A 72,089-nucleotide genomic window follows, 5' to 3' on the forward strand; every position below is an offset into this window, starting at 1 on the left:
AACAGCAGAAGGAACAACTGAGGGAACGAGTCCCTACCAGTTCTCGAGGTGACTGTACAAAACTCCCCCAGCTATAAAGTTTCTACCTACATACGCTATAGTGTAGAAACAATACAACAATTAACTTTATGAGGAATGCACTTACCTAACATGCTTGCATCATCCAAGTGATGTCACAAATGAGATATTAATATCAAGCAAAGGTAAAACAGATCACTAGCACATTAAAGAACTCATCAACTCTCTCAAGTGTGTGTCCATCTTGCAAGTGATTCTCAAGGGCATCAATAACAAAGAACAACATAGCAACAAACCAGTTCCCCAAATTAAGTTATTATATGTCCTTAGTTGTGTTATATATGTGTTGAAGTTCTTACTTGTAATTCCTACTTAGCTTACTTAGAAGCATTGTAGGAAACTCTTTGTAAATCATAAACTCTTGTGTTTATGTCTTGGCTAGAGTTAGTCGAGTTGTGAAGTATTTGTAATAGAGTTAATACAAAGTGGGTTGTAATAGTGTTGTTACAAATTAATGAGTGATTAATTCTGTCACACCTCCTTTTTATTACACCCCCGCAGAAGGGTGGTATAAGGGAGTTTTTCCAATTAGAGGACAATTGAAACAGGACTATATTTATTAAAAGATTCAGAGTAACCACTTGGGATAATTTATGGTGTCCCAAGTCACCGGTTCAAATCCCGAATCGAGGAAAAGATTGACTCTATATTACAGTCCGCGATCATAGAAATCTGGGTAAGGAATTCTATTAACTCGGGAGAGGTGTTAGGCATTCCCGAATTCTGTGGTTCTAGCACGGTCGCTCAACTGTTATATTTGGCCTATTATCTGATTTTAATACATGTTTTAACCTATGGTTCAGTTTGAACTTTATAACTGCTTTTATTTATTTTGAAGGAAGATTGCAACATCATTTAAAATACGTCTTGAACCACGTCACATAAATGCACCCGCGGTTCTCGACATATTTTATCTAACATCGTTGAGATTTGGATTTGGGTCACATAAATGCGCACCCGAGTTTAGGAAGGTAAAATTTTAAAATAACGCGCCTAAAGCAACTACACATTTGCAACTTTGCAAGGGCCATGAAAATTCGCTAAATGGCACGCCTCGATTTCTAAGGATTAAAATATTAACTAAGCGAGGGCCATGCATTTTGAGATTTTGTTTGGCACGACACACCTCTATTTCCAATTTTTAAAGGGAAGTCAAACTAACTTTGGAGGGCCATAAGTTATTTATATTATCTAATACGGCTCACCTCCATTACTTAATGAACCTAGTTAATTAAAAAAAAAAACTATAAGGATCCTAATTAATTATTCAGACTTATGCAAAAAACTAGCTGGTATTGATTTAAGTAATTCAACGCTTAAAATTGTACCTATACCAAAGGCCAAATAAATGAAAGGATTGCATTTTATGCAACGAAACAAATCCAAAAGGGTAGAACAGTCCGTTGGCAAACATATTCAGATTTGGGCTCAAATGAGCCCAATTTCAATAGGAGCAAAGGCGTCCAAGGTATTGCACTTGCGCCTGAAGTGGGGCTTTTAACACTTGGGCCGACATTGAGCCTAATGTTCAGAACCAAACAATGATACCCGATCACTTAGAATGCAAACCCAATCAAGAAAATACGAAACATGCTACTGGATTGGCATTTTGCTTTTGCATCTTAAAATTGAATAAATCCTAAATAGACTAAACAAGCATTCTGAAATTCAATTCTAAGTTTAATTGTATTCATCATACCATCCAAAATAAATTAGTACATGCTTTTACCCTTTGAAATAACCTGAACCATCTCCTTTTCTACTAACAAGATTCTATGGACACTACACTTAGAAAAAAAATATTCAGCTAACCCATTACATGAATACAACATCATCCCAACACAATTAACACGCTACCAAATCTTAAATGAACTACATAGAATATATGACCCAATACCATTTATGTTACAGGATTCCTCATGATTGAATATATGGTCTGAACACTAGTTCAATCGACAAGTTGTTCCTCAAATCTTATAACAATCCCAAGTTTGATACAGTGACGAAAGCTTACTTATTCAAGCTAAAATTCAATCAGATGATGTAATTTGTTGAATTCAAAGAAGCAAATTAAAATAACACTACTGAATCAACAAGCTAAACTAGAGCTATGCTTTAAATGCTACTTTCATTTCATTCTTCAAGTTTAACTTCACAAGCAATAGAGTTCAGGAGCATGTACCTGAATGGAACAAAAAATAGAACCAAAGACTTAGTTTTGAGGTTAGGAAGAAGTAAACAACAACAGTAGATCAATAATGAAACAACATCAATAGGAATCAGCTCCCAACCAGCAACAGAACAGTAAACCAAACAACAAAAAACTCAAACCAAAGCTTTCAAAACCCAAATTCAGTCCATATTAAACCAGGTGCAGGATTTGACATTCTCAGAAGTCTTTCTAACCAAAATGGGATCAGAGGACATAAAATAAGCAGAATTTGAAATGTTTTCAAACAAGTAATGCAAGGAATTCAGAGATATTTTAAGGTGTTGCCGATTCAGTTTTACAGAATTTTTCTACTCTCAAAATCTAACTTGAGTGTTAAGTTAGGATGCCTTTATAGGCAAGCTATTAGGGCAGCTTAAAGAAAATCAAGTTTACACTTTGCACCTTCTGAAATTTTAATTTTAGCCTAGGTGCCCTTAGTTTAATTTTCAGAATTCAAAATAGCCCCCACCCTAGCTTCCTAGAAGCTTCCTAATTCAGTTTTTAAGATTCCCTCAATCAAACTTCCCAAGCTAACCTTTAAGACCCCACTACTTACTTCAGAATTCCAAAGGTGAGCCAAACTGACCCGACTCAAACTGGTATAGGTCTGAGACCCAAGTTGAATTCCCTCTTGGGATCCTGATTATTTTGAAACAAAGCCCAATTCAACCCAAGCGGAAATCCAAAATGAAGGACTAATCGAATTGGGAATTCAAGCTAATCGGGGAAAAAACCAAAAAACCTTTTAAGAGGAAACAGAAACAGAAGAGAAGACGGGGATGAACTAAATGACAGAACCAATGAATTAAACATGCTATTAAGCTAAATAAGCAACACAGACGGACGAACCAACTAACCTATGATGAAGAGAAGGAAAACAGATACAACAAAGAATAAAGATGAAATCAAAATGACAAAAAGAAATCATGCAAGACCAGCAAACGAACAAAAAATACCTAGCAAAGATGACCCACCTTGAAGTCGCTCTTCGACCTTTCGATTTTGACCGAAAAGGGTCTTAATCATGTGTTCTCAAAGGAAAACACATGAACAAGATCCCTCTTGGCCTCAATCTTTACTAACTGTGCCGATTTTGAGATATTGAAATTTTAGGTTTCATGTTTCGATTTAAGATTCAATGAGTTCGGGCAAGATTTGAGGGTAATGGAGTGTAGATTTGGAAAGAGGGGGTCATGGGGGTTTCAAGGTGTTAGTTTGGGGGCAGTTTGGGGTGGCGCCTCCACCGGAGAACATTATGGCGGCGCTAGGGTTTCTAAAATTTGAGGCTTTCTGGTGGGATTTGAGAGGAGTGGAGCGTGGATTCGGGATGAGGAGGTGGAGGAGAAGCAGTGGTGTAAAAATGGGGATGATTGGTGATTTTCGGCGGGCGGTGGTTTAAGGTGGCGTTTGGTTGGGGTCTCTGGAGATACGAGGGAGAGAGACGAGAAATGAGGGGGGGGGGGTCTGAGGGGGGTAGGGTTATTTCGAACAATTAAATAGCCTGGGGACTTTGGTTCCCAACTGTTGGATCAATGGAGATCAACGACTGGGATTCGAGGAGGGGAAACGACGTTGTTTGGTTGGGAGGACTTTATTGGGCTGGGGTAATTCAAATCAAACATGGTCCAAAACCTTTGATCCATTCAATTCTTTCTCTTTCTTTTCAATATTTTTTTATTTTCAAACTCTTTTTAATTTCTTTTCTTCTCTTTTTTTTTGAAAAAAATAAAAATAAAACCCAAACTAATTCCTAAATCAAATTAATCCTACCACATTGAATTAATTAACTAATAATTACCACAATTAATTAAGATCCAAATTGAAGGGAAAACTACCAAAATTTAAAGATTAAAATTAAAGAATGCAAATTAAACTATTTTTTATATTTTTTCCATTTTTATAAACAACTAATTTGCTAATTAATCTTAAAAATGCAAAGTCAAATCCTAAATCCAAATGCAACCTATATTTTGTATTTTTCATAAATACGCACCAGCAAATGTAAATAATTAACAAGAAAGTGCTACAAAAATCTACAAAATTGCTAACCAATGAAAAAGAATTATTTTATTTTGTATTTATGTGAGTAATTCATATAGTGCAAAAATCATGTGCTCACAGCTGCCCCTCTTTGCTCGAAAACATGAAGAGTTTTCGTGCAAAGATAAAGTGAGCATATACGAGCGATTTTTGCCCGTTTGAATACTCCATGTGAAGCATTTTTGAAGGATTTGACCGCACACTGCTTCTGAGGTTGCCAACACATCCTTGTCTATTAAGGAATCAGGTCAGTATAGTTCAGAAAATTTTGGTAGCTGGGACTACCATGAAGCTGTGATTTCACCGTTGTTGCTGCTGCTGCTACTGCTTACTGAACCCCTTATTACACCATGACAAAATAAAAGAAGCTAGACTAAACTATGATCTATGAGTTACAAGAAATCCTATCTATATCTTCGAACTTGATCTTGCAACTCTTGCTGCCATGTTGACTTGTATTCTCCCGGTGAAATTTCTTTGTTGTCGACTAGAATTATAATCTGAGATGTTTTCCCTTTCTTCAGGTGGACGCCTGATTGCCAAAAACTTGAACTGTATTCCCATGCTCTCCAGGTAGGCGCCTGATTACTGAACATGAATTGTATTCCCGTGCTCTCTAGGTGGGTGCCTGACTGCTGAACTTGAATTGTATTTCCGTGCTCTCCAGGTGGGCGCCTGACTTCCGAACTTGAATTGTATTCCCGTGATCTCTAAGTGGGCTCCTGACTGCTAAACTTGAATTGTATTCCCGTGCTATCCAGGTGGGCTCCTAACTGCTGAACTTTAAATATATTCCCGTGCTCTCTAGGTGGGCACCTGACTGCTGAACTTGAATTGTATTCCTGTGCTCTCCAGGTGGGTGCCTGATTGCTGAACTTCAATTGTATTCCCGTGCTCTCCAGGTGGGCGCCTGACTGCTGAACTTGAATTGTATTCCCGTGCTCTCCAGGTGGGCGCCTGAATGCTGAACTTGAACTGTATTCCCGTGCTCTCCAGGTGGGCGCCTGAATGCTGAACTTGAACTGTATTCCTGTGCTCTCCAGGTGGGAGCCTGATTGCTGAACTTGAAATGTATTCCCGTGCTCTCCAGGTGAGCGCCTGAATGAACTTGAATTGTATTCCCATGCTCTCCAGGTGGGCGCCTGATTGCTTAACTTGACCTGTCTTCCTTCGAACTTGAACCATTTTCCCTTGTTCTCCAGATGGGTGCCTGACTGCTGAACTTGAATTGTATTCTCGTGCTCTCTAGGTGGGCGCCTGATTGCTGAACTTGACCTGTCTTCCTTCAAAACTTGAACCATGTTCCCTTGTTCTCCAGGTGGGCGCCCAATTTCAACAAAAATAGACGAAACAAAGAAAATTTTCTGCCCCGATTTGGTAGCTGGGCACATATGTGAGTGTTAAACTGAATCATATTACCAAAATATTACTAAGAATTTGAAAGCTAGATCCCGTTATCCAGGAGGGTCTTGGCAGCTCCTAATTAAACGACAGTTTTAAATCTAAATTATATCTCCTAAAGGTATTACCTTCTCTACATCTTGTTATCTAAGCCGATCTTAAAACTACACCCCATTATCCATGAGGGTCCTAATGACTCTTAATTAAACGATAATTTTAAATCTAAGTTATATATTTTGAAGGTAAGAAAGTATTAAAGCTACATCCCATTATCCAGGAGGGTCCTGAAACTCCTAGCTGAATTATGTTTTCTAAAGGTATGACTTCCGCTAAATCTTATTATTTAAGAAGGTCTTAAAACTTCATCCCATTATCCAGGAGGGTCCTGCAAATCAAAAGTCAAGTTTTATCTTAAGAATGACTATTTACGGGTAAATTATATTACCCTACACCAGAACTTACGCTAAATTTTGTTATCCAATGGAAATTTTAAAGCTAGATCCCACTATTCAGGAGGGTCCTGACAATTTTTAATTAAATCCTATCTTAAAAATGCAAACTTTGAGACCAACTTATATTCCTTGGGGTACATTTATGCTAGATTTTGCTACTTATGATTGTTTTGAATTTTAAACTAGGTCCCATTTTCCAGGAGGGTCCTAAAAATCAAAATCAAACCTGTTTGGTGCTTGCTTTTCCCCTACGGAGGGTTTCCTCGAACAATCGAAAACTTTCTGCCCCTGTTTCAATCAAAGAAAAATCTTGTCAGTTTAAAATGTGGTGGTTAGTTTGTGGCATTCTTGCTGAAAGTCTCCCCGCTGCCGTGCTTTGTTTTGACTGGTTTCCCCAAACTGGCTCTGAACCTCTTGAATTTCTAACTATCTTTCAACCCACATGACCTCAGATGACCAGAGTGTTCTATACCCGAACCGTTGTTTTACACCTCTGACCCCTTTTACTGAACCTCTGCATCTCCCATGAAATTACTAAATCATTCCGTCGGTAGATCTTTTGCTGGCATTTTATCCCAATTTCCATCATGCTATCTTTGGTATGTTCTGGCCACACTGTGCTTTGCGATTTTTGAAGTTGGTAGTGAGCTTTGAAATTCCTTCTTATTTGCTTAAACAGAACTGACATTGGAACATCTTAGAGAAATAAACCCAAAAGAATAAAATGCAATGACTTTCAGAGTTAAGGATAAGAAAAATCCAAAACTGGAAGACTATCTGAAGGGGAAAAAGAAAAGAGACTTATCTGAGTGGAGAAGCTGGCACCAATGATCATGACATGCATTTCGGATTAATCGGCTCAATCTATCCAACCAATCAACTTTCAGTAGCTATACTTTGTTGCCCCGGAGTTTCCATAACCTGACTTCTTCGCCAAAACCATAACCTTGTTCGGCCTGCGGTGCCCTTAAGGATTTTCACCAACAAGCCTCTCTTATTTGTTCATCTCTCAACTCACTTTTTCCTTACAGTGCCCGTGAGGGTTTTCACCAATAAGACTCTCATTTTTTATTTCTCTCAGCTCCCGGTGCCTTATGGTGCCCGTGAAGGTTTTCACCAATAAGACTCTCTCATTTTCATTAGTTTTTCCTGCTTGGCCCAGAGTGTTACCCCTGATATGAATCACCTTCACTTGCTTGACTATGCATTTTCTCGAAAACTGATCGGAAGGTCTTTCTTTGGACCTTAATATGAGCTTTTGGATAGAATTAGAAAGAAAGGGTATCAAAGACTCTAAACAATTCAAATGGGTTCAAAATTACAACTTTTGGAATCAGATTTCTTGCAACAACCACAACTTCTGCCCCAGTTTCTTTGCTTGGGGAGTTTTGGGATTTTATTTTGATGGGACCGAACCGTGAGGCTGCCTACGTATCCTTTAAAGGAATCAGGTCGAACGTAGTTCATGACATAGACATTGCTTTGCTGATGTGATTTTCTCTTTCTTTTCTTTCTCTTTTTGCTTTATTTTTCTCTTCTTGTTGTTTTGTTATCTTCTTTTCTTCTTATTTTTCTTTTCTTTTGTTTCTTCTTTTTTTTTTCTCTTTTTTCTTTTCTTTTTTTTTTTCTCTTTTCATTCTTCTCTTTTCTATCTTTTCCTTTATTTATCTTTCACCCTTGCGTTTCTGATCTTTGCTACTGATTCCAAAGAGGGGTATGAAAGGAGGTAAATAAGTCTCAAGGGAATAACAAAGGACAAAGTGTTTAGATAGCAGAACAAAATGCCTTCGTCATTCCAATCTTCAAAACATGCCAAGTACAAACAAATATAATTTAAACAAAGAAATCATACATAATATCTCTTGACCACATCGGAATTGATGGCCATTTCCACACATTTGCCTTCTATGTCTGTTAAATACAAAGCATCATTGGACAACACTCTCGTCACGATGAACGACCCCTGCCAATTTGGGGCGAACTTGCCTTTTTCTTCATCCTGATGAGGAAGGATACGCTTCAATACTAATTGACCCTCTTCAAACTTTCGTGGATGCACCTTCTTATTATATGCTCTTGCCATTCTCTGTTGATACAACTGACCATGACAAACTGCTGCTAATCTCTTCTTATCAATTAAACTCAACTATTCCAAGCGAGTTTTGACCCACTTATCATCATCAATTTTGGCCTCAGCGACAATCCGAAGGGACATGATTTCAACTTCCACAGGTATCACCGCCTCAATGCCATATACCAACAAATAAGGAGTTTCCCCTACTGAAGTACGAACAGTAGTGCGATAACCCAGCAATGTAAAAGGCATCTTTTCATGCCACTATCTAGAACCCACCACCATTTTCTGAAGTATCTTCTTTATGTTCTTGTTAGCTGCCTCGACTGCTCCATTCGCCTTGGGACGGTATGGGGTGGAATTGCAATGTGTAATCTTAAACTGTTGACATACCTCTTTCATAAGATGACTATTGAGATTAGCACCATTATCTGTGATGATTACCTTCGGGATCCCGAACTAACAAATGATATTTGAGTGCACAAAATTGACCACCGCTTTCTTGGTCACAGACTTGAAAGTTTTAGCTTGGATCCACTTGATGAAATAATCAATAGCCACCAGAATAAACCTGTGCCCATTGGACGCTGCTGGCTCGATTGGTCCAATGACATCCATGCCCCATGCAACAAAAGGCCATGGTGCAGACATTGTATGCAATTCAGATAGTGGAGAATGAATCAAATCTCAGTGCACTTACCACTGATGACACTTGCGCACGAAACTGATACAATCTCGCTCCATGGTGATCCAATAATAACATGCTTGGAGAATCTTTTTTGCAAGCACATACCCACTCATATGAGGTCCACAAACTCCAGAATGTACTTCGGTCATGATATCTATGGCCTGTCTAGCATCTATGCATCTCAACAATCCAAGATCCGGAGTCCTTTTGTACAAAACCCCTCCGCTGAAGAAAAATCTGCTTGCCAACCGCCAAATATTTCTCTTTTGATGACCTGTGGCTTGTACTGGATACACCCCGATCCTGATATATTCCTTGATATCATGAAACCAAGGCTTACCATCAAGTTATTCTTCCACCACATTACAGTAAGCATGTTGATCATGGACCTGAATATGCAAAGGGTCCACATAAGCCTTATCTGGATGATGTAACATTGATGCTAAGGTAGCCAAAGCATTGGCAACCTCGTTATGGATCCTTGGAATATGTCTGAACTCTACCGATCGAAACCGATGACAAAGATCATGCAAACATTGCCAGTACGGTATGAGTTTTAAATCCCGTGTTTCCCATTCCCCTTGGATCTGGTGCACCAGAAGGTCCGAGTTTCCCAAGACCAAGACTTCCTGGACGCCCATGTCTACAGCTAACCTCAAGCCCAAAATGCATGCCTCGTACTCAGCTATGTTGTTAGTACAGTAGAAACAAAACTGAGCCGTAACAGGGTAGTGATGCCCTGTTTCAGAAATAAGTACAACCCCTATCCTGACGCCTTTCATGTTAGCAGCTCCATCAAAGAAAAGTTTCCAACTTGGCTCTCCAACTGGTTCCGGCTCATCAATATCCATTACCTCTTCATCAAGGAAGTACGTCTTCAAAGGCTCATATTCTTCATCCACTGGGTTCTCAGCCAAATGATCGGCCAATGCCTGGGCTTTCATCGCGGTCCTAGTCACATAGACGATGTCAAATTCTGTGAACAAGATCTGCCACTTTGCGAGCCTCCCTGTATGCATACGCTTCTGAAAAATATACTTTAACGGATCCAAACGAGAGATAAGGTAAGTAGTGTAAGATGACAAATAATGCTTCAACTGTTTTCGCCACCCAAGTTAGGGCGCAACATGTCCTTTCCCGGTGAGTGTACTTAACCTTGTAAGATGTGAACTTCTTGCTGAGATAATAGATGGCCTACTCCTTCCTACCGGTGATGTCATGTTGACCCAACACACAACCAAACAATTATCCAAAACCGTCAAATACAGAATCAAAGGTCTCCCCGGTTCTGGTGGCACCAACACATGTGGATTTGACAAATACCCCTTTATCTTATCAAATGCTTCTTGACACTCATCTGTCCACTTGACCGCAACATCTTTCTTCAACAGTTTGAAGATAGGCTCACAAGTTGTCGTAAGCTGAGCAATAAACCTGCTGATGTAATTCAACCTCCCTAATAGACTCATCACTTCAGTCTTGTTCCTTGGAGGTGGAAATTCTTGGATAGCTTTAATCTTTGACAGGTCCAATTTAATACCTTGGCGGTTGACTATGAATCCCAACAATTTTTTAGATGGCATACCAAATGCGCATTTTGTAGGATTGAGTTTAAGATTGTACATGCGAAGCCTTTGGAAGAATTTTCTCAAATCTCTAACATGATCTGACTGCTTTCTAGACTTTATGATTACATCATCCACATAAACCTCAATCTCCTTGTGTATCATGTCGTGAAATATGGTTGTCATTTCCCTCATGTAAGTTGCCCCAGCATTTTTTAAACCGAAAGGCATGACCCTATAGTAGTATGTTCCCCATAGCTCCATTCATCTGCGGTCTATAAGCCGTAGAGTTATTGTGTCTGATCTTGAAAGTTTCATACATTATTTTCATCAGGTCGCTGTTAAGATTGGAACCGTTGTCGGTGATGATTGACTCTGGAGTTCCGAACCGACAAATAATACGGTCGCGGACGAAATCTGCTACCACCTTCTTGGTAACTACTTTGTATGATTCTGCTTCAACCCATTTAGTAAAATAATCAATTGCTACCAAGATGAACCTATGCCCGTTTGACGCGGTAGGCTCGATTGGACCGATAACATCCATTCCCCAAGCGGCGAACGGCCATGGTGATCTTATTGCATTAAGCTCGTTTGGAGGCACTTTTATCATATCTGCATGTATTTGACAGCGATGGCTCTTTCAGACATACTGGATGCAGTCTGTTTCCATAGTTATCAAGAAATATCCTACTCGGAGTATCTTCTTTGCTAAAACAAAACCATTCATGTGTGGTCCGTAGGTCCCTGAATGTACTTCCTCCAATAACTTGGTTGCTTCCCTTGCATCGACATACCTTAGTAAACCCAAATCAGGAGTCCTCTTGTATAGGATTCCTCTGCTGTGAAAGAAATTATTGGATAGTCTCCAAAGCATGCGTTTCTGGGTTACGTAAACAATGTCGAATTCACTTAGCAGGATATGCCACTTGGCGAGCTTCCCAGTGGGCATGGGCTTCTGGAAGATATACTTCAGAGGGTCCATTCTGGATATGAGATAAGTAGTGTAAGCACATAAGTAATGCCTCAACTTCTGCGCGACCCAAGCCAGAGCACATCAAGCGTGTTCTAAAAGAGAATACTGGGCCTCGTACGGTATGAACTGCTTACTGAGATAGTAGATGGCTTGCTCTTTCTCCCTGTTTCATCATGTTGCCCCAAAACACAACCAAATGCTCCATCCAACACTGCGAGATAGAGTAAGAGGGGTCTCCCTGGTTCAGGCGGAACCAAGACTGGCGGCGTAGACAAGTATTCCTTTATTTTGTCAAAAGCCTTTTGAAATTCATCGATCCATTTGGTGGCGGCATCCTTCTTCAGCATTTTGAAGATGGGTTTGCAAATGACAGTAGACTGAGCTATGAATCGGCTGATATAGTTGAGTCTTCTCAGGAAACTCATCACGTCCTTCTTGTTCTTTGGTGGCGGCAATTCTTGGATAGCTTTGACCTTTGATGGATCCAATTATATTCCTTGACGACTCACGATGAAACACAATAATTTTCTAGTAGGAACCCCGAATCCACACTTGGCTGGATTCAGTTTCAAATTGTACCTTCTCAACCGGTTGAAGAACTTTCGCAAGTCTTCCATATGATCTGCAACTTTCCTGGATTTGATGATGATGTCATCCACATACACCTCGATCTCTTTGTATCATGTCATGAAATATGGTAGTCATGGCTCTCATGTAGGTAGCACCAGCATTTTTCAATCCAAACGGTATCATTCTATAATAGTACATTCCCCATGGCATGATAAATGCAGTTTTCTCTGCATTTTCTTCATCCATCCATATCTGATGGTACCCAGCAAAACAATCAACGAATGACTGCAGCTCATGCTTGGCGCAGTTATCGATCAAGATATGTATATTCGGAATAGGAAAGTTGTCTTTGGGACTGGCCCGGTTGAGATCCCGGTAGTCGACACAGACTCTAACCTTCCCATCCTTCTGAGAACCCTGGCTTTGACTTGCTTAGTAACCTCTTCTTTAATCTTCAAACTCATGTCTGGCTTGAACTTCCTGAGCTTTTGCTTTACCGGCGGACATGTAAGATCTGTTAGCAACTTGTGAGCCACAATGGATGTGCTGAGGCCAGTCATGTCGTCATAAGACCATGCAAAGATATCCTCATACTCTTTTAGGAACTCTGTGTACTCTTTCTTTTCTGATGGCGACAAATGTGCGCTGATACGTGTTTCCTTGACATTCTCAGTACCACCCAAATTAACGACTTCGGTCTCATCTAGATTAGACTTAGGCCTATTATCAAAGTTTTCGACCTCTCTGACAACATCTTCTAGTATATCATCCTCTTCTGAATCTATATCAGTTTGCTGCATTGCCTTGTTGCAAGTCACAGTTGTTGGTTCATCATCAAGATATGTAAGAGTAACGTTGTGTAAAACAAAGTAAATGTTAGAGAAAAGTAATAAGAGTGCAATATATAATGAATTTGAAATGCTTTGATTGAAATTCATAATCGTTCGAGACATCAGAGCTCTTTTGGAAAGTAAAGACAATGCATAAAGGAAAAACAACTAAGAAAATAAAGATGCGATGCATGATGCTCGTTCAGCCTTGCTACCCCGAAGATGTCCGAGCACTGGTGGTCCTGATTGGTGAGGCGTTCCCCTCGGTTCACGGCTTGAATGGAAGGGCCTTCCTCCCCTTCCTTCTCGAAGATAACACAACAATCCATATCATCTTCCAGAAACATGTTCTTTATTGCTGCTAGTGCCTCGTCTTCCTCTAATCCGTACAAAGTGTCGGATGGCTGAAAAGTCAGCTCCAACTGAGGTATAGGGTGCTCCAGCAGATAGTATGATCCGCGCCATGGAGGTGACCAGTGGTTGAACTCCTCCCAAGTGTACTCATACCCTAGGCCAAAAGTGATACCGTGCTTCTTCAGCTTGATAGGTTTGGTGATATCCTGCAGGTTCTTGCCCAGTCCTTTTCCGGGTTCATACCCGCTCCAATTCAGGATGCTTTCGATCTTGCTATCCCACCACTTGTCTTTGTCTACAGCATTGACCCGCTCGATGTGGTGGTACATTTATCCTCCTATCCTTCTTCTGCCTCCGATCATCGGAATGGTTTGGAAACTGTATATAGGGTTGCTACCGTTGCCATGAATGATTACTTCCTGATGATTCCATTCAAATTTTACAGCTTGATGCAAAGTTGATGCTACAGCCTCAGCGGCGTGGATCCAGGGTCATCCCAGCAATAAATTGTAGGATGCTGGTATGTCAATGACTTGGAACTCGACATCAAACCAGGTGGGTCCCATCTATAGGCATAGGCTAATTTCTCCAATGGCGGACCTCTGAGATCCATCAAAAGCTTTGACACTGATAGCCCCATCTTTGACCTCGTGCAATCCCTTACCCAATGTCCTGAGAGTTATCAATGGACAAATGTTAAGGCTGGATCCCCCGTCGACTAAAATCTTGGTGATAAAGTGATCCTCGCATTGCACAGTGATGTGCAATGCTTTGTTGTGACCAAACCCTTCTAGTGGTAATTCGTCCTTGTGGAAGGTGATATTGTGGCTTTCCAGTACCTGCCCCACCATGTTTTCCATTTCGCCTCCTGTTATGTTGCTGGGAACATAAACTTCACTCAATATTTTCATTAAGGCATTTTTATGTGCCTCAAAGCTTTGCAGAAGAGCCACAATAGAAATCGGTGCCGGTATTTTGTTCAGTTGTTCAACGACTGAGTACTCCTTGGCCTATATCTTTCTCCAAAGGTCATCGGGCCCAGTTTCGACAGGACGTCCAGAGGCTTGCTTGCTGGACTCGGCTAAATGTTCTGGGGTGTATACCCTGCCTGTTCTAGTCATGCCCTGTGCAGCGACCGCTTCTCCAGTATGTGTCTTCCCTTTCCTTCTAGCCTCAGCTGTGTAATCCCAAGGTATGGCTTTCAACTTGAATGGGGTCATGTCTGTCATGGAAACCGGAATGGGCACCCTTGGAGGTAACACAACAACTTCAAACGGTGGGGTGCCTTTGGAATCCCAAACTCAACCTCAATTGGTTTTGGCACCTTTGCAGGCGGTGCTTCAAACTCGAGTAGCACAGACACATTTATCACATCCTCCTTAGAAGGCTGAATCGGAACAATAATGGGATTGAGGGTAACCTCCGGCTTCTGAGGTTCATCACCTTCAGTTATCAACCCGATTGACCCTTTGGGTTCCCAATCGTCTTCTATCTCAATCATATGGATGCCCCCGCCCTTGTGGTCAGGCAGAGGGTCGTTGCGTACATTAGGAGCGGGCTCCTTTGCTATAATGATCTTGTTGTCAATCAGGTTTTGAATCTTGTCTTTCAACGAGCGACACTCATCGATGGTATGGCCCTTCATCCCGGAATGGTATGCGCAAGTCTTGTTTGGGTTGATCCTTTAGGAAGGATTTTCTGGAGTTACGGCTGGAATAGGGGTAACGTAACCGGCTGCTTTGAGTTTTTCATATAATTGGTCAATTGGCTCGGCTATGGTGGTATATTGTCTGGGAGGTTTACGGTCGAAGTTTAGTCTAGGTCGGGGAAAGTTTTGGTGGGTAGGAGGTGATGGGTAGTGAGAAGGTTGGGAGTTGTATGCTTGGTATACGGGTGCAGGTTGAGAATATCTGGGTGAAGTGGGTTGATACGTAGGTGGTGGAGGTGATTGGTAAGCAGGTGGTGGAATTTGGTAAGTGGGTGATGGTGCTTGGTAGTTTAGGGTAGGTTGATATGTTAGTGGAGCTGAGGGATAGGTTTGGTACTTCATAGGGGAATTGTTTCTTTGTGCAGCCATCATGGAATTCACGTCCTTTTTCTTTGACGTGCCACCAGACTGTTAAGCCTTGTTGGTGGCCTGCAACGCTTTGAGATTAGTGACCATACCGTTCTTGATACCTTCTTCGATCCTTTCTCCCAACTTGATGATGTCGGAGAACTTTTGACCCTCTATCAACATCATCCTCTCGTAGTATTGCGGGTCCTGAGCCCGGACAAAGAACCTATTCATCTGCTCTTCTTCCAAGGCCGGCCTGACCTTAGTGGCTTCTGTCCTCCAATGAGTAGCATACTCGCGAAAGGTCTCTGTGGGTTTCTTCTTCAGATTTTGGATATACAACACATCTGGTGTGTTCTCAGTATTGAACCTGAACCGGTCCATGAAATCAGATGCCATATTCACCCAACTTGTCCATTTCTTCGCATCCTGGCTAATATACCAAGATAATGGGTCACCTTTCAGACTCCTCATGAACAGCTTCATGCGGATCTTCTCGTCCCTTCCGCCTCCTACCAGCTTATCACAATACATTGTGAGATGAACCCTGGGATCACCTGTACCATCGAACATTTCGAACTTGGGAGGTTTGTACCCCTCCAGGAGTCCGACATCTAGCTGAACACAAAGATCTTCATAGTTTAAACCTTCCACACCTTTGCTATCTTCGACACCCTGGACCCGACTGGTTAACCTCTTGAGCTCAGCAGCTAAATTCTGAATGAGGGAGTCTTTGCTGTCTGATTCAGGTGTATCTGAGATAGGCTGGGCATAGTGGGGTACAGTGTCCACAAAGATGGGAGCGTTCTGGTTGTTCGTGGTGTTTTGGGGTTCGGGAATGAGCAGTGGAGTGTTGTTGCAGGTGTTGCAGGCTTGGGTATGAGCGGGTTATGCTGGTGGTGGTGTAGTATGGTTCTAGTTGTTGGCATCAACAGCGGCAAGAGTGATTGACAGACTTGCCAGGTTTCGAACTTGTTCCAATTCTTCTCGAAATCTCAGCAAAGTTTGCTCAAGATGAGTAGCAGTTTCCTTAGTGATTGAAGCATTCTGAGAGGTTTCCTTGATTTTGTTTCTAGCACTGGTATCTCCCATTTTGCCTTTGTTCTTGTTTTTGGTAGGACGCGGAGGAGGAGGAGTTGGAGGGCCCTTGGATCTTGTTGAGTATGCTGATGGTGCCAGAATGCACGAACTAACCTTTGGGGAGGGGAATAAAAAATAAAAGAAAAACAAAAGGTAAGAAGTTAGTGCGGGTTATGAGAAGAAAATGTTGCAATATTTAAACACATTGTGCAAGAATATAAATCGCGTCCTAATTTGGGTGCCTCGTTGTGCCTGAGGTAGGCCTAGCGACAAATTAACTTGGAGAACTTATAATGCTAAATGCCTCATTTTATTGATAAAAATAAGACGAATCCCAAAACAACACTAAAATAACGGAAAGTAAAAATGTCGCTAATGGCTATTGGCCTTATTACATTAAAAGCGTAAAGAAAGACTCCTAACTACTTGGCCCCAGAAGGACCTTCTTCAGGTTGAATGTTCTCGCTGATCAAGTCCTCCAGCTCGCGCAGATTTTCCAGTAAAAATGCTATTGCTAGACGTTCTCCTTTGCCTTCCTCAACATTTTGACAGTCGATGACTCTTTTCCTCACTTTCCCTTTCAATTCCAGCAAGCTGTACTCCAGGTATTCTATCTTCTCACTAGCCTTGGTGACTCTATCCTTCCACTCGTTGATTTGGTTGTTCGATGGGAGGTTTCTCCACCAAGTCTGCAAGAGTGAAGACATGTTTACCATACCGAAGTCAGGAACTTTGTCATTCATTTTATGCAAAACAAAAGGGTTAAGACCTCACCCCCACCGTACTCGACTATTTAATACCAATAATCAGCATAAAAAGCATTTAGTTCTCCAAATAAATGCACAGAACATGTAGGTGTCCGTTTGGGTTTCAGGAAACCCGATGGACTTTGGTTTAGGCTATCTTAAGGAGTCATTACGTGGACAACATAACTGACTCGGCTAGGGTTGACCATGATGCATGAACAGTTTCAAGGGAATATGGTTTCTACTTTTTGAAGTGCTAGACAAGGTACCCTTGAGCGGACAACTCAAGAGGGAAAGGCGCGGAACCGTCGACTACACCATTGATCGACTGGTTTTACCGCAAATATGCCTTTGCCACATTTAGGGGGTTTATAATATCGGAAGGGTGCAACCACTCATTATAAGCGTTGCTATAGGATTTGTTTTGGCACGAGTGGAATATGATGTTGAGGAATGCAGTTATAACAATGAGACAAATTGCATGTATTTTCACATTCATAAAGTAAAGATTACAATAAATGCTCAGTAATTACAACAGAATTGAAATAATAAGGCAGTAAAAGAAGAAATTAAAAGGAAAGAAAAACATGAAGAGCCAAGTTAGTATTTTGATGAAATAATTAAAGACAGAAGGTAAATGCAATTAAGGAAGCAATAAAGTCACAAAAGCACGTAATGGTAAAAGCCTTAAAGGTTTCCCCAGCAAAGTCGCCATGTTGTCGACGCCCCCTTTTTCCCTCCTAAAAGAAGGCGAAATCGAGTTTACGACATTATGGACAAAACAACTCTTATTCCCTTTTGAGGAATCGGGTTATGGAGTTTGAAGAGTCGCCACCTAATGATTATAGTGCATTAGGACACTTTAAAAGAAAAAGAAGAAGAGTTTGAAAGAAAAACCAGAGTTCGGGTAAGGGCTTGAGATTATCTCGAGGGGAAGGTGTTAGGCACCCCTCAAGATCCACTAGTGTGGTTCCCGGCCGTACTTAGTTGTGACTTTAAGAAGAGTAGAAGTAACAGACAATGTTTGTACATAAGGAATACAAATAAGTTGAAAGTTTTGAAAGAAAAGAGAGAAAAAAAGACATAAGTCGCTTTGGAAAGAAAAGATTGATTGAAGAAAACATTACTTTTAAGAATACATCACATCGTATAAATAAAGAAAAAGGTCCTAGGTTTAAATACAATATGGATCACCTTGCTGCAATACCCAGCAATCATTCTCACACGAGATATTAGAGCACCGGTCATCATATCCATATTCTACACTTCCCACACCGTTAAGGTGTTAAAACGCGTTTAGTCTCGTTTACTTATTGCATGCTAATACCCGTCCCGACCTATCAGTCCCAGGGTATTAGGACTTCTAATCCTAAAAGGGAAGAAAGGGATGGGGCCTTATGGAGTTTAAAGGATAAAATTCTAGTTTTGACATTCAAAACAAATATCAAATAAAGAGATGAGTAAACAAGCAAACAAGGCTCAAATAAACCCCTTAAATCAGACAACACTTAGTTTAACATGTCTTAGCAAATACTGATTTGGTCTTAAGTTAAAAATTAAGCGGCGAGCGGACTGGTTCAACACATATATTTAGACAGAAAGTCTGCATTAGGCAACTCAGATACAATTGTCAGAGATTAAAGCACTTAATTAACACGAGTGGGATTACTGATTCTTTTGAAAAATAGACAGAAAAGTTTTGAAGAAAAGGCAAGCCGCAGACTTAACAAAACGACGTAGAATAGTTCCCAGAAGACAGACCATTGAATTGAAGATTAGTAGAGAACGAGCAATTTTAAACAAATTTCAAAAGAGGCAGATTGTTTAAGGAGAAAACGAGTTCAAGCTGCAGAACTTATTAAAAATGATAAAATACAGAAAAGTGATATGTAACTGAGTTGGAAATCGTTCATCGAACTACCAGAAAAGGCAGTACGTTTCAGAAAGCATGCAAGTTTACCAGAAGATTAGGTTTTAGAAAGAGTTGCACTAATCTGAGAAGAGGCTCAATGGTTCGGAGAACCACTGGTTTTTGTCCGTTAGTCAATGAAATCGTTACTGCTTTTAGACGAGTGAGGCAAGTTTGATTTTAAAAACTTCCTATAGACATGATCTCTACGAGTCATTTGTTTTAAACCATGTTAACAAACTTTTAAATAGATGCTGATTTGATTAACCCTAAAAATTTGCCTAATATCGTGAACATGCACATTCCTATAGACATGATATCTATATGCAAGATTGTAGAAAGTTAAATATTGTCTCCTATAGGCATGATTTCTATGTGATTGGATCAGAAACATTAAAAAGAATTAAAACCCTAAAGCATGGTTTCTACCCTTTGATGCAGGAAAGTAAAATCCCTCTCACACCCTTTTACTAGATTCCCCGAGTTTGTACAAGTTATTACAGACCAAAAGAAAAGATAAAAATACATCAAAGACCAACAGCTGCATCCGAGGAACCTAATTCAATCTTAATGTCTAATAATATGTGATTAACCAATTCCGAATCCAGATTTCCAAAGCCTTCTCTTATCCAAAGTGTTTCAGAGTTCCAAGGAATCTCAAGGATTCTCGGCATTGCTTACACCCAGTATACCATTAAAAGAATAGTGCAGTGAGGAAGAGCCAGCCCTCAGGCATCCAAGTTCAGTGGGAACTCAAGGGTCCCAAAGCATGGCTTGCAAGAGGGGGCAGAACTTAATTGCTAAGAATGAGTGTAAGTGTGAAAAGGGGTTGGGGAAGTCATAACATATTTGTGGTCATACCCAGCCATAAGGCTAGCTGGCACACCCCCTAACCAACCTGTTTAGCCAAACAAATGAGAGCAAGACCTATTGAAGGTCAGACCAAGGTCTGGACAGTGATTAGGACACTGCCAGACCAAGGTCTTAGGCTCAAAACACTCATAAGGGGAAAAGGGAAGTAGGAATTGGTTTGAGTTAAGGGGTTCAAAGAACCCAGTTCAAAGTCATGGGCAGCAATAACAGAGTGCTGTCATGGCTAGAACCATACTCTCAAACAAAGAGGAAAAAGGAGAGGGAATTCACATAAGAAAAGTAGCCACAAAGTTGTAGAAACATAGTAAAGAAGAACATAATAGACTAAGAAGTAAACACATAGTGGAGGAGCATTATTTAAATTAAGAGTGACACACCAGTTTCAAAGTAAATAAACATCAGAATAACAGAGTAAGCAGACAGCCAAAAATCAGCAGGAGCGGACTTAAGTCTTCAGCAAAAACAATTGAGAGTTCAAAAGGAACTCAAGAATGTTTCAGGAAGTAAAAGAGAAGAAGAGCAAAGTGTTCAGTATTAGCAGCAGAGAAAATAGTAGTAGAGAAAGTATTGAACTTGTTCCGTGTTCCATTGAAGTCTGAAGTGTGTGTCTCTTGTGAAAGTTGTGTGTAGTGTCTTGTTTTTATAGTGCAGAAAACGAGTAAGCAAAAGGCATGAAAATAGTTTGCAATCAATCATAGAAGGTCTCCCTAAGGTTAAGGGATTTGATTTCAAACGGGCACGAGACAATTAAGGAAAGAAGAATAATTAAAACCTTTCCAAAGTAACATAACACAGGTAAATACATAGGGATTATTTAAGGCAAAAATCCCATGGTACATGATTTGTGAAAAATAAGGTAAGTAGATCAATCAAACAGCCAGCAATTTATTCGAATGAACTTAGTCAGAAAAAGGGTTAGGAAAAGTTCAATTGGAAAATCAGTAACAAATCAATCGAGCCTTGTTAAAAGGAGATTGGAATCAATTACACGTTGGCAAAAGACCTTTTGAAAGAAGAGTTTATCATATATAAAGCATACAGACATGTGAAAAGAGAGAGACTAGTATAGGAAAATTCAGAGTCATAACAAAGAGGGTCAAACAAAGGTCCAGTAAAGGCAAACAAGAGGCTTAGTAAGAAAATAGCGAAGGAACACATAGGATAGACATGTAAAAGTACGTTGTAGGAACTAGTAGAAGAGATAACAGAGCACAAGTAGAAGAACATGCATAATAACGACAAAATCATAAGAACATAAGAGAAGACATGCGAGGAAAGGATACAAAACATAAGCGAGAACTCATGAAACATGGCATAAACAAACAGATTCACACAAAGACAGAATAAAAAATAAGAAACGGAAATCGTTTTTAAGATTTTGAAAAACCCTAAATTGAAAAGATTAATTTTGAAAAGAGAAATTTGGGGAAAAGCTTTGAAACTTCGAGTATAACATCAGATCTATCACAGATCTAAGAAAACAGAAGAAAGAAAGAACCTCGAACAGCTTTTAGGGTTTCTTAGAAACCCTAGAAATGAGAAGGCTTGGAAAGGATCTTGCCTGGAGTAGATCTGAGCCTTATCTAGGCTCTTGAGGCTCGAACACGTCGGAACGTAGCCGGAGAAGCCACAAGAACACAAATCGGCGGAGGATCTGAACAGGTCTCGTTGAGGTCGAACCTCGAAATCTCGAACAACCATGATTTGGGGGTGAAGGGAGGTGAGCATAGGTCGTCCATGGCCTGAGAAGCCATGGACTCCAGCGAGAATTGGTCGGAGAAGACGAGGGAGGCGATTAGGGTTTCGAGTGTTAGAGAGCGTTTGAGAGAAAGGGAGTATTTGAGGGCGACGATTGAAGAGAAATGAGAGATAGGGTTAGGTCGTTTGAAATAAAAAAGGAAATGAGGGATGTGGGCCGTTGATCAAAATGATCAACGGCCAGGATCTGAAGATACAAACGGGCGGGTCGGACAAGACGGGTAAAAAAAATTGAATTGGGTCGCCGATTTGGGGCCTGAGTTGAGGTCAATTGGGGGGTCACGATAGGCTATAATTGAAAGAAATTGAGGTCATGATTGCAATAGCCAGTTTTCCCTTCTGATTTTATAAAAATATCAAAAGATGTTTTAAAACCAAATTAAAGGCACTGAGTCAACTAATAATATATAAATATTAATTCAAAAATATTGGGATCAATTTTGTAATTATAAAATGCTATTAAATCCTAAAGAGGCTAGTATTGCAATTATATGCAATTTAGTTTTAAAAATACCAAACGAATTTGTAAAAATATGCAAAAATCATGCCAAATATATTTTGATGTAAATATAAGAATGAAATAAATTATTCTCCAAAATGGTAAGCTTTGGGAATAAGTATGGGATTTTATGGTGTAAAAATAGGCCATAAATTGGTTTAAAATCGTTAAAAATGCCAAAACCCTTTGGGGTGCTTATATATGCACATATATGTCATTTAAAAATATGTAGGGAAAAATTGGGTATCAACAATGTTTTGTGTTCTAATTGTTTCTTCTCTAAGTTTGTTTCTAGTCAATTTAATCTGACTTCCTTTATTAATTTGATGAAGTTTGGTGATTTGGCAAGTTTTCAATTTTATGATTGGCATTAAGTAAGAGCTTTATGTTAATTGAAATTTGAGAATAAGGTGCTTAGCTAGTGGACTTGGACCTAGAAATTCTCTTGATTTTTCCCGTTTCATGAGATTGTTATTAGGTTTATTTGGTGCTTTCTAGATGAAAATATTTTTTAATTGTGAATGTATGAGTTTTAGGTATTTCTTTTATGAGTCCTCAAAGATAATTTTGCTTTTTTTTTTTAATTCTAATTGTGGAAGATATAGTCAAATGTTCATAATTTTATCAAAGTAAGGATCTTTTTTGAACACCGTAGTTTGCTTTAGGTGCGTTAATCAAATAAATCATCATGGCTATTGGTACGGTTCCCGTGGTAGAGTCTGTCACACCTCCTTTTTCACTACCTACACCCCGCAAAGGGCGTAAAGGAGTTTTTCCAATTAAAGGACAATCGGAACGAGATTTAATTATTAATATTCAGAGTCGCCACTTGGGAGATTAATGGTGTCCCAAGTCACCGGTTGAATCCCAAATCGAGGAAATTTATGACTCTGTTCACAGTCCGCGAACTAGAAATCCGAGTAAGAAATTCTGTTAACCCGGGAGAAGGTGTTAGGCATTCCCAGGTTCCGTGGTTCTAGCACGGTCGCTTAACTGTCGTATTTGATTTTATCTGATTTCAATACCTGCTAGCTTATATGCCTTTTATTTAATTTTGAACCGCTTTTTATCATTATTTATTTTAAAATAATTGCAACATCGTGAAAACGCGTTTCGAACCACGTCGCAATCAATGCACCCGTGGTTGTCAACACATTTCGACTTCGTCGAGATTTGGATTTGGGTCGCATCAATGCGCACCCGAATTTAAGAAGGTACTTTAATTAAAATCGCGCCTAAAGATTCTAACGTAATATTATTTTGGAGAAGACCGTGGAGTTCTCTAAATGGCCATCCCAAATTCTAATCATTTTTAATAACCACATTGAGGGCCCCGTAATTAGTGGTTTTATTTGGGCGAGGCTAGTAGTAATCCCGAAGTAACTATGATTTCCTACTTATTATGTGTCTCTAAAAGACTAATTAATTTAGAATTGAATTGCACTGAAGTAAACTAATAACCAAATTCAAATAAAGAATGGGCCTGCCTCATGGATTTGATACAATCCAATTGGCCCAACGAATATGAGTACGATTCTAACTGCAACAAATTTATACAACATCAACGAGTCACCACAACGACAATGCATACCCTCATTTTAACTGATAGCCGTGAACTCCAAAATTCCTAAACCGATTTATCCTACCAGTTACCTATCACGACCTACTACTTTTAATGAACTAATTCAATTGTGAATGAGTTTTGTTTCATGATTTTAACTGGTTTCAATGCCAATCTACCAACAATAAATCAGGTTTGCCTACCGATCGATTTCAGAACCTTTAATCAAAAGCAGACATTCTATTACACTAGCATGATCAATGAAAAAAGTACTAGTAACTAGGCTAAATGTCACCAGACCTGCTCCTGAATTCGCATGTCATTTACATAGATCCAATTGCTACTGATGACTATTGAATTCACACGAACCTTCAAATTAGGCCAAGCCTATGCTCACGCTATTTCAAATGCCCAATTCAACAGTTCAACGTTATGCAACATTCAACATGTAATCAACCTTACGGAACAATCTTAATCACACATATAACTGCCAGTTATATAACAGTAAACTACACGATTAATATCAGTTAAAATACAGACTGCCTTTAGTTGAACAATAGACCCTTTGAACATTTCATTTCAACTTCAACGAGCATACATCAGTGAGGTTCAAAGAAGTGTACCTGGAAATTGGAATGTAAATAGAGAAAAAGGAAAGGAGTCAGCTACTTTGAACAACAACAGCAACAAACTCAACAATATACACCACAGAACATGCCAGGAACTGCTTTTGAAAACTAGAAATACAAGCAGACTCCACAGATCAATTCAACACACACTTGAAATGCACTCCTAGCCCTCACAGCTGAACCTAAATACCTCTGCAATCCTGCTAGACCCAAACCCAACTAAAATCCAAAACTAGTAATGAAACTGTAAAATTGTTTTTGATTTCTTCATTTTTTGATGTTTTTTATTTTTGAATACTGGAATGGAAATACTAGCTGGAATTGAAAACAGGGAGGAGAGCTTTTGGTGGGGATTTTTTGAGCTCAGAGCTGAAGGAAGAAGAAGAAGACCCCTTCCCCAAGGCATTTCATGCCCTTTTATAGGCAACAAGAGAGAGTAGATCAGATTTTAGGCCTTCTTTTTTAGTCCCTCCCTTATTTCAGTTTAGTCCCTCTATTTTTGACTTGCTAAACAAGTAAGCACCCCTATTGTGCTGAAATGTGCACTAAAATCCTATTCTAGAAGGCCCTAGGGTATTCTTCTACCCATACAATACCTATACTGCCCTTCCATATACTTTGAAATTACTATTCCTATCAGAATTACCCCTTTCCATGCCCAAACTACCCCTGAAGGCTTCTCAAAGTTACTGATTATACCCTCATCCTCAACAGCTATAACCAATCCCTAAATTAATCCAAAACTATCTAAGACTGATTAATTAGAACTCAGAAATTAACTAATCAAACTAACCAATCCCAATTGTTCAATTACACCAACTCAATCAAACTAAGAAAAACCAGAAACCAGGATCGATCAAAGCAAAACTTAAGCTAACATGATCAACATTAAATGAAATTAAACTAATTCTTTACCAATAAACTCACAATCGACCATTCAAATATCAAACTCAGAATTAACAGCAATTGACAGAACTATACTAATACACAAAAATAAACCATAAAATTAACAGAACACTTAATGAAACCAAGTCTGTAACTAAAACTTCAACCATGCGAGTAAAAAGAAACAGGAAAGACTCACAGAAGCACGAGGAACTCCGGCCAGTCACTGACGTCCAAATCCTTTCAGATTTTTGACACGCAACATCCCTAACCATGTGTTCTTACAAGAGAACACATGGTTAAGGATACTACGGTTCGAAATCATAAAGATTTTGGTTTAGGGTTTCGGCCAGAAATTCTTAGATCTAAGATTCGAGCCGTTTCACAGAGATTTGAAGGAAAATAATCATGGATTAGTGTTGAGGAAAGACCGGGGATTGTGTGGTGTGACTTTGGGATGGTTTGGATAAACCTGCGATCTGACCGGAAACTTCAATCGAAGATTCGACGAGCTCTGGCCCTATTTGAGGGGAACCAGTGGGTGGAATGGAAAGAGGAGAGTGAGGAGGACGAGTGGTGTAAATTTGGGCTTGAACGGTGTAGGTGAGGTTCACTGCCCGCGAGGGATTTGGGGGTGGCGTGGATTAGGGTTCGTGAGGATGAAGGAGATGGTCCGAATGGGGGGTGGGGGGGGGGTGGAATTTTCGGACACTTATATACCAAACATCCTAGTTAGATCCGGACCGTTGGATTGATGAGATCCAACGGTCGTGATCGGGGCTGGGGAAACGACGTCGTTTCAACACCTGGGAGGAGGACCGGGTAATGATTGGGCCTGGTCCAGTTTGGAACGGGTTTAAGGGCGTTTGGGCCTGGAAATTTCCAACGCATTGGCCCTAATTTTGGGTCTTTAATAAGACCACTTTTCTACTCTTATTTTCTTTTTATTTTCTTTTCTTATTTTTACAATTTTTATAATTTTTCTAATTTTTATAAAGATGTAAAACTAATATGAAATCCTGATTGTTTTAAAACAAAGACTAATTAATTCCTAAAATTGTTCAAAAACTATTTCATGAAAAATTCACAATAAAAATCATTAAAATGCAAAAGTGAACTATTTTTTGTGATTTTTCATGCTTTGTTCTAAACAAATTATCCCTTAATTGATACTAAATATAAAAATTAAAACCTAAATGCAAATGCATATTCTTTGTGTTTTATATGAATTAACATGCACAAATAAGATGCCAATAATTAACACAAAATGACACCAAAATTCACAAGAATTGTAAAAATAAAGAAAAATTATTTTGTTGGAATTTTTTGGGAATTATTCATATATAGGGCAAAAATCACGTGCTCACAGAGTCACGATATATAAATCCAAATTCGAGTGTGCATTTCATGTGACTCGATCATAATTTTGAATAATAATTAAAATAAACAGGTCGTAAATCGCGGGTGCATTTCATGTGGCACAGTTTGCAATGTGTACCAAAATGGCAAGTGTACGACATCGTGATTTGTTTAAGAAATAATTCTATAAATACTAAAAGCGGTTAAGAAAGTAAAAAAATACACATAGGTTTCAAACATGTAATAAATAAGATTATTAGGCCAATTATTAATAGTTGAGCGACCGTGCTAAATTACGAAACTCGGGAGTGCCTAACACCTTCTCCCAAGTTAACAGAATTTCTTCCTTGGTCTTCTGTGTTCACAAACCATAAATAAGAGTCAATTTTCTGGATTTGGGATTTAAAATACACCAGTGATTTGGGACATCATAAATTATTCCAAGTGGCGACACTGAAAATAAATAAATAATTCTATTTCGAATTATGTCAGTTTAATTAGAAAAACTCCCTTATCCCTTCGAGAAAAAGGAGGTGTGACAGCTCTGGCGACTCTGTTGGGGATAAGAATCCAGAACTTCTGGTTCAGTGTTCATAATGCGAGCTTAGAATAACTGTTATAGTTGGCTTTTATTTATTATCTAATTTTTAAGTGTTTGAGTCTAATATGCTAAATACCCTTTTTTACCGCTTTGATATTGGTTGAACTATATATAAACTGTTACGAATCCCTTTTCTCTCTGAGTCTTCTAAATCATCTGGAAAGCGTGCGCTTCGCGTGGCTTTTTTTTCCTGTTAGAGTTATCCCAATTTTAGAACGAGGTTCGGACAAGTTCCAAAGTCGGTGAAGCTTCTATATTCCCGGTACGCTTCCACCTTCGGCTCGAGCTGTCCACTCGAGTAAGCCGGGTCTAGAACAATACACTGTGACGCCCCGACTAGTCGTCTTAAGAATTAATTCCCCGATCCCCTATTAATTGCTTCCCCCGAGTTTATTTCTGCTATTTTGATTTGTCGGGTTGTTCGGTTTTAAGTTTCGAAGAGTTTTGGGACACTTAGTCCTTAAATGAGAGCTTAAGTGTTAGAAAGTTAACCGTAGTCGGAACAGTGTGAAGACGGCCTCAGAATGGAAATTCGATGGTTCCGTTAGCTCCGTTGGGGGATTTCGGGGTTAGGAGCATGTTCGGATTGTGTTTTTGGAGATCCGTGGCTAATTTAGGCTTGAAATGCCGAAAGTTGAATTTTGGAAGTTTCTGGTTCGATAGTGAGATTTTGATATGAGGGTCGAATGAAATTACGAGAGTTGCAGTAGTTCCGTTATGTCATTTGAGATGTGTGTGCAAAATTTCAGGTTATTCGGACGAGGTTTGGTAAACGTTTTGATAGAAAGTGCGTTTTTAGAGTTTTTGGAATTTTAAGCTTGAATCTGATGAAAAGTAGGTGTTTTGATGTTGTTTTGAGCGTTTTGAAGGTTGGAACAAGTTTGACTGATATTTTAGGATTGGTTGGCAGGTTGGTTGAGGTCCCGGGTGCCTCGAGTGTGTTTCGGATGCTCAACGGGTCATTTTGGAACTTGTGGAATTGCAGGAAAATCTGGTATCTAGTTTCCTTCATCGCATTCACGGCCTTCCCTCCGCGTTGGCGTCGTGTATTTTGAGAGGGGGTCTAATTTGTTCTTCGCGATCGCATGATTTGGCTCGCGATCGCGGAAGTCTTCCCCTTCCTCCTTTGCGTTTGCATTCCCCCTTCCGCACTCGCATAGTAGAATTAGGAGCCAGTGGCTCAGTGGTCTTTTTCCCTTCGCGTTCGCATGGTCTCTTCCGTGAACGCGTTGTCACACCTCCTTTTTCACCCGCGCCCCCGTAAAGGGCGCAGAGGGAGTTTTTCCAATTAAAGGACAATCAAAATGAGATTTTATTTACAGATTCAGAGTCGCCACTTAGGAGATTTATGGTGTCCCAAGTCACCGGTTGAATCGCGAATCGAGGAAAAGATTGACTCTGTATTACAGCCCGCGAACCAGAAATCCGAGTAAGGAATTCTATTAACCCGGGAGAAGGTGTTAGGCATTCCCGAGTTCCGTGGTTCTAGCACGGTCGCTCAACTGTCATATTCGGCTTGTTTATCTCATTTTATACATGTTGAACCTATGTGCAATTTTTAACTGTTTACCGCTTTTATTATTGTTATTTTTAACGAGAATTCCAACGTCGTGAAAATACATCTCGAACCACGTCACATCAATGCACCCGTGGTTATTGACACATTTCAACTCTGTTGAGATTTGGATTTGGGTCACATAAATGTGCCCCCGAGTTTAAGAAAGTAAATTATTAAAGGCGCGCCTAAAGCAACTAGCGTATCATTATTTTGGGTAAGGCCGTGAAATTTTGCTAAACGGCCCATCCCGAAGTCTAAGTAATTTTACCAACACGTATAGAGGGCCCCGTAGCTTGTGTACTTTTGTTTGTCGAGGCTCGTCTCATTCATTATTTTTAAAGGAATTTGCAACGTCGTGGAAATGCATCTCGAACCACGTCACAATCAATGTACCCGTGATTAGCGACACATTTCGACTCCGTTGGGATTTGGATTTGGGTCACATAAATGTGCACCCGAATTTGAGAAGGTAATGTTATTTAAAGTATGCGCCTAAATAGATTAACGCGTGGTTATTTTGGGAAAAAGGCCATGAAGTTCGCTAAGCGGCCGATCCCGAGTTCTAAGTAATTAATACATACATTTGTGAGGGCCCCGTAATCTATGCATTTTACTAGGCGAGGCTCATCTCGTTTATTTTAAAAGGACAATCCTAAAGTGACTACATTTTCTTTTAAGTTCGTCTCTAAAATAAAAGAGAAGAAGTCCTAATTAGTTACATGTTTATAAGCTCGTGCCTCTTATTAGTTATTAGATAAAGACAAATGCAAACGGAAAATTGCAACCGAGCTTGCTCAAAAGGAGATTGTATCATTCCTTGTTCTATTAGTTAATAATACTAAAGTTGAGATTATGAATTGAACACGAGATTGACACACAGTAATATCAAAACAAACTAACTATTCTTTGATTAATTTAAACTAACATTATTAGATGAATGGGTTATTAGAAGAACCAAATGTAATACCAAGCCATTTTTGAACTCTTTTTACAACTGTCGAAAATACCTCAGTATTTGAAAATTGACATTAGGCTAACATTATTCAAGTAACCATTTCGTTAGCTTTGAACCTATATGATGATACCTTCAATTCATTTGAATCCAAAAAAAAACTTGGAAAAATGGTAGCTCACATGGTCTAGATACAGTCTAGTTAGGTACATTTACACGAACCAGTCTTATTACAGAAAACTAAACATTATACATATGCAACCCTATGACTCATTAATCAGTCAACTACATATTTAGACAAAGAAAGGAAAACTTTATTCGAGCACAAATCTAAACAGGAAGAATTCAACAGGAACAAAGCCTGGTTAACACTTCATTTCGCTTCAAGCCAAGAGTGTACAAATGTGTACCTGGAAGGAATACAATGAGGAAGAAGAAGAGAGGAAGGTCAGCATCAGCAGTAGCAAACATCAGTTGCAACAACAATGCAACAAAAGATAACCAGCAGCGACTCAGTAAACCAGTTAAAATTCCCAGCAATACCAGCAACAACACAAACAAACCAACACAGCAATAACAACACCCAAAATAAACCTAACTTGAAACCAACTTCAAACCAAAAGAGTAGCAGAAAGCAGTCCAAGAGTCAACTTTAACTAGACAGTACACTAGTTTCAACTTCAGGAAGGAAACCAAACAACTACAACAGACCTAGCTTACTCAAAATCAAATCATCAACAACTCTGGACCCCAATGACACAGTAACAAACTCCATGAATGCCTAACCTTTTTTCCTTTTAAACTGATTCTCCCAAGCTAAAGAAGAAACAAGAACTGACTTAACATCTATCCTAGACTGATTTTAGGACCCTTTTCCATTGATTTTCAAACGTGTGACTTCTTGAAAGAGTGGTGTTTTCAAAAGCCAACCCATTTTAAACTCTCAAACAGTGATCTTTTTCAGATTCAAAAGCCCCCCTCAATCTGTCTAAAATGACTCTATTTATCACCCAAAAACAGGCCTGCCCTCTCTGCCTTGAAACTATTAGATTTTCTGCCCATGATATTCCCTTACAACCACTACTACATGTTTTTTTCTTTTTTAATCCAAGGTTATGGGTGACTTAACTTATTTAATCAACTTCCCATGCCATTAAGCCTTGTTCTCCACTATTACTAAACAATTCATTAGTTTATTGGTACTTTAGTACCCTATTGATAGCCATTCAAACTAAAGCATTTTTCAAGTTTTGACACCCCACATTACCCCTGTGATGCCCTGAACAACTATTCTGCCTCAAACCTCTGCGACCACATCAGCTATAACCAATTCTTAAATAAGAAACCTAATTACTGATTAACCTAAACTAATCCTTAATTAATGACTGAAAACAAATGAACTGACTCTAAACCAATAAACATATCAGCTATAACCAATCCAAACTTTATTAGAATCAGTTAACGAATCAAGCTAGAAAATTAGTTTAGATCAAATATCATCAGAATGAAACCAATGATTCCGGGCAACATATATTGAACTATTAAGTTCAGATTGATTCACACAGATATAGTGAACAAGCTAACCAATTCTAACCTAGAACAAATGAACACTGAATGAAACAAACTGAACTCATATGAAAAGCATGGTGAATAACAATGAGAAAGGGAAATTGGAACAATTTGAAACAAATGATACCAACAGGCTTATTTCAACACAAAATTAGAACAGAAAAGAAACAGGAGGGTAAACCTACTGGAATGAACCAAAAATTAAACTATTATCATGCTAATCTAACATTCAAGCATAAGAGACTAATCGACGATACTTATTCAATCGATTACACAAATTATAACATTTAGCAGTTAACAACAAACAATTAGAATAAACAGACCAACAAGTGATTCGAGTGGTATTGACAAAAACAGGGAACTTACGAACTAACAGATTACATGGCTAATAGCATATATTCGACCATGAATAGAAGCAGACTCGACAAAATAAGAAGGCTTGATTTGAGAAGAAGAAGAAGCAATGAACAAACCTGGATTATAACTAAACTAAATACAATTAACCGTAACAAAAAATAGAATAAGAAAGAAAGGAGAAAAATACCTTAACAACACAAAACTAGACGAACCCAGGTCGAACTCTTGACTCGAACTTTTTGAGGTCGAACGGACCTTAATCGAGTGTTCTCAATGGAGAACACTTCAACTAAGGTCGATTAGACGCCCAAATTCCTCTAATTTCGGACAAAGCCCAGGTTTGGTCTTTATAGGGGTCTTGGTTCTATTTGGGGTTCGAATGGTTCTAGCAAGATTCGAACTAGGCCAAAGGTATTTTGGGAACGAGGGAGGTCAGGGGGTGTCGTGGTGTGAGGTTGGGACTGGTTGGGGTAGGTTTAGATTATGCTCGAATCTTCGATTGAAGATTCGAGAAGCTGGAGGTTGATTCGAGGCAAACGGTTAACGGATACGTAACGAGGGTGGTCAGGGGGTGTCATGGTATGAGTTCGGGACTGGTTGGGGTAGGTTTAGGTTCTGCTCGAATCTTCGATTGAAGATTCGAGAAGCTAGAGGTTGATTCGAGGCAAACGGTTAGCGGATCCGTAACGAGGGTGGTCAGATGGCTTAGGGGTGTTAATTTGGTGACTGAAGGTGTTGTTGCCGCCGGGTTTCAGGCGAAGGTGTGAGAGGGCGGCTAGGGTTTGGGCTATGGTGAGGCTCCGTCTCTCAGAGAGACGATGAATAGGGGGTCTGGTTTGGGGGGGATGGGTAGAGATTAAGGTTATATAGGGAGGGGGTGGTTTAATCTTGGCCGTTGGATCAAGCACGATCAATGGCCTGGATCAATTCACTTAAAGGAAACAATGACGATTGGTCATGCATCGAGATTGGGTCGACCCGGGTTGAAATGGACCGGGTTATGGGGGAAGGCTGGGGCCGTTAGATCATTGGGATCGGACGGCTCGGATCAACTTGCCTAAAACAACGTCGTTTCAAATAATGCTGGGTTGAACTGAGCCGTCTAATGGAAACAAATCAACGGCTTAGATCTGAGGCGCCAAAACGACGCCGTTTGGACTGTCTGAGAGACCAAGATTATTGGATTTGATCGTTTGATATGATTTGGGCCTGATTTTGCATTAAAATTGGCCCAGTTCCGATTTGGTCCAATTTTTCACTCTTTTCTTTTTTCCTTTCATTTTCTTTTAATTCCTAAAAACCAAAATTCCTAAATTAAATTGTAAAACCAAGATTATTTTAAAAATATATTAATTAACCCTTAACAATAATTAACACACAAGATCAAATATTGATTAAAATAAAATCACACAATTAAACAATAAAAATGACAAAGCTACCAAAATTCATATTTTTGTGATTTTCATTATTTAAAATAGGACATGGTTTAATTAATTCAAAAATGCACAATTAAATCCTAAATATGCATGCAACATGTATTTTGGTATTTTTCAATTAATTAAAACAAGATAAAAATTCACAGACAAAAATAATTATCCAAAATGTCACGCAAAATTCTCAAAATTGTACCCAAAGGTAATTTGTTTTATTTTTCGATTTCTTTTGGAGTAGTTTTCGTGAAGCAAAAATCACGTGCTCACAGCTGCCCCTCTTTGTCCCAAAACACAAAGAGTTTTCATGCAAAGATAAAGTGAGCAGATACAAGCGATTTTTGCCCATTGGAATACTCCGTGTGAAGCATTTTTGAAAAGATTTAACCGAACCTTTGCTTCACAGGTTTTCTACATATCCCTGGCTAAAAGGGAATTAGGTTAATATAGTTCGGGAAGTTTTGGTAGCTGGGACTACCATGGGACTGCATTTTTGTTGTTACTGCTGCTGCATGCTGTTGCTACTGTTTTTCGATCTCCTTATTACATCGTGCCAAAAGAAAACATGAAGCTAGACTTAAACTAGGAATTACAAAATCTTATCTATCTCCGACTTGTTCTTGTAGTCATCTTTCTGATTTCTGCGATGGGATTCATGCTGGGGGATATTTTGTTGTAACCCTCCGCATTACTGACCTCTGATTTGATCTTGAAATGTATTCCTCTGTTCTGCAGGCGGGATCCTGACTTTAACAACTTAAAAAGTAATGCCTCCGTTCTACGGGTGGGCTCCCGAATGCAACAACCTAAAAGTAACACCTCCGTTCTACGTGCGGGCTCCCGACTGCAACAACTTTAAAATTTAACAACCTCCATTCTACAGGCGGGCTCCTGACTTCATCAACTTAAAATTTAACAACCTCCATTCTACAGGCGGGCTCCTGACTTCTTCGACTTAAAATTATAACAACCTCTGTTCTACAGGCGGGTTCCTGACCTCAATCTTGAAATTTATTCCTCTGTTCTATAGGCGGGCCCCTGACTTCGTTTTGAAATGTACTCCACTGTTCTACAGGCGGGCTCCTGACTCTAACTTGACTTTAAAAGATAATACGGCCTCCATTCTCCAGGCGGGCTCCTGACTTCAACAGCAATTTAAAGATAATGCAGCCTCCATTCTCCAGGCGGGCTCCTGACTTCAAAAGCAACTATTTCTCCAGAATATAACACTTTCATTCTCCAGGCGGGCTCCCGACCTCAATAATTTCTTAAAAACATAACACCTCCATTCTCCAGGCGGGCTCCTAACTTCAACAACTTCTTAAAAATGTAATACCTCCATTCTCCAGGCGGGCTCCTGACTTCGACTACAACTCAAAAATATAACACCTACATTCTCCAGGCGGGTTCCTAACCTCAACAATTTCTTTAAAAACATAACACCTTCATTCTCCAGGCGGGCTCCTGACTTCAACAACTTCTTAAAAATATAACACCTCTATTCTCCATGCGGGCTCCTGACTTCGACTACAACTTAAAAAATATAACACCTCAATTTTTCAGGCGGGCTCCTGACTTCGACTACAACTCAAAAATATAACACCTCCATTCTCCAGGCGGGTTCCTAACTTCTACTACGACTTAAAAATATAACACCTCCATTCTCCAGGCGGGCTCCTGACTTCAACTACTTCTTAATAATATAATACCTCCATTCTCCTGGCAGGCTCCTGACTTCAACTACTTCTTAAAAATGTGTTTTATTGTTGTTGTTCCTTCCTGCCTCCTGAACCATTTTCCTTTTAACTTGAACCATCTTCTTTCAGAACTGCTTCCCTCAAAACTGGTGTTTCATTCCTCTGAAAACTGCTGGGGATAACACCGGTATTATATTCAAAAATATGTTATTTTCCTCATTCAAAGACTACTTCCCTTAAAGCTGGTGCTTTCCTTCCATTGGAACTACTTCCCTTAAGACTTGTGTCATCTTCCTTCCGAAATTGCTTCCTTTAAAACTCGTTTGGCCTTCTTCCGAAAACTGTTGGGGATACCATTTTTTCCCCAAACTTGTGTTATCTTGCTTCTTCCCCAAGTGGGTACCAGACCTCCAGAAAATTTTCAAAATGAAAGAAAATTTTCTGCCCCAGTTTGACAATCTTTCTTGTATCATGATGTCTTTTCATCATCTATAACATTTCCTGTCCTTGCTCCAAATCAAAGAAAAATTTTGTTAGTTTAAAACGTGGTGAATGGTCGTGCCACTCCTGCTAGGGATGGTTTTCTCTTTCTCCTTTCCCAGCTTTGTGTTCCATTACATCACCAAAACTTGCTGGGGATGAGATTATTTGTTGGGGATGATATTCCTGCTGGCGATCATATTCCTGCTGGGGATGGCTTTCCCCCTCTTCTTTCCCTGCTCCGTGTTGTCCGACCCTCTTGGAACGTGGTCGATAATATGCCAGGGTTGCTCTTGTTTCTTGACGATTCTTTATTCACCAATTGTTGCTTCCCACTTTTCTCCATACCCTCCCCGAAATCATAGACCAATCCATCATTTGGTCTTGCAATGAACGTCTTTCTCGTTCCATTATATTATCTTTGGCCCATCCTATTGACATTGTGTTTTTGCACTATCTTGGCAACTGGTAATAAGCTTTGAAAATCCTTTTCAAAAACAAACTGCTGGGGAGATAAAGTCTTTTAAAAATAAAATAAAAAAGGATGAATTCAAGAAAATAAGAGAAGAATAGTTTTCTGAAAAATGTTGGGGAGAAGAAAAAGAAAAGAGCTTATCTGAATGGTACAACCGATCCCAATGATCACGTCGTGCATTTTGGATTAACCAACCCAGTCTATTTATATCAATCAATCTTTCTGATGGCCTTACTTTGTTGGGGATATGTAAGTGCCCAATTCTTTTGTCGACTCAACATCTTTGCACTGCTTGATGCCTTGGCGGATCCTTTCCGTCAATCTTATCTTGTTTGCCTCTTTTGACCCCTTGTCGCCTCATAGTGCCCTTCGAGGGGTTTTCACTAATAAAACTCTCTCATTTCCCTCAACTCCTGTCGCCTTATAGTGCCTGTGAAGGTTTTCACCGATAAGACTCTCGTTTTATTTCTTTCAACTTCTGCCGCCTTATGGTGCCTGTGGAGGTTTTCACCAATAAGTCTCTCTCATTTTATTTTATTTTTTCAGCTGGGGATTGGAGTGTTACCGATATGACTCTCTCTGCTGGGGATTCTTTCGGCTATCAATTCATTTCCAGCTTATGATCCTCTTCTCTGCTGGGGATCAGAGTGTTATTCCCGACTTCCATTTGCATGACTTGACACTTCTCGGATACTGATCGGGAGGTCTTTTTTGGACACCAATGTGGGTTTTTGTGTATGGCTAAAAGAAAAAGGGGTATCAAAAGGTTCAAAATAATTTTGATGGGTAAAACATTACAACTCTTGGAATCAAACTTCCTTCCCAAAATTACAAACACAACTTCTGCCTCAGTTTCTTGCTTGGGGATTTTTATTTTTTGTTACACTATGACCGAGCCGTGAGACGCCTACGTATCTTTTTTTGAGAAATCAGGTCAAACGTAGTTCCCAATTCCTTTGTTTTTCTTGTGACTTTTCTTTTGTCTTTATTATCATTATTTTCTCTTCTCTTTTTCTTTCATTTTCATTACTGATTCCAAAAGAGGGGTATGAAAGAATAAATAAGTCTCAAAAGGGGAAGCAAAGGTTGAAGTATTTGGATGGAAGAACAAATTTCCTCCGTCATTTCATTCTCCGATACCATGCCAAATGCAAACAAACAACAATTACAATCAAAAGAAATCATACATAATATCTCTTAACTGTGTCAGAATTGATATCCATGTCGACGCATTTCCCTTCGATATCTGTTAAACATAAAGTGCCATTGGACAACACTCTGGTTACAATGAATGACCCTTGCCAATTCGGGGCGAACTTGCCCTTTGCATCAGCCTGATGTGGGAGGATGCGTTTCAGCACTTGCTGGCCCATTTCAAACTTCCGGGGACGCACCTTTTGTTGTATGCTCTTGCCATTCTCCTTTGATATAACTGGCCATGACACACAGCTGCCAATCTTTTTTCATTAATCAAGTTCAACTACTCCAGATGAGTTTTGACCCACTCATCATCATCAATCTCAGCTTCAGCGACAATCCGAAGGGATGGGATTTCAACTTCCGTCGGTATTACTTCTTCAGTTCCATATACCAACAAATAAGGAGTTTCCCCTACTGAAGTACGGAAAATAGTGCGATAACCCAACAATGCAAATGGTAATTTTTTATGCCATTGCCTTGAACCTTCTACCATCTCCCGAAGTATCTTCTTTATGTTTTTGTTGGCTGTCTCAACTGCTCCATTCGCATTGGGATGATACGAGGTGGAATTGCGGTGTGTAATCTTAAACTGTTGACATACCTCTTTCATCAAATTTCTGTTAAGATTAGCACCATTATCCGTGATGATCACCTTTGGGATTCCAATTCTACAGATGATATGGGAATGAACAAAATCTACCACTGCCTTCTTGGTTACCGACTTGAAAGTTTTAGCTTCAACCCACATAGTGAAATAATCAATGGTCACCAGAATGAACCTATGCTTGTTGGATGCTGTTGGCTCAATTGGTCCAATGATATCCATGCCCCAGGCAACAAATGGACATGGTGCTGACATTGTATGCAATTCTATCGGCGGAGAATGAATCAGATCTCCGTGTATCTGGCACTGATGGCATTTTCGCACGAAACTGATACAATCACGCTCCATAGTGAGCCAATAGTACCCTGCTCGAAGAATCTTCTTCGCTAATACATATCCTCTCATATGTGGCCCACAAACTCCAGCATGTACCTTTGTCATAACTGTCGTGGCTTGACTAGCATCTATACATCTCAGCAATCCCAAATCTGGTGTTCTTTTGTACAACACTCCTCCACTGAGGAAAAATCCATTTGCCAGTTGCTGAATGGCTCTCTTTTGATCTCCGGTGGCCTACTCCGGGTATATCCCCATCCTGAGGTATTCCTTGACATCATAGAACCATGGTTCACCATCCAACTCTTCCTCTAACATGTTGAAATAAGCATGCTAATCACGAACCTGAATATGCAATGGGTCAATATAAATTTTGTCTGGGTGGTGAAACATTGATGCTAAGGTGGCCAAAGCATCGGCAATCTCATTATGAACTCTTGGGATGTGTCTGAACTCCACTGATCGAAATCGCTTGCTCAGATCGTGCAAACATTGTCGATATGGTATGAGCTTCAAATCCCTTATTTCCCATTCACCCTGAATCTGATGCACCAGGAGGTCCGAGTCTCCCAAGACCAAGACATCCTGGACGTCCATGTCTGCAGCTAGCCGTAGAACCAAAATGCATGCCTCATACTCAGCCATGTTGTTGGTATAATAGAAACGCAGCTGAGCCGTAACAGGATAATGATATCCTGTTTCAGAAATAAGTACCGCTCCTATTCCAACTCCCTTCGCATTTGCGGCTCCATCGAAAAAAAGCTTTCATCCTGGTTCCTTGGTCATTTCCAACTCATCTATATGCATCACTTCTTCATCAGGAAAATACATCCTCAAGGGCTCGTATTCTTCATCAACAGGATTCTCAACCAAGTGATCAGCCAATGCTTGGGTCTTCATGGCCGTCCTCGTCACATAGACGATGTCGAATTCTGTGAGTAATATCTGCCATTCGCCAATCTCCCTGTGGGCATAGGCTTCTGGAAAATATACTTCAGTGGATCCAAGCGTGAAATGAGATAAGTAGTATATGATGACAGATAGTGCTTCAATTTTTGGGCCACCCAAGTTAGGGCGCAACATGTCTTCTCGAGTTGAGTGTACTTAACCTCATAGCCTATAAACTTCTTGCTGAGATAATAGATGGCTTGCTCCTTCCTTCCTGTAATGTCGTGTAGCCCCAGTACGTAGCCAAACAAATTCTCCAGGACCGTTAGATAAAGAATTAACGGTCTTCCCGGCTCAGGTGGAACCAATACAGGTGGATTTGATAAATATCCTTTGATTTGGTCAAATGCTTCCTAACATTCTGTCGTCCATTCTACCGCAGCATCTTTCTTCAGTAGCCGAAAAATGGGTTCACAAGTTGCTGTGAGTTGAGCAATAAACCTGCTGATATAATTCAACCTTCCCAACAGACACATTACTTCTGTCTTGTTCTTCGGCGGTGGCAAATCTTGGATGGATTCGATCTTTGACGGGTCCAACTCAATGCCTCGCCGACTGATGATGAATCCCAATAGCTTTCCAGATGGAACACCAAATGCACATTTGGTCGGGTTGAGCTTAATATCGTACCTTCGAAGTCTTTGGAAAAACTTCCTTAGGTTTGCTACGTGGTCTTCCTGATGCTTGGATTTTATGATCACATCGTCCACGTATACCTCAATCTCTTTGTGTATCATGTCATGAAACACAGTAGTCATTGCTCTCATGTACATTGTCCTAGCATTCTTCAAACTAAATGGCATTACCCGGTAGCAATAAGTCCCCCACGGCGTAATGAAAGCCGTCTTTTCCTCATCTTCTTCATCCATCAGAATCTGATGATACCCTGCATAGCAATCCACAAAAGACCCGATCTCACGCCCGACACAATTATCGATCAAGATATGGATGTTGGGTAATGTAAAGTTATCCTTTGGGTTTGCCCTATTTAGATTTCGGTAATCGACACACACCCTGATCTTCCCATCTTTTTTTGGCACTGACACCACATTAGCCAACCAATCAGGATATCGAGTGACCCGAATAACCTTTGCTTGCAGCTGCTTGGTTACTTCCTCTTTAATCTTCACACTCATGTCTGTTTTGAACTTCCTCAATTTCTGTTTGACATGAGGGAATACCGGGTTAATGGGTAATTTGTGAACCACTAAATCCGTGCTTAACCCCGATATGTTATCATACGACCATGCAAAAATGTCTTTGAACTCAATAAGTTTGAACTCAATAAGTGCTTTGATTAGTTCTTCCCTGATATTCGGTGCAATGTGGATGCTTATTTTAGTTTCTCTGATATCATCTGCATCCCCTAAATTGATGGCTTTTGTGTCATTTAAGTTGGGCTTGGATTTCTCTTCAAACTGGCTTAACTCTCTGTTTATCTCTTCGAAGGCTTCACCCTCATCGTATTCCAATTCATCATCATAATCGACCTCTTGTACAATTAGTTTGGAATCAGATTGATTTTTAGACTGGATTGAAGATTCGTTGTGCATGCCATGTCATTAGAACCAATATAAAGAGAACTGTTCAGAAAGAGAAAAGAAGAAAACATAATTAGAACAAAATAAGAAGAGAAAAACTTTCACTTTATTAAAATACGGGATAACACAGTTTCACACTTTGCCGAATACAAAACAAAACTAGATTACAACCAAGGAATAATCCAAAAAAAAACAAGAAAGAAAAATCAGAGCCCACTACCAGGACTCCCTCCGGGTAGGAAGGGGAGTAGCCATCCAATTGTTGATGTTTGCCCTAAGTCCCACAAACTGTACATCTAACCTACTGGACCCTTCTCCAGCTTCTATCATGTTGACATCGGCGAAAATCCTTTTAAAGCCCTCATTCAAATCTCCATCTGGCCCAATCAGTGGTCTGAGAACTTTCGGGACTGACAACTTTCTGATACCTGCTCTGACAAATGATCTGGATAGGTGCAGGATTGGCTTGGGAAGGACCCAGACTCCTTTCTTCAACTTGCGGGCCCGTCTCGCATCCGCCGCTATAGGCCTGAACCCCAACCCAAAGGTATCTAGATTTTTAGGCAAAGAAACCGGCTGAACAATACCCTGAAGATCATCCCCTAACCCTTTGCCTGGCACAAACCCGTTCTTCAATATCTCCGAGGCTACCATGACAGTTGCAGCTGCTATTTTGGGAAGTGGGATGCTTTCACCTTTGGGAACTTTGTCCACTAAAACCGTATCGAAAACCTGGTAAACCCACGGTCCCTTGTCATCATCAGTCTCTATGAAGGGTACAACGACATCATTTACGGCGCTTGCATTGTCTTCCCCATGTACTATGATCTCTTGACTATCCCATTCGAATTTCACCATCTGATGTAATGTAGAAGGCATTGCTTTGGCGGCGTGGATCCAGGGTCGCCCCAACAGAAGATTATATGACACTGCCACATCTAACACTTGAAACTCCATGGTGAACTCGACTGGACCAATTGTTAATTCAAGTATGATGTCACCCACTGTGTCTGTACCACCACCATCAAACCCTCGAACATAGATGTTGTTCTTGTGAATCCTGTCACCATCGACCTTCAGTTTGTTCAATGTGGTCAAAGGACAAATATTGACACTGGACCCATTATTAATCAGTACTCGAGTGACTACCGAGTCTTCGCACTTCACAGTCAAATAAAGGGCTCTATTATGTTCTGTTCCCTCCACGGGCAACTCATCGTCTGAAAAAGTGACCCTGTTGACCTCGAAAATCTTGTTTGCTATTTTCTCCAGATGGTTCACAGAGATCTTATCTGGAACATGGGCTTCATTCAGAATTTTCATCAATACCCGACGGTCCTCGTCTGAATGGATCAACAATGATAACAATGAGATCTGTGCTGGGGTCTTCCTCAACTACTCCACAATGGAGTAATCTTGCGCCTTCATTTTCTTTAAAAATTCTTCCGCCTCTTCCTCGGTAACTGGATTCTTTATCGCTACTGGATTGGCCCTTCTTAACTCTGCGGGAGCAAAACACCTTCCTGAACAAGTTAAACCCTGTGCCTCACATACTTCCTCCACAACTTCCTTCCCCTTATGCATTACCATTACTTGACTGTAGCTCCATGGCACAACTTTCTCGTTGATTATTGGCAACTGCATTACTGGCCTGATAACAACTGGTCCTGTGCATGCCCCCATCACGGCTACTGGCTTGCTCGATATCCTTTGCACCGTTACTTTGACCGGCTCTGGATTCTTGGAAACATCAGACGAACTCTTCCCCATCATCACCACTGGCTTGCCTTCTACCCTTTCCGACTGTACTACCGCTTTTCCACTAATCAACTTTTCTTTCGGACTGGCACAGATCATCATTACCGTTTGTGAGGGCTTCTTGAGCTTCCCTCCTTCGTGCACTAGTTCGATCATATGGGCTTCATGGTTTTCCGGCAATGGGTTCTGATTGATGTTAGGTGCCTCTGGCTCCTGGACCTCGATCCTATTTGTGTCAATAAGATCTTGTACGACAGTCTTCAACTTCCAACACTTCTCCGTATCATGCCTGGGAGCACCCGAACAATATTCACAGCTTACCGAGTGGTCCAGATTTTTAGGAAGGGGATTTGGCAATTTGGGCTCCACAGGACTCAATAGGCCTAACTGCCTCCATTTTTGGAATAGAGTAGCATAGGTTTCTCCCAGCGGAGTGAATGTTCTCTGCCTCTGCACCCTTTCATTCCTAAAAGTCTGATTCCCACAGAAACCTGGTCCCGAAGGATTCCTGTAGGCCTTTGGTGGTGGATATGTGTTTTGTGGAGGTGGATATATATTTTGGGGAGCCAGCACATGCCTTTGCGGGCGAGCCGTGGGCTGGGTGTATGTTTGGGCGTGATAGACAGAGAAATGTGGCTCATGTGGTGGGTAGTAGGGCTGTGGAGGGCCGTATGGAATGTGTGGGTAATTTGAGTGATGGGGTCTAGGTTGGTAGTAAGGGGGGACCTCTAGATCTGGACCAAGTACCTGCCTCGACTGTTGCGACATCTTCCCTTTTCTTCTTTCCCAGCGCACCTCCCATGCCACTCTGGATGGCCTGAGTGGTTGATTTAATCGCCGAATAGCTCAGGATTTTGTTGGACTTAAGTCCCTCTTCAATCATACCGCCCATTTTTACTACTTCATTGAAAGATTTTCCAACTGACGTCACCAGGTGACCGAAGTAAGTTGGCTTCAGAGTCTGCAGAAAGTAGTCCACCATCTCCCCCTCTCTCATCGGAGGATCAACTCTTGCCGCCTGCTCTCTCCAGCGGAACCCAAATTCTCGGAAGCTTTCCCCGGGATTCTTCTCAAATTTCAGCAATGTGAGACGGTCAGGGACAATCTCAAGGTTGTACTGGAAGTGGCCTGCAAAGGCTTGTGCCAGATCGTCCCAGGTGTACCACCTGCTAGGATCCTATCTTGTGTACCATTCCAGCGCAGACCCGCTTAGACTTTGACCAAAATGAGCTATCAACAACTCGTCTTTTCCCCCGCCCCCTCTCATCTTACTGCAAAAACCTCGCAGATGTGCCAGGGGATCACCGTACCCCTCGTATAGATCAAATTTTGGCATCTTGAACCCCGCCGACAATTGAATATCAGAGAATGGGCACAGATCTTTGTAGGCCACACTGAGTTGGTTGCCTAACCCATGGATATTCCTGAAGGACTGCTCCAAGCTTTTAAACTTTCGAAGCATTTCATCTTGCTCTGGGTTCTTAGCCGACTTTTCAGTCTCTACCGGGATCTTGAAGTAAGTGTTATAAGTATGAGGCTTGGGTGCTTTGAAGGTTGGTTCAGGGGGGGTAATATTGGTTATCGTGAGCCTGAAACAATGGCTCGCTGGATGATCTTTGCAGCGTGGCTGGTGGGGGTGCCACGAAAATAGGAACATTTGGTGGAGGAGGGTTCTGATTGGGTTGTGAAGCTTGGGGATCATAGGCATTTCTTCCCTGATAGTATTGGTGACTGGGGAAGCTTGTCGAAGGGCCGGGGGGAGGGTATTCCGGCGTGTGTCCTGGTGGGAGAGTGGGAGTAACGGGAGGGTCAGGCACTTTTTGTACCCTAGCTAAGGCCAACTGCATTTCTTTCATCTCCTGTCTCATCTTATCCATTTCCTCCTTCAGCATTTGATTCTCCATCCTTTCATTCTCGACACTTTGGTCTGAACTAGTCATGCTTTTTAGTATGGGCCCTTTGGATCTTATTTGGTAATGGTAATCTGCCAGAACGTTCTAACAAACTAACTGGTTCGAAATCTCTGGAAATCAACAAACTTGTTAGCGTTAGAGTTTAACACATATTGCAATTTCACGTTGGGGGATGCAATGTCCTAGGTAGTTTAACCATTTCTAACATGTCTTTGCTTCGATCGCATGCGTCATTCCGACTTACTTTGTTTGTGCCTCGTTTAAGTGTTTCTAAAACTTTCTTTATCTCTCTTTTTATTTCTTTCTTTTCCTTTCTTTTATTCACTTTGCCTTTTCTCTTTTTCTTTTTAGTGGTGGTCAAATCTTGTGTGGATTGCCTACGTATCATGTCCCCGCATGAATCAGACCGCGCGTAGTTCTGCCACAAGTACGGAAAATAAAGACACCATTTTTGGATTTTTCAACCTTTACTAGCAAAACGTTTTATTACAAGGCAAAATATTTTTGAAAGGAAATTGACAGACTTGATACAGACTACAGACTTTATGCCAAAAAGGTAAATACAAACTCCAATGGACAACATACTCTGAAGAAAAGGAAAATACAGACTCAAACTATGAATGTTTCAGAGTTTTGAATTTTGGCGTTCGGCCTCGCCACGGGCTTTGGTGCAAGGCCCCTTTGCAGATCTTTCAAATCTTCTATGATCTAGTGGACATAAATCATTATTGAAGCAAAGAGGGTGGTACAAGACATATCCTCACAAGCTAGGCACTTTATCGTGATGTAGCGCCCGATATCGTCGATTCTTCCCTTGATTTTGTCCCTCTCCATAAGAAATCGCCCTATTTGTTGATTTCGTGTCCCCAACACTCAAGCGTTGTAAAAGAGTTGATCCTGAAACTCATTCATCTGTTTCTTCATTTGGGCCATCAGATCATAGTAGCGCTTCCTATCTGTTCTGGCATCTCGGGCTTGTCTAAAGATCCGCTCTTCATAGTCCCTCTTCATTTGTTGTGTGAACCGTACTTGCTCTTCTGTCTTCTTTATCCATTTCAACTAGATTCTCGCTAGACCAACTTTAGATTTTTCCAGGTCTTCTTGATATTCGAGGACTTTCTTCTTCAGACCGTTTATAAGCCTTTTATCAGCCCGGCTTCTCTCCTGGCTTCTGGAAACTATTTTCATTTTCTAGATTTGAGTTTTGAGGACCTCATTTTCCTGAGCTAGTTTTCTCCTTTCTCCCTCATCTGCAACAATATGCAAATCTTTCTCAAATTTCAGATCCATAACTTGCTTCTCCAACTTGCCTATTGTCATCCTGTACTCGTGTTCTTTATCCAACCAATCCCATTGTTCTTGCGACGCCTTGACGAACTCCTGGAGATGGGGTCTTTTAGCCGGCCTTTCGTGATCAAGTTCTCTCCTGTACCAAGCAAGGTATCCTGGCGCCACTTCGCCTTTGGCCCGATCCTATACACATGTATTGGCTATTAAGTATTGACATTCGCTCCAAATTTGCCGGATTGCTGCTTCATGAAATTGTCTGTGGGGCCCGATCTCAATCACTTGGCCGCTAAGATCCTCATCTTTCGGAACTATCTGGCATCTCCCTAACTACCTCAAAACTCGATATGGGGCATAGGGCTGGATACTCCTGAGCTCCATCAAAAGGAAATAGGGTCCAGTGGCTAGCATATATACGATTTCATCCACAGGTAGCCACCCAAATGTCCACTCTATTTGGCGCGCAATGATAGAACGAAGGTGCGCTGTCCACTCTGTGACCCCTTCTGGTAATCTGATTCCATCAACCCTCGTAGGAAATTCCTCTATGCTCGTTTTCTCCATCGACCCATAACTCATAAATTGAGGATGATGACATAGGTGTTCGATCATCCACATCTGCAGTAATGCGTTGCACCCCTCAAAAAGTTTTCCTCGGCTTTGCAGGCTGTGAGAGCGCGAAAGATTTCAGCTACTATCATGGGTGCGAGGGTGTTGTTGGCCTGAGTAAGTAAAGTGCTAACAACCCCAGATATTCGTATGTCAATGTTCCCGTCTTTTCTAGGAAACACCAGGAGTTCCAAAAGGGCTACCATGAACGCAAAACACCTATGTTCTTCCCACTTAAGGCGATTTCCTTTGCTATAGATTTTGGTTTCCAGCTTATTGAACCCCCCCCCCACGTGGCCATATCTGTTGTATATAAATCGCAAAGTACAAAAACCAGCTGCTAAGTCTGGATTGTGGACCCCCCTACTTATTTTCAAAGAGTCTAGGAACCTGTGTACGGCTCCGGCCCTTGGAGCAATCAGGTACTAGTGTCTCAGAGGAATATTGGGACCCCCGATGTATCCGGCTATTTCTTCCAATGTTGGGGTAATTTCAAAATCCGAGAAATGAAACACGTTGTGAGCCGAGTCCCAGAATGCGACCAAGGCCTTTATGATATCCCCCCTAGGATTAATTTTCAGCAACCCTGTGAGGCCTCCCAGGTATAGATTGACTGCGTCGCGCCCTGATTCGCCCAAGTCATCCCACCACATGTGCAACTCCAACGGGATCTTGTTCATAATTGTTACGTGCAAATTCTGACTTGTGCTCATTCTGCACATTTATTAAGGTGGTTAAGCAAAAATCATGATTCCATTGACTCAAAGATAACCTGGACACTTTCCCTTTTTTTTCCATTGACTCAAAATCACGATTCCCTTTTTTTCTGCACATCCTTTTTTATCTTTATTTATTTAACATAAAACCCGGTTTTGCCAGAACGGCCTTTCAGCACCTCGGGGTCGAAGATTTTAAGGCTGTGTCGGCTAACCGGTAAAAACCTAAAAAAATGACCACAAGCGGTTGTTTTTGCAAAAATAGCCTTCCGGCGCCCTTTTAGGGACATTCGGCTATTTCTAGCAAGAATGGCATCACCCTAATTATTTTCGAATAAAATTTGGCTAATTTCTCAGAAAGCGAAGTTGGACCCGATGGGGGTTCCCTACGTATCTCACACCCTGTGGGAATTAAACTGGCGTAGTTCGGGCAGATAAAACAAACTTTTTTCGAAAACAAGACTCTTTTCAATGGCAAATAAAACCATTTTTCATAAACAAAACCCTTTTTTTCACTTTCTCAAAAAATTCGGCAGAGTTTCGACACTATTTGGACATTGATTTTTTTCAAAACAGACGATTAACTCTCCTTAACCCTCATACTGCTATTTCTCTTTCCTCAAAATATTCAAAAGTCGGTCAGCATGCAAGTTTGAAGCAAATAAATGCACAAGTAGCAAGTAAGATGCATCAGGATGGTCATTTTCATTTTTTGGTACACCTGTCCTAGACAGACCCAACCCCTGTGTTGAGCCTCCAAAGTCAAATACACATGATGCAAACAAACGTTCCTACTAGGGATCTGACATGAAGCTGAGTTATTCTAGGTTCATAACCTGGGTATTTGTTCTAGACTGTGTACCCGAGCGGACAACTCGAGTCGAGGAGGGGGCTATGTACCGGGAACCAAAAGGCCATCCGGCTTAGTAACTTGTCCGAGCCTCTTTCCTATTTCAAGGTATTACACTAACAGAATAGAGAGTCTTGACCAGTGAGCACATCTCAGAAGATGAGAAGAGCAGGGTTTCATAACAGTTTATATACAGTTCAGATAATATCAGAGCGGTAAAAGCATCACTTAGCACATTAGGCCCAAACGTGTAACAAAATCAGATAAAGCCAAATATAACAATTTATCTAAGCTCGAATTCTGAACCCTGAACCAGAGATTCTGGGTTCGAGCTCCCCAGCAGAGTCGCCAGAGCTGTCACACCTCCTTTTTCACTCGCGCCCCTGTAAAGGGCATTTATGGAGTTTTTCCAATTAAAGGACAATCGAAACGGGATTTTATTTAAAGATTCATAGTCATCACTTAGGAGATTTATGGTGTCCCAAGTCACCGGTTGAATCCCGAATCGAAGAAAAGATTGACTCTGTATTACAGTCTGCGAACCAGAAATCCCAGTAAGGAATTCTGTTAACCCGGGAGAAGGTGTTAGACATTCCCAAGTTCCGTGGTTCTACCAAGGTCGCTCAACTGTCATATTCGGCTTGTTTATCTCATTTTATACATGTTGAACATATGTGCAATTTTTAACTGTTTACCGCTTTTATTATTGTTATTTTTAACGAGAATTCCAATGTCGTGAAAATACATCTAGAACCACGTCACATCAATGCACCCGTGGTTATTGACACATTTCAACTCTGTTGAGATTTGGATTTGGGTCACATAGATGTGCCCCCGAGTTTAAGAAAGTAAATTATTAAAGGCGCGCCTAAAGCGACTAGCGTATCATTATTTTGGGTAAGGCCGTGAAATTTTGCTAAACGGCCCATCCCGAAGTCTAAGTAATTTTACCAACACGTATAGAGGGCCCCGCAGCTTGTGTATTTTTGTTTGTCGAGGCTCGTCTCATTCATTATTTTTAAAGGAATTTGCAATGTCGTGGAAATGCATCTCGAACCACGTCACAATCAATGTACCCGTGATTAGCGACACATTTCGACTCCGTTGGGATTTGGATTTGGGTCACATAAATGTGCACCCGAATTTGAGAAGGTAATGTTATTTAAAATACGTGCCTAAATATATTAACGCGTGGTTATTTGGGGAAAAAGGTCGTGAAGTTCGCTAAGCGGCCGATCCCGAGTTCTAAGTAATTAATACATACATTTGTGAGGGTCCCGCAATTTATGCATTTTACTAGGCGATGCTCATCTCGTTTATTTTAAAAGGACAATCCTAAAGTGACTACATTTTCTATTAAGTTCGTCTCTAAAATAAAAGAGAAGAAGTCCTAATTAGTTAATGTTTATAAGCTCGTGCCTCTTATTAGTTATTAGATAAAGACAAATGCAAACGGAAAATTGCAACCGAGCTTGCTCAAAGGGAGATTGTATCGTTCCTTGTTCTATTAGTTAATAATACTAAAGTTGAGATTATGAATTGAACACAAGATTGACACACAGTAATATCAAAACAAACTAACTATTCTTTGATTAATTTAAACTAACATTATTGGATGAATGAGTTATTAGAATAACCAAATGTAATACCAAGCCATTTTTTAACTCTTTTTACAACTGTCGAAAATACCTCAGTATTTGAAAATTGACATTAGGCTAACATTATTCAAGTAACCATTTCGTTAGCTTTGAACCTATATGATGATACCTTCAATTCATTTGAATCCAAAAAAAACTTGGAAAAACGGTAGCTCACATGGTCTAGATACAGTCTAGTTAGGTACATTTACACGAATCAGTCTTATTACAGAAAACTAAACATTATACATATGCTATGACTCATTAATCAGTCAACTACATATTTAGACAAAGAAAGGAAAACTCTATTCGAGCACAAATCTAAACAGGAAGAATTCAACAGGAACAAAGCCTGGTCAACACTTCATTTCGCTTCAAGCCAAGAGTGTACAAATGTGTACCTGGAAGGAATACAATGGGGAAGAAGAAGAGAGGAAGTTCAGCATCAGCAGTAGCAAACATCAGTTGCAACAAAAGATAACCAGCAGCGACTCAGGAAACCAGTTAAAATTCCCAGCAATACCAGCAACAACACAAACAAACCAACACAGCAATAACAACAGCCAAAATAAACCTAACTTGAAACCAACTTCAAACCAAAAGAGTAGCAGAAAGCAGTCCAAGAGTCAACTTTAACTAGACAGTACACTAGTTTCAACTTCAGGAAGGAAACCAAACAACTACAACAGACCCAGCTTACTCAAAATCAAATCATCAACAACTCTGGACCCCAATGACACAGTAACAAACTCCATGAATGCCTAACCTTTTTTCCTTTTAACACTCAATATGTCTAAAATGACTCTATTTATCACCCAAAAACAGGCCTGCCCTCTCAGCCTTGAAACTATCAGATTTTCTACCCATTGTCACACCTCCTTTTTCCGTCCCTTTAAGGGGTGAAATAGTTTTTTCAATTAAAGGACAATCGAAACAGGATTTGTTTATTTATTTAAGAGTCGCCACTTGGGAGATTTAGGGTGTCCCAAATCACCGGTTTAATCCCGAATTGAAGAAAAGAATGACTCTGTTTAACAGTCCGCGAACCAGAAATCCGATAAGGAATTCTGTTAACCCGGGAGAAGGTGTTAGGCATTCCCGAATTTCGTAGTTCTAGCACGGTTGCTCAACTGTCATATTTGGCTTGTTTATCTGATTTTTATACAATTATGAGCTCATGTGCAAGATTTAACTCTTTACCACTTTTATTATTATATTTTAAAAAGAATGTGAACATCGTTTAAAAATATGTCTTTGGATTGCGTCACATGAAATGCACCCGCAATCCATAACACATTTTTATTCAATGTTTTGGGATTTGGATTTGGGTCGCATGAAATGCACACCCGAGTTTAAGAAGGTAAGATTATTAAAATGCGCGCCTAAAGCGATTAGCGTATTATTATTTTGGGTAAGGCCGTGGAATTTTGCTAAACGGCTCATCCCGAAGTCTAAGTAATTTTACCAACACGTATGGAGGGCCCTGCATCTCGTGCACTTTGTTTGTCGAGGCTCGTCTCATTCATTATTCTTTTTAAAAAATTTGCAACGTCGTGGAAATGCATCTCGAACCACGTCACCATCAATGTACCCGTGATTAGAGACATGTTTCAACGTTGTTGAGATTTGGATTTGAGTCACATAAATGTGCACTCGAGTTTAGGGAGGTAACATTATTAAATACGCGCCTAAAGAGACTAACGCATGGTTATTTTGGGAAAAAGGCCGTGAAGTTCGCTAAGCGGCCGATCCCGAGTTCTAAGTAATTAACACATACATTTTGTGAGGGCCCCGCAATCTGTGCGTTTTATTTGGCGATGCTCTTCTCATTTTTATTTAAAAGGTTAAACCTACAGTGACTACATTTTTTTCTATTATGTTCGTCTCTAAAAATGAAAGAAGAAAATATATGCTAATTAAATTACATGCTTGGCAAGTTCCGGCCTCTTATTAATTATTAGATTACAAAAGATGCTAATGGAAAATTGCACTCGAATTTGTAAAGCGGTGAATTATTTCGTGCCTTATTCCATGAGCGAACTGCTTTAAAAAAAGATATGCATACGAGATTGATAAAATGCTAAACTCACGCTAACCGTTGTCCAAGTTGAACTTAAACTAACATTTTTTTTCATGACTGAGATTAATGGAATTAACTACTAGAGGATGTTATTAACGGGATTCAAACATTGTCCTATAAACTGCCTAATGGAATCCGATTTTGATAGAGTTAACTCAAATGATTAAAAGCTACATTGCACTTGGCAAGATTAGAAGCAATCTGCCTTATATGTGTAAAATGTGACTAGAGATGAAGTCTAGTTATCGATATACTAACTACTTGTGCATTCCACAAATTACATAACTATATTATATATACAACTAAACAACTATAGATCACAGTATTAAACAAACTAAGTTTCAGTTAAGTACAAACTACCTAATGCATTTCTATTGAGTTATAACCCGAAAAAAACTACACAATCCACTAACACTTTATAAAACTACAAGTACAACACCAAATGATTAAAATCCTTCGCATTTTTCATTTCATGCTCAACTTTACTGTTACATCAGTGTGAAATTCAAGTATGTACCTGGATATTGGACACAAGAAGAAAAAGAGGAGGATCAGCAGATGAAGTATGCAACAACACAGCAACACAAACAGCCACAGCAGTAGCCACTAAAAACCAGTAATCAGGAAACCCAGTAGTAGATTTGAAAACCAACACGATTCCAGCACACCCAAAGAAACAATATCGACACAAACTAATGCAGACCAGGAATAACAACTCAAGAAACCATTTTTCAATATTTGGCTTTCAACCTATTGGACTCTTTAGGGTAAAAACTCAGCTTGTCTTTCACTCTGCTACTCTGAATTTCTGATGTTTAAAATCCAGCCCTCTTTTAATTTTCAGAATGTTTCAACAATGTTCAGCCCTTTCCTTTTCGAAAAAACCACTCTCTTAGTAAAAAATGACTTTATTTATAGCCCAAAACAGGCTTGTTCAACCCTGCCTTGAGATTCCCAGACTAATTCTGCCCATACCCTCTACTTCCCCACTCCTAAGTGTCTTTTCTTGATGTAAACTATTTGGTTCCCCATGCTAGCATGCATTGTCCCTATTTGTTTTAATCAAGAGTTATAGGAGGGGTTATAGTATTCAAATAAACCCATGCTCTCGTGTTATGCACCCCACTGACAATTAAACTAAGGTTAACAAATGACCACTAGGCAAACTTAAACTTACAACCTGTTAAAATCCTATTAAACTCCCAAAATTACCCCTTGACCCTTGCATATTACTGTATTACCCTAAACCTTACTTGTCTGAATATTACCAACTATATAAGCTTAAACTTAACACTGATTTCAGATTGATCTACTAGATTTCTACAGCTATACCCAATTCTCAGCCTAAGTTCAACTTAAAATCAGATCACAAGGGGTGTCAATCAGATGAAATAAGTTGATCAACTTGGGAACCAATCCTGATCAACTCAAATCAAACAATCAACATGGAGCAAACGATGAAGCAGTAACAATCAGGCTTCTATGGCAAACTATGAAGAACATGGGATTACTGAATGAACGAGCAGTCCAGTTCAAAGACAAAACTGAACATATCAAATAGGTTCATCACAAGTTTAGCATAGCAGATGTAGAACTGGTAAACATACATGGAGAACATCGATGAACTACTATCATGTTTTCTCTACTTTTTTAAACAAATTAATTGACGACACTTATTTAACCGACTATGCAAGCTATAACAGATAACAAACAATCAATAAAACACACAAACTAACAGGTGATTCCAACAGCTTTGGACACAATCGGGACTTTATACGGAACTAACTAATCGACGAACTTGTTTGTAGTGATTGTATAGTTTAAAGAACATTCAAACGAATAGAAGAAAGTTTCGACCAAATAAGAGGTCTGGAGATCAACAGACTCGACAGAAAAATAAAAAAAAAACTAAACTAAACATGAAAACATATCAAAATCATAGAAGAACAAAAGACAAGGGGAAAGTTACCTCAAGGACTCGAAATCAAACTGACCCAGGCTTGAACTCGGACTCGACCATTTTTGAGGTCGAATGGACCTTAATCGAGTATTCTCAACTGAGAACAATTCGACTAAGGTTGATTAGACCCCACATCGTCTTTTAAGTTGGACAGATTTCAAATTTTGTTCTTTTAGGGTTCTTCGTGGTTTGATTTGGTATTCGTTCAGCTCTGGTCAGATTCGAACGTAACCAATGGCGTTTAGGGTGTGAGGGAGGCCAGGAGGTGTTGTGGTATGAATTTGGGGTGGAATGGGATAGGTTTCCGTGTGGCTCGAATCTTCAAATGAATATTCGAGAAGATAGGAGATGATTCGAGCCAAACGGTTACCGGATCTGGAAAGGGGGTGGTCAGATGATCCTGTGGTGTTAAGATGGTGGTGGGCGGCGTTATTGCTGCTGGGTTTCAGGCGAGGGAGTCCTAAGGCGGCTAGGGTTTGAAGGGTTCGTCTCTGAGAGACGATGATGAACAGGAGATGAAGGGGGGGTTTGGTTTGGGTCGGGGGCATTGGGTGAGAGACGGGCCTTATATAGGTAAGGGGTGGTTTGATCCTGGCCATTGGATGAAGTGAGATCGATGGCCAGGATCTTTCACTTAATGTGGAACGGTGTCGTTTGGTTAAGCGATGATTGGGTCGGTTTCAGTCATGAATGGGTCGGGTATAGGGGCGTGCTTGAGACCGTTGGATTAAACGAAACGAACGGCTCTGATTAAACACGCCTAAACAGCGTCGTTTCAACTTAGACGGGAGGTGAACTGGACCGTTAGATCTGTTTGATCAACGGTCCATATCTGATAGGCCAGAACGACGTCGTTTGGTGAGGTCATGGAGATCAGGGGACCGGACTGGGTTACTAAAAATGAATTGGGCTTGATTAAAATTCCGGCCCAATCCAGTTTCCTTTATTTTTTCAACCTTCTTTTTTTCTTATTTTAATTTCTAATTTAAACAAAATTCCTAATTAAATTGTAAAACCAAAATTAAACTACACAAATATTAATTAACACTTAACAATAATTAAAACACTTTAATTAAAATAAAATCACACAATGACCACAAATAGAATGAAAAATGCATATTTTTGTGATTTTCTTTTTAAAACCAAATTATGGTTTAATTAATTCCTAAATGCACAATTAAATCCTAAATATGCATGCAACATGTATTTTTGTATTTTTTAATTAACTACAACAAGGTAAACGTTTACGGACAAAATAATTACCCAAAATATCACGCAAATTATCAAAATTGTACCCGAAGGCAACTTGCTTTATTTTTTATTTCTTTTGGAGTAATTTCCGTGAAGTAAAAATCACGTGCTCACAGCTGCCCCTGTTTGTCCGAAAACACAAAGAGTTTTCGTGCAAAGATAAGGTGAGAGAATACGAGTGATTTTTTCCCGTGGGAATACTCCGTGTGAAGCATTTTTTTGAAAAGATTTAACCGAACCTTCGCTTCAAAGGTTTCCTACATATCCCTGGCTGAAGGGAATCAGGTTAATGTAGTTCGGGAAGTCTTGGTAGCTGGGGCTACCGGGGATCTGTGGTTCTGCTGTTACTGCTGTTGTGTGCTGTTACCACTGCCTTACCGATCTCCTTGTTACACCGTGTCAAAAGAAAACAAGAAGTTAGGCTAGACTATGAATTATAAGATCTTATCTATCTTCAACTTGTTTTCGCTGCTTTGCTTCTTTGTCGGCTTGTGTATCTTCCGCCGCTTTTCCTTTTCATAAACTTGGGGATGGCGCTGGCCTTTTGCTTTTCTGAATATCAGTTCTCACTGTCTTGTTCGGTCCGCTGGGGATATGGCTTTCTTCATTAAGCTTTTCGGCGGCTCCTCTGGGGGATACGACTTTCTTCATCAGATTTGTTATGTTGGGAATAATTTAATGTTCAAAGGTCGCTTCTTTCAAGATACGTCTTTTCTTCCTTTTGACTCATGCGCTTGAATTTGCGCTGGGACCTCTTGTTGCAACCTTCTGCTTTCCGGTGAGTTGCAGGTTTCAAGACCTGAAATGTAAGGACTGAAAAATATTCCTCTTGTTATACAGGTGGGCGCCTATATATCTAAAAACATGAAAGTTTTCCTCTTGTTATACAGATGGGCGCCTATTTATCTAAAAACATGAAAGTATTCCTCTTGTTATACAGGTGGGCGCCTATTTATCTAAAAACATGAAGGTATTCCTCTTGTTATACAGGTGAACACCTATTTATCTAAAAACATGAAAGTATTCCTCTTGTTATACAGGTGGGTGCCTATCTATCTAAAAACATGAAAAGTATTCCTCCTGTTATACAGGTGGGCGCCTATTGGTAAAGACATGAAATGTATTCCCTTGTTATACAGGTGGGCGCCTAATTGGTAAAGATATGAAATGTATTCCTTTGTTATACAGGTGGGCGCCTAATTGTAAAGACATGAAAAGTATTCCCTTTTTATACAGGTGGGCGCCTAATTATCTAAAAACATGAAAAGTATTTGAATTTGTTTCCTTGTTCCTCCGAGAAAATTTTCGACAACGGCAAAAAAAATTTCTTCCCTAGTTTTGGTAACCTTCCTTGTGGCGTGTCTTTTTGCCATCATCAACCTTTATTTTCCTATAGAAATCAAAGAAAACCTTATTAGTTCAAAACATGGTGAGTGATCGTGTCACTCCTGCTGGGGGATGGCTTTTCCTTTCCCTTTCCCTTGCTCTGTGCTCCCAAAACTGGTTGGGGATGACGTTACTTGCTGGGGATGATATTTCTGCTAGGGATGGTTTTTTCATTTATCCCTTCCCCGCTATTTTGTTTCAAAACACGCTGGGGGAGTCTTTTTCAACTCCAAAACTACTCTCTTAAAAAGTTTTATTTTCCCTCAATACTATAGGGGATAAAATGTTATCATCTGGGGATAACGTTATTGGGGATAAGACTGCTGGGGTTATTTTGCTGCGGATGAATTCTCTCTTTCTCCTTCCCCTTTTCTGTGTTGTCTGACCACCCTGGAACTTGGCCAGTACTCCATCGAAGTTCTGCTGGGGATCCTCTTGGAACTTGGTCCATAAGTTCCTCAACCGTTGCTTTCTAGCTTTTCTCCATGTTTCCCTTAACTTTCTAGGCCAGTTCGTCATTTGGTCAACAAACGACTTTTGTCTTATTGCCTTGTATTTGGCTTGTCCCCTTCACATTTCGCTTTGTACCACGTTGGCAACTGGCAGCAAACTCTGAAAAATCCTTCTCAAAACAAATTTCTGGGAAAAGTCTTTTAGACAAAGAAATGAAAAGATAGAAAAAGAGAAAAATCATTCTGAACAAATGCTGTGGGGAAAGAAAAGAAAGGAACTTATCTGGATGGTATGACTGGTCCCAACGATCAAGTCGTGCATTTCGGATTAATCGACCCCGTCTATTTGTACCAATCAATCTTCCTGATGGCCTCATTTGCCGGGAATAAACAAATGCCCAACTTTTGCCATATGCGGATTCTTTCCACCGATCTCATCTTGTCGCCTCATAGTTCCCTTCGAGGGGTTTTCACTAATAAGACTCTCTCCTTTATCTCAGCTCTCGTCGCCTTATGGTGCCTGTGAAGGTTTTCACCGGTAAGACTCTCTCATTTTATTTTTCAGTTGGGGATCGGAGTGTTACCGATAAGGCTCCCTCTACTGGGCAACCTTTTGCCTACCAACTTCTTCAGCTTATGACCCTCGTCCGGTCGGGGATCAGTGTATTACCCTTGGCTTTCATCCGCCTGACTTGGAGCCTCTCAAATAACAATCGGGAGGTCTTTTTGGACATAAGATGTGGGTTTTGTGTGGGTAAAGAAAAGAGAAGGTTATCAAGAAATTCAAAATAATCTGATGGGTAGGATATTACAACTCTTGGAATCAAACCTCTTTTTTCAAAATTCTTAAAAAACATAACTTCTGCCCCAGTTTTCTTGCTTGGGGGACTTTTGATTTTTCGTGACATTTTGTCACATTGCGACCGAGCCGTGAAGCGCCTACGTATCCTCTTGGAGGAATCAGGTCGAACGTAGTTCACTTAGTTATTTTGTTTTTCTTGTGACTTTTCTCTTGTTTTATCATTTTTTTTTTCATTTTCATTAATGACTCCAAAAGAGGGGTATGAAAGAATAAATAAGTCTCAAAGGGGGAAGAAAAGGTTAAAAGTGTCTGGATAGAAGAAAGAATTGTCTCCGTCATTTCATTATCCAATAAGTACCAAGTACAAACAAACGAACAAATAACTATCATAATCAAAGAAATTACGCATAATATCACTTGACTGCATCAGAATTGATAGCCATGTCGACGCATCTTCCTTCGACATCTGTCAAACATAAAGCGCCGTTGGATAACACCCTGGTCACAATATAAGGCCCTTGCTAATTTGGGGCGAACTTGCCTTTTGCTTCGACCTGATGTGGGAGGATCCGTTTCAATACTTGCTGCCCTACTTCGAATTTTCTGAGGCGCACCTTCTTATTGAATGCTCTTGTCATTCTCTTCTGATACAACTGGCCATTACACACTGTTGCCAATCTTTTTTCATCTATTAAGTTCAACTGCTCCAGTCGAGCTTTGACCCATTCATCATCGTCAATCCCGGCTTCAGTGACAATCAAGAGGGACGGAATTTTGACCTCTGCTGGTATCACTGCTTCAGTTCTGTATAGCAATATATAAGGAGTTGCACCTACTGAAGTCCAAATTGTAGTGCGATAACCCAACAATGCAAAAGGTAATTTCTCATGCCATTGTCTAGATCCTTCTACCATCTTCCTCAGTATCTTCTTGATGTTCTTATTGGCTGCTTCAACTGCTCCATTCGCCTTGGGACGATATGGGGTTGAATTGCAGTGTGCAATCTTAAACTGTTGACATACCTCTCTCATCAAATCGTTGTTAAGATTTGCACCATTATCCGTGATGATCACTTTTGGGACCCCAAATCTACAGATGATATGGGAGTGAACAAAATCCACCACTGCCTTCTTAGTTACCGACTTGAAAGTTTTAGCTTCAACCCACTTAGTGAAGTAGTCGATGGTTACCAGAATGAACCTATGGCCGTTGGTCGCTGCCAGCTCAATAGGCCCAATGACATCCATGCCCCATGCAACAAATGGCCATGGTGCTGACATTGTATGCAATTCTGTTGGCGGAGAATGAATCAAATCTCCGTGTATCTGACATTGATGGCATTTCCGCACAAAATTGATACAATCACGCTCCATAGTGAGCCAATAATACCCTGCTCGAAGAATCTTCTATGCCAATACATATCCGCTCATATGTGGCCCACAAACTCCAGCATGCACCTCTGCCATAACTGTTGTGGCATGACCGGTGTCTATACATCTCAGCAATCCCAAATCTGGGGTTCTTTTGTACAACACTCCTCCACTGAGGAAGAACCCATTTGACAATCGCCGAATGGCTCTTTTTTGGTCTCCGATGGCCTGCTCCGGGTATATCCCCATCCTGAGGTACTCCTTTACGTCATAAAACCATGGCTCGCCATCCACTTCTTCCTCTACCATGTTGCAATAAGCATGCTGATCACGAACCTGAATGTGCAATGGGTCAACATGAATTTTGTCTGGGTGGTGTAACATCGATGCTAAGGTGTCCAATGCATCGGCAACCTCATTATGAACTCTTGGGATGTGTCTGAATTCCATTGATCGAAATCGCTTGCTCAGATCGTGCAAACATTGTCGATATGGAATGAGTTTCAAATCTCGTGTTTCCCATTCACCCTGAATCTGATGCACCAGGAGGCCCGAGTCTCCCAAGACCAAAACGTCCTGGACATCCATGTATGCAGCTAGTCACAGAACCAAAATGCATGCCTCATACTCAGCCATGTTGGTAGTACAATAGAAACGCAGCTGAGCTGTAACAGGATAATGACGTCCTATTTCAGAAATAAGTACCGCTCATATTCCAACTCCCTTTGCGTTTGCGGCTTCATCAAAGAAAAGCTTCCAACATGGTTCCTCAGGTAATTCCAACTCACCTATATGCATTACTTCCTCGTCAGGAAAATACGTCCTCAATGGCTCGTATTCTTCATCAATGGGATTCTCACCCAAGTGATCGGCCAGCGCTTGGGCTTTCATGGTCGTCCTCGTCACATAGATGATATCAAACTCTGTGAGTAAAATTTGCCATTTTGCTAACATCCCTGTAGGCATAGGCTTCTGGAAAATATACTTTAGTGGATCCAAGCGGGAAATGAGATAAGTAGTATACGAGGACAAATAGTGCTTCAATTTCTGAGCCACCCAAGTTAGGGCGCAACATGTCCTCTCGAGTTGAGTGTACTTGACCTCATATACTGTAAACTTCTTGCCAAGATAATAGATGGCTTGCTCCTTCCTTCCTGTAATGTCGTGTTGCCCCAACACGCAGCCAAACAAATTTTCCAGGACCGTTAGATAAAGAATTAATGGTCTCCCCAGCTCAGGTGGGACCAACACAGGTGGATTTGACAGATACCCCTTGATTTGGTCAAATGCTTCTTGACATTCAGCCACCCATTCTACCGCAACATCTTTCTTCAGCAGCCAAAATATGGGCTCACAAGTCGCCGTGAGTTGAGCGATGAACCTGTTGATATAATTTAGTCTTCCCAACAGACTCATCACCTCCGTTTTGTTCTTCGGCGGTGGCAAATCCTGGATGGATTTGATCTTGGACGGGTCCAACTCAATACCCCGTCGACTGACGATGAATCCTAATAGCTTTCCTGATGGAACCCCAAAGGCACATTTTGCCGGGTTGAGCTTAATATCATACCTTCGAAGTCTTTGAAAGAACTTCCTTAGGTCTGCTACATGGTCTTCCTGACGCCAGGACTTTACGATCACATCATCTACATACACTTCAATTTCTTTGTGTATCATGTCATGAAACACAGTAGTCATTGCTCTCATGTATGTTTCCCCAGCATTCTTCAATCCGAATGGCATTACCCGGTAGCAGTAAGTTCCCCATGGCATAATGAAAGCCGTCTTTTCTGCATCTTCTTCGTCCATTAAGTTCTGATGATATCCTGCATAGCAGTCCACAAAGGATCTGATCTCGCGCCCGGTGCAATTATCGATCAAGATATGGATGTTGGGCAATGGAAAATTATCCTTAGGGCTTGCCTTGTTGAGATTGCGGTAGTCGACACATACCCTGATTTTCCCATCCTTTATCGGCACTAGTACCACATTGGCCAACCAATCGGGATATCGAGTGACCCGAATAACTTTTGCCTGCAGCTGCTTGGTCACTTCTTCTTTGATCTTCACACTCATATCCATCTTAAAATTCCTCAATTTTTGCTTGACAAGAGGGTATGCCGGGTCAGTAGGCAATTTGTGAACCACTAGATCGGTGCTTAATCCTGGCATGTCATCATACGACCATGCAAAAACATCTTTGAACTCAATGAGGGCTTTGATTAATTCCTCCCTGATGTTTGACTCGATGTGGATGCTGATTTTGGTTTCCCTGACATTGTCTGCATCTCCTAAATTGACAGCTTCGGTGTCATTCAGATTAGGCTTGGGTTTCTCTTCGAACTGGCACAATTCTCTGTTTATTTCTTCGAAGGCTTCATCCTCGTCGTATTCGGACTCATCATCATAATCGATCTCTTGTACAATTAAGTCGGAGTCAGATTGATTTTTTAGACTAGTTCGAAGATCCGTTGTGCATGCCATGTCATTAGAACTAGTAAAAAGAGAACTGTTCAGAAAGAGAAAAGAATAAAACAAAATTAAAACAAGATAAGAAGAGAAAATTTTATTAAAAATGCGGGATAACAGGGTTCACACTTTACAAAATAAAATGAGATTTGGATTACACCCTGGAATAATCCAGAAAACAAGAAAGAAAAATCAAAGCCTACTACCAGGACTCCCCCGGGTAGGAAGAGGAGTAGCCGTCCAATTGTTGGTATTGGCCTTAGGCCCCACAAACTGCATGTCTGCTCTGCTGGAGCCCTCTCCAACTTCTATCACATTGACATCAGCGAACAGCCTTTCGAAGCTCTGATTCAAATCCCCGTCCATCCCAATCAATGGTCCGAGAATTTTCGGGACCGGTGACCCCTTGGCACTTGCTCTAACAAAGGATCTGGAGAGATGCGGAACTGGTTTGGGAAGAACCCAAACTCTCTTCTTCATTTTCCGTGCTCGCTTTACATCTGCCGCAGTAGGTTTGAACTCCAGTCCAAAGGTCTCTAAATTCTTGGGCAAGGAGACAGGTTGAACAATCCCCTGAAGCTCAGCCCCCAGGCCTTTTCCTGGCACAAACCCATTACCTAGCATCTCTGAAACCATCATGACGGTTGCGGAAGCTATCCTGGGGTGTGGAATGCTTTTACCCTCGGGAATCTTGTTTGCTGACACTGCATCAAAAATCTGGTAAACCCAGGGACCTTTGTCATCGTTGGTTTCTATGAATGGCACAATGGCACCTCCCATGGTGCACGCAGTGTCTTCCCCATGTAGCACGGCATCTTGTCTGTCCCATTTAAACTTGACCATTTGATGCAATGTGGATGGCACCGCTTTGGCCGCGTGGATCCATGGTCATCCCAACAACAGGTTATAAGATACCGCGGTATCCAATACCTGGAACTCCATAGTAAACTTGACCAGGTTGATGGTCAACTCGAGTATAATATCCCCCACGGTGTCTGTTCCACTTCCGTCAAATCCTCGGACGCAAACGCTGTTCTTGTGGATTCTATCATGGTCGATCTTCAACTGGTTCAGTGTGGATACTGGACAAATATTGGCACTTGAACTATTATCCACCAACGCCCGAGTAACTACCGAATCTTCATATTTGACAGTCAAGTAGAGAGCTTTATTATGTTCCGTGCCCTCCACTGGTAATTCGTCATCAGAGAACGTTACCCTGTTTACCTCAAAATTTTTGTTGGAAATCGTTTCAAGGTGGTTCACTGAAATTTCATTAGGCACATGATCTTCATTTAGTATCTTCATCAGGGCCCGGCGATGCTCGTCCGAATAGATCAATAGTGATAACAACGAGATCTGGGCCGGTGTTTTCTTCAATTGTTCGACAACGGAGTAATCCTGCACTTTCATCTTTTTCAAGAATTCCTCCGCCTCTTCTTCTGACACGGGTTTCTTTGTTACTGTTGGGTTGGAACTTCTCAACTCCACTGGAGTAAAACACCGTCCCGATCGAGTCAGTCCCTGTGCCTCACAACTATCCTCCTCCACTTGCTTTCCCTTGTACATTACCACTACCTTTTAATACTTCCAAGGCATGACCTTGCTATCAATCATTGGCAATTGGACTACCGGATTTATGATGACCGGTTCCCTGTAGACCCCTTTCACAATAACTACGGGTGCAGATAATGCTTCTGATACTACCAGTTTGGCTGGCTCTTGTATCTTTGTTGCGGTGGATGGATTCTTTCCTAATATCACCACTGGCTTGACATCTTCCCCCTTTGACTGTACCCTGCTTCCCCACCGATCGATTTTTCTTTCGGAGTGGCACGGATCATCATCACTGTCTGTGATGGTTTCTTTGGCTCCCCTCTTTCGTGCACAAGCTCGATCATGTGAGCTTCGTGGTGCACTGGAAATGGGTTCTAGTTGATGTTGGGTGCCTCCGGCGTCTGGACCTCGATCTTGTTGGCATCAATAAGATCTTGTATTGCACACTTCAACCTCCAATATTTTTTGGTATCATGCCCTAGCATTCCTGAGCAGTACTCGTAGCTTATCGATTGGTCCAAATTTTTTGGGTTGGGGTGGGGGGTTTGGCCACCTAGGCTCGACAGGACTCAACAAACCTAACTGCCTCAACTTGTAGAACAAGGCGGTATAGGTTTCTTCCAACTCAGTAAAGGCTTTCTGTCTCTGTAGCCTTTCATTTCTAGAAGCTTGATTTCCTCGAAAGCCTGCCCCTGGAGGGTTCCTGTAGGCCCTTGGTGGAGGATAGGCATTTTGGGGTGGCGGGTATGTGTTCTGTGGAGGTGCATATGCGTTTTGGGGAGCTGGCGCGCGCCATTGTGGGCGAGCCGGAGGCTGAGTGTATGTTTGGGCTTGGTGTACGGAGAAATGTGGTTCTTGAGGTGGATAGTAGTGTTGTGGTGGACTGCATGGGGAATATGGATAATTGGGATTGTGGGGTCTGGGTTGGTGGTAATATGGTTTGCCGGACCTGGACCAACTGCCTGCCTCAACCGTGGCAACTTCTTCTTTCTTTTTCCTCCCCAACGCACCTCCCGTGCCGCTCTGGATAGCCTGAGTTGTTGCCTTAAGCTCCGAGTAATTCAAGATTTTATCGGACCTCAGTCCCTCCTCTATCATAACCCCTATCTTTACTACTTCATTGAAGGATTTTCCAACCGTCGTCACCAAGTGACCAAAGTAAGTTGGATCCAGCGTTTGCAGGAAGTAGTCCACCATTTCCCCCTCTCTCATGGGAGGGTCAACCCTGGCTGCCTGTTCTCTCCAGTGAAAACTGAATTCACGAAAGCTCTCCCCAGGCTTTTTTCCGGTCCTCAGTAATGTGAGACGGTTAGGGACTATCTCGAGATTGTATTGGAAGTGACCTGTGAAAGCCTGCGCTAGATCATCCCAAGTGTACCACCTATTGGGATCTTGTCTGGTATACCATTCCAATGCCAATCCACTTAAGCTTTGGCCAAAGTAAGCTATCAGTAGCTCATCTTTGCCGCCTGCTCCTCTCGTTTTGCTACAAAAGCCCCGTAAATGTGCCATAGGATCACCGTGCCCTTCTTATAAGTCAAACTTGGGCATCTTGAACCCTGCTGGTAATAGGACGTCAGGGAAAGGTCATAGATCCTTGTAGGCCACGATGACCTGGTTGCCCAATCCGTGCATGCTCCTGAAGGATTGCTCCAGGCTTTTGAACTTCCTCATTACCTCATCCTGCTCTGGAACCTTAGCCGGCTTTTCAATCTCCGTTGGGACCTCCAAGTGGGGATTATAGGTATGGGGTTCTGGTGCATTGAATGTGAGTTCAGGGGGATAGTATTGCGCATCGTGAGACTGAAACAACGGCTCACTAGTTGCTCTTTGCAGCATGGCTGGTGTGGGTCCCATAAAAGCGGGAACATTTGGTGGTGGGAAATGTTGATGGGGTGGTGGAGCTTGGGAATCATAGGGGCTTCTTCCCTGATAATAGTGGTGATTCGGGAGGCTTGTTGAAGGGCCAGGGTGAGGGTATTCCGGCATATGCCCTACTGTAGGTGTAACGGATGGTTCAGGGCTCTTTTGCACTTTAGCCAAAGCTAACTGCATCGCGGTCATTTCCAATCCGATCCTCTCTATCTTCTCCATTGCCTCTTTCAGCAACTGGCTTACTGGCCTTTCTTCTTCGACACTATTTTCTAAAGTAGTCATGATTATTGGTATAGGTCCTTTGGATCTGGTTTGATAATGATGTGATGCCCGAACGCTTTAACAACTAACTGTCTGGCTATTTCGGAAAACAACAAACTTGTTAGCATTAGAGTTTAACAGATTTGGTAATTGCATGTTGGGGATGCAATGTTCCTAAGCAATTAACCATTTCTAACATGTTTTTGCTCCAACTGCATGCGTCATCCCGGCTTGCTTTATTTGTGCCTTTAAAGTGTTTGGGGAACCCCCGGCTTTCCTCTCTATTATTTTTCTTTTCTTCTCTTTTTTTTCTTCTTTTTTTTCTTTTTTTAGTGGTGGTCGAATCTTATGTGGATTGACTACGTATCACGTCCCCACGTGAATCAGACCGGGCGTAGTTCTGCCGCAAAGTAAAGACACAAAATTCTTTTGGAATAATTCAATTCATCACCAAAATTTGTTATTACAAGCTACTTATTTTAAACAAAGAACAGCAAAATACAGATTCCAAAATTCTTAACCTGACTCGATGAAAAAACAACATATGGGAAGATTACGGACCCATAAAGTCAACAAACAAGACTCGAACTAGGGATACATTAAAGATTTCAATTTAGGTGCCCGTGCGGCATCGTTCGGCCTTTCCGCGGGCTTTGGTGTAAGACCCCTTTGTAAGCTCTTCAACTCATTCATGATCCGGTGGACGTAGCCCATGATGGAGGCAAGAAGGGTATCACGAGGTATTTGCTCGCATACTAAGCATCTCATGTAGATGTAGTGCCCAATCTCATCAATCCTACCTCGGATGTTATCCCTTTCCCTGAACAGCTGCTCTATTCGCCGGTTCTTTAGTCCCAGTGCTTGAGCATTGTCGGCGAGTCGATCCTGGAACCTCTCCATTTGTTCTTCATTCCAGCCATCAAATCATAACAGCGCCTTCTTTCTGCTCGAGCATCTCGGGCTTGTTTAAAGACCTGCTACTGAAGAGTGGAGTTTGTTTCTCTTAATAGTCCAATGCTTATTTCATAATCCCTTATGACTTGTTGTAGATGCTTTCTCCGTGCCATTGTACCTTTTGCCCATCTGACCCACATTCTCGCTATGCAAGCCTCGGATCTCTCCAAGTCCACTCGGCTTTTGCTGACCTGACTCCTCAACTCTGCTATCAACCTCTCGTTGGACCGACTTTTCTGTTGGTCACCGGCATTCCTTCTGTCTTGGCGGATTCGGGCTCTCAGGGCCTTGTTTTCTTGAGTCAACTTGCTTTTCTCTCCTGTATCAACATCAATTTGCAAGCTTCTTTGGTATTTCAGCCCCTCAATTTGCTGTTTTAGCTTGCCAATCTCAACCCGATATTCTTTCTCTTTTGCTAGCCAACCCCATTGTGCTTGCGATGATTCTACAAAGTCTTGGACGTGAGCTCTCTTAGTTGGTCTCTGGTGCTCAAGCTCTCTTCTGTACCATGTGAGGTATTTTGGCGACACTTCGCCTTTGGCCCGGTCTTGCACACGAGTATCTACTTTCAGGGTTTGACATTCATTCCAGATTTTCCGAATGACTGCTTCAGGGAACTGCCCACCAGGCCCGATTTCGACCACCTGGCCGCTGAGATCCTCTTCTCTTTGGGACTATTTGGCACCGCCCCAACTATCTCAATACTCTGTATGGCGCATAGGGCTGGATACATTGGAGACCCATCAATAACAAATGAGATTTGGCGGCTGACATATGTATGATTTCATCTATGGGTAGCCACCCAAATGCCCATTATATCTGGTTTGTTGAGACAGAACGCAGCAGAGTGACCCATTCAGTGACCCCTTCTGGCAAGCTGAACCCGTCGACCCTTGTGGAAAACTCCTCTATACAAGTCTTCTGTGATGACCCATGTTTCAGAAACTGAGGGCGATGACATAAGTGTTCTATCATCCACATTTGCAGTAGTACATTGCAACCCTCAAAGAAACCTCCTCCGGTTTTGCAAACAGTGAGAGCACGGAAGATGTCTGCTATTATCATCGGTGCCAGAGTGTTGTTGTCTTGTTTGAGCAAAGTGCTGACGACCCCAACGACTTGTATGTTAATTTTCCCATCCTTTCTAGGGATTAACAGAAAACCCAGAAAGGCCACCATAAAAGCAATACACCTATATCTTTCCCATTTCGGCCAGCTTTCCCCGCTGCAGATCTTACCCTCGGGATTGTTGAACCCTCCAAGATGACCGTACCTGTCGTACAGGAATGCCAAACTACAAAAACCCTCTGATAACTCTGGGTTGTGTATAATTCTGCGGATCTTCACGGTGTCTAAGAACCTGTGTATGGTCACGGTCCTTGGTGCAATAAGATACTGCTCTCTCATAGGGATTTTAGGACACCCGATGTACCATGCCAGTTCCTCTAGCGTCGGTGTGAGCTCAAAGTCTGAGAAATGAAATACATTGTGTGTTGGGTCCCAAAATGAAATTAACGCCTTTATAATGTCCCCTCGCGGATCAATGTCCAGTAACCCAACCAAGTTTCCCAAGTATATCTTGACTGTATCTCACCCTGATTCTTCTAAGTCGTTCCACCACATGCGTAAGCCCAAAGGGATCCTGTTTATAATGGCCCCAGATGAATTCCTACTCGTGCTCATTCTGCACATTTATTAAGGTGATTTAGACAAAAAGCAAAATCTTTATTTGACTCAAAAACTAATTTTCCCATTTTCCCTAATTTTGAGAAAAGAAAGACTGATTTTCCAAACACGGCCTTTCAGATCTGCAGGGATGAAGATTTTAAGGCTGTAGGGATTTAACCTGCCAAAAGGTAAGAAGAATGACCAAAGGTGGTTATTTATGTAAAGACAGCCTTCCGGCGTCCCTTTAGGGAACATTCGGCTATTTTTTTTTTTTTTTGCAAAATGGATGGCCTGACTCTTTTATGAAAGTAGCAACGTCTTGTCATTTTTCTGGTCGCTTTTGCAAAATGGGAAGTTGGACCCGATAAGGGTTGCCTACGTATGTCACATCCGGTGAGAATCAAACTGACGTAGTTCGGGTAAGAAAAATTAATTAAATCACGAATCCAATTTTCTTTCTTCAAAAACAAAATTTTGGCAGAGTTCTCACATTATTTGGACATTAGGTTTTTTTTTTAAATGAGCAGCTCTCAATTTTACAAAATTCCCGTTTTCACCAACCGGTCAACATGCAAGTTCGAAACAAATTAAATGCGCCAACAAACAAGATGCAGCCGGATGGTCTTTTTTTTTGTTTCAGGTTGCTTTTGCTAGACGGGCCCAACCCCTATGTTGAGCCCCCTAAGTCAAATGCAACGTGATGCAAATAAACGTTTCCTACTAGGGATCCGGCATGAAGTCATGTTTTACTAAGTTTCAAAACTGGGTTTTGTTCTAGACCTGGCTTACCCGAGCGGACAACTCGAGTCGAGGAGGGGGCAACTTACCGGGGACCTGCGAGATCGTCCGGCTTCGTAACTTATCTGAGCCTCTTTCTACTTGGGTATGACACTAACATAATAGGGAGTCTCAAACCAGTGAGCAGCATCCCCGGAGGTAAGAAGAGAAGGGTTCGACACAGTTTATATATACAGTCAAATAATAACAAAGCGGTAACACACATCATTTTGCACATGAAGCGCATATCACATGAAAATATCAGATAATTAACAAAGCCAAATAAACAATTATTCTAAGCTCGAATTTCTAACCCTGAACCAGTGGTTCTGGGTTTAGTCCCCAGCAGAGTCACCAGAGTTGTCACACCTCCTTTTTCCGTCCCTTTAAGGGGTGAAGGAGTTTTTCCAATTAAAGGACAATCGAAACGGGATTTGTTTATTTATTTCAGATTCGCCACTTGGGAGATTTAGGGTGTCCCAAGTCACCGGTTTAATCCCGAATCGAGGAAAAGAATGACTCTGTTTAACAGTCTGCGAACAAGAAATCCGGATAAGGAATTCTGTTAACCCGGGATAAGGTGTTAAGCATTCCTGAGTTCCGTAGTTCTAGCACGATCGCTCAACTGTCATATTCGGCTTGTTTACCTGATTTTTATACAATTATGAGCTCATGTACAAGCTTTAACTCTTTACAGCTTGTCACACCTCCTTTTTGCGCGCCCGCCCTGAAGGGTTAAATGCGCGAGGGAGTTTTTCCAATTTAAGTGACAATATTCGAAATGAGATTATTTATTTAATTCAGAGTCGCTACTTGGGAAAGGTTTGGCTTTTGGTGTCCCAAGTCACCGGTTTATCTTGAATCCCAAATCGAGGAAATTTTGACTTTTCCAAATGAAGTCTGCGAACCAGAAATTCTAAGTAAGGAATTCTGTTGACCCGAGGGAAGGTGTTAGGCATCCTCGAATCCCGTGGTTCTAGCACGGTCGCTTAAATTGTTATAATGGTTAAATATCTGATTTAAATACATGTTGTGACCTATGTGCTTTTATTGAGTTTAAACCGCTTTTATTATTATCATTTATTTTATAGAATTGCAACGTCGTGAAAATGCATCTCGAACCACGTCACAATCAATGCACCCGTAGTTGTTAACACATTTTTGACTCCGTTGAGACTTGGATTTGGGTCACATCAATGTGCACCCGATTTTTAAGAATATAATTTACTTAAAAGTCGCGCCTAAAGAAATCTGAACGCATTATTGTCTTTGGGGAAGGCAGTGGAATTCACTAAACAGTCCGTCCCAAATTCTAAGTATTTACCCTGATCAATTATTGAGGGCCCCGCAATTTGCATTTTTATTCGGCGAGGCTCGTCTCATTATTTTAGAAGGGCACCCTACAGTGGCTACATTTCTATTGCGTTTATCTTTAAAGAGAAAGGCGATGCCAAACTTTACTTGTTTGAACAAATACAGACTGAATCCTTATTATGTTTGCCGAACCTAAACTTGTTTGATTACCTGATTGATTGTTCATGAGGTGAGAGTTGCCTCATGCTTTGTCTTCATCGAGTGAATACGCTTATTAATTTGCTAAGTGAGATTGCAACAAACTAACAACATATATTGAGTTATGTTTAACGACCTCCAAGTTCCATTTTAGCACTCTAACCTATTTGAAATTGATAAACGAAATCGGCTGTTTATTAGGAAAATTACTACTAAATGAACTCGAAATGACTATTAGTTTCTCCCAACAATCATCACATTATTTCGAAACAAAGAATCTATACCGAAACCCGATATCGAACTTATATTGGAGCACATAATCTGACAGGAAAAGCTGGCCTTCATAGCCAACTCTTAATATGACTGCATGAGGGTTTGTTTGGGATACATTTATCCCGGACTTAATACCATAGATTTGTCAATTCAGAGGTCTGTGTAAAATACATACAAGTGCTTACCATGGCTCTATGTTATACAGTCATAACTAAACCAAACAAGTGTTATACTGAACTGAATGTATACTAAATCAAACATGCTGTCTAAGTCATACTGTCATTACTGTTGAGCCATGCTATCTAACAGTTCACTTTAAACAGAATGTATGCTAGTTTATACAGAATATTTGCAGTTTGCAGTAAAAATACAGGCCCAACTAACATTCGAACTATCTTTTACACCAATGCTATAATATAAACTGATATTCATTTCTCTATTATCTGCTTCAACTTCAAACTTTCAACAATACATGGTTCAAAGGTTGTGTACCTGGGAATATTTGCAATTGAAGAAGAGGGCAATCAGTAGAGTACAATGATAACAGAATGCAGCAGCAATCACAACACTATCAGTAGCAACAGGGCAGAATAGCAGCAGGCAAAGCAATACAGCAAGAAACAGGCTCGAGTGCAGAATTGCGACTATGGCCAATAGAAAGCAAAAGCCAAATAACAGCCACACCCAGTGGAGTAGAATCAGAACTCCAGACAGACCAAACCAGTAGTAAACCAATGAAAAACACTCGATTAATAGACACAAACTGGACTTTCCAAGAATCAGAACTGATTTGAACAATTTGAACCACTGAAACCCAATAATAAAGGAGGGAAAAGTTTCTGATTGTTGGTTGTATACCTTCTATCTCTTCACCTCTCTCTATCTATGTTTTCCTAAAATCAGCCCTATCCTTTCTCTGTGTATATCTATTTGTATGTATTTCAGCTCTCAAGGTCCAGTGTCTGTATATCTTCCTTTCTCTTTCAAAGAATTCCTCATAGTCTCCTTCTTTTTTTTCTTTTTCCCTCTAGGTTCAGTCCCTTCTGTATATCCCAGGTCCTCCTCTTTATAAGCCTAAACACTAACCCTTTTTAACAGCCTGTTTTAGAATATCCCAGTACCCCTCCCATGTGCCTTCCATTTTCAATTCCAACTTTAGCTAATTAAATATTAAACCCCATTCACATTCCCTGGCAGATTCAACTTTTCCATTTTATTAACTAAAAGCAAGTATGGGCAGTAGAATATATCTGACAGCATATGCTGTCAAACCATTTGAAATTGAAAACCCTTTTATGCAGGAAAACAGGCTGTGCACAATGCACATGCTGTGCACAAGTGCACATGCCACCAACTCAGATTTCAGTTACAGACCAAGCCTTAGGTTTCTGAAATCATATTCACGACTATAAGTAACAGGACTTGGTTCTTAATTGATTCAGGCAAATGTTCAACAGAAGCAAGTTGATTTGTTATTGTTCGGACAAGTTGAAACTAATTGACGACACATGTCGACTCGACTATATTAGCATTAACATACACAATCGTAGCCAAAAATCAAACATTTAAACAGTATCGATACATGGTTTGAATTATACTGACTAAGCAGAAATGCACTCGAGGAGTTAGCTAGTCAGTCCAAAACTCGAAACACAACCAATACACATGCCTTATCAGAATAGGAGGGGGGGATTTAGACAAACACAGAGGTTTAAGTGAAGTGGACAAACAAAAGTTGATAAAATCAAAACAAATATGAACAGACTTTTAAACAATCACACGGACTAAAACAAATAAAGGAAAGAAAGCAGACTTACCTTAAAACTTGAAAAGTTAACAGTTTGAACTCGGATTTGGAAAAACTTTTCTTAAGGCTGAATGGACTTTAATCGAAGTGTTTCTCAAATGAGAAACACTTTGATTAAAGTCCATCAGACCTTAACCTCTTCGGTTTGAACCGGTTTGAATCAGTGACGAGGGACTTTGTGGTTTCGAAACTCAGATCTAATATTCGTGCTTCCCTGGTTATATTCGGACCAAACCAAGTATGGTTTGGTCACGAGGGGGGTCTGGGGGGTGTCTGGTATGAGTTTAAGGCAGATCGATGTAGATTAGGTTCCGACTCGAATCTTCAAATGAAGATTCGAGAAGGTGGGATAGGATTCGAAGTGTGTGGTTGGTAGATTTGGGTTCAGGATGGCATGAGGGTTCTATGGTGTTAGGGGCGAGGTCACCGGCGTCCGTGCCGCCGGTTTTCATGGTGAGGGGTACAGGGGCGGCTCTAGGGTTTGGGGATTATGGTGAAGACGATGAAGGCTGGGGTTTGGAT

General features: G+C 40.9%; 1 protein-coding gene across 1 annotated transcript; it reads right to left on the reverse strand.

Annotated features, from left to right (window-relative positions):
* Window positions 1-15,359: 15,359 nt before the first annotated feature.
* On the reverse strand, window positions 15,360-42,113 carry LOC138884264 (uncharacterized). Its single transcript, XM_070165339.1, has 4 exons — window positions 41,898-42,113; window positions 39,816-39,962; window positions 16,257-16,490; window positions 15,360-16,061 (listed from the first exon to the last, which is right to left on the reverse strand). Exons 1-4 carry the CDS (start codon window positions 42,111-42,113, stop codon window positions 15,360-15,362), a joined length of 1,299 nt encoding a protein of 432 aa, XP_070021440.1.
* Between the last annotated feature and the right edge of the window lie 29,976 nt (window positions 42,114-72,089).

This window comes from Nicotiana sylvestris, chromosome 2 (genome assembly GCF_000393655.2).
Source record: "Nicotiana sylvestris chromosome 2, ASM39365v2, whole genome shotgun sequence".
Taxonomy (NCBI): Eukaryota; Viridiplantae; Streptophyta; class Magnoliopsida; order Solanales; family Solanaceae; genus Nicotiana; species Nicotiana sylvestris.

Excerpts from the sequence above, each read along its gene's own strand:
- LOC138884264 (XM_070165339.1), bottom strand. The coding sequence starts at position 42,113 with ATGGGGAAGAGTTCGTCTGATGTTTCCAAGAATCCAGAGCCGGTCAAA. Across the intron at positions 39,963-41,897 it reads GGAAGGAAGTTGTGGAGGAA|AAATTGAGGAAGTTCAAAAC; the intron begins GTATGTGAGGCA and ends CATGTCAAACAG. Across the intron at positions 16,491-39,815 it reads AAAAAGATGGGAAGATCAGG|GTTAGTTCGTGCATTCTGGC; the intron begins GTGTGTGTCGAT and ends CCCTCCCCAAAG.